This window comes from Rhipicephalus microplus, chromosome 1 (assembly GCF_043290135.1).
Source record: "Rhipicephalus microplus isolate Deutch F79 chromosome 1, USDA_Rmic, whole genome shotgun sequence".
In the NCBI taxonomy this organism is placed as follows: domain Eukaryota; kingdom Metazoa; phylum Arthropoda; class Arachnida; order Ixodida; family Ixodidae; genus Rhipicephalus; species Rhipicephalus microplus.
Window position 1 is genome coordinate 232,253,026 of NC_134700.1, and position 72,089 is coordinate 232,325,114.

General features: G+C 44.6%; 1 protein-coding gene and 1 long non-coding RNA gene across 2 annotated transcripts; one reads left to right on the forward strand and one right to left on the reverse strand.

Moving 5' to 3' along the window:
* Window positions 1-24,114: 24,114 nt before the first annotated feature.
* LOC119187151 (cephalotocin receptor 2) lies at window positions 24,115-51,660 on the reverse strand. Its single transcript, XM_075872541.1, has 3 exons — window positions 51,548-51,660; window positions 26,283-27,284; window positions 24,115-25,868 (listed from the first exon to the last, which is right to left on the reverse strand). Exons 2-3 carry the CDS (start codon window positions 27,066-27,068, stop codon window positions 25,455-25,457), a joined length of 1,200 nt encoding a protein of 399 aa, XP_075728656.1. The 5' UTR covers window positions 27,069-27,284; window positions 51,548-51,660; the 3' UTR covers window positions 24,115-25,454.
* A 12,971-nt stretch (window positions 51,661-64,631) lies between these two features.
* LOC142811745 (uncharacterized) lies at window positions 64,632-66,086 on the forward strand. Its single transcript, XR_012894678.1, has 2 exons — window positions 64,632-65,747; window positions 65,879-66,086. It is a non-coding gene; the product is annotated as an uncharacterized LOC142811745 (long non-coding RNA).
* Window positions 66,087-72,089: the final 6,003 nt, after the last annotated feature.

Consider the following 72,089-nt stretch of genomic DNA (forward strand, 5'->3'; position numbering starts at 1 on the left):
CGCCCTCAACTCAATGACGTCATCAAGCGGCGGTGCCGGTCTGTCTTACGCAACGCAAGGCGAGATCCTACAGCCCAAAGGCCCAATAAAGCAAGTGGCGTCATCCAGTCTGGCGAGTCTTGCACAATGAGTGGCAACATCCCTCGTCTTTGGGTGCAACCCGGCGCAGCAGCTCCGGATTTGAGGATCATGACGCAACCCAGCAGTGGTTCCTGACTGGAGGAATCTGACATCACGGCTAGCGGCACTTCTGATTGGACGTTGGTGACGTAAATGTCCACCAGGTGCCCATAAAAGAAGCCGACGTCTACGTCAGAGAGAAGACATCTCGTTGCTAGGAGTCCCCACGCTGTCGGCGCGGCCGGTGTCCTTGGCAGCGGCGAGTAGACGGCAGCTGCGGGATCGGCCGGCGTCAGCGACATCGATGCGTTGAGTGCCTGATGTTTTCCTGTCAGTTCACCAGATTACCCTAGCACAGGTTATAGTATTTTAGAGAAGGTCAGTGTGAAGTATTAGTGAGTGAGCTTTGATCGTTTCAAGCGAAGTCGGAGCGCTTTGAAACCAAAGTTAAGGCGGAGGGTGCAAACACGGCACTGTAAAAAAATAGCTTGCGCGTCTTGCTGGTAGACTTATAGTGGGTGCGACAAGTATATTCTTGACAGGAGCAAACAGCAAGATGCTAGTGTGAACTATGAAGACCCTAAGTGAAGGAACTCATCAAAATTTGCGAGGAACTTGACCTTACTTTGGGCCGTACGAGACGAAAGCAAGTGATCCTTGAGATAATGAAGGATGAAGGGGTGTCGGCTGAGGAAGTCGATGAGGCCTGGGCGGATATCAAAGCACGCCGCGAGGAGGCTGAAAGATGAGAAGCTCGCCAACGTGAAGAAGCTGAGAGGCGAGAAGTTCGCGAACGTGAAGAAGCTAAAAAGGCGAGAAATTCGCGAACGTAAAGAAGCTGAAAGGCGCGAACGTCGCGAGCGTGAGGAGGCCGAGAGACAGGAGCGCCTCGAGTTGAAACGACTAGAATTGGCAATCCTACAGTGTTCGCAGGCGCCTACCGTAGCTTCTGCGACGGTTGAGGTCAGCGGCCATAGAATTCGGGACCAACTGCCACCGTTCGTAGTAGGCGAGGACATGGCGAAGTATCCAGTCAAGTTTGAACACGTCTGTGAGGGAAATGCATTGGAGCGGTCTCTTTGGGCGCAGAACCTGTTAGCTCTACTTCCAGGCGAAGTGTCTGACGTGATAACGTGCTTGTAGAATGAAGCGTTTGAGAGCTATGACGAGGTTAAGGAAGTGCTTTTGAGACGTTATAAGTTGTCACCCTAGGCTTTCCGGCAAAGGTTCGGTATGCAAAAAAGTGCAATGAATCACACGTTGACTTCGTGTTTCGTCTTAAGCCGATTTAATTGAATGGCTCAAGGGCGAAGACATTTTATGACGATCGCGATAAGGTGGTAAAATGCATTGCATTGGAGCAATTCCACCGCTGCATCGAGGATGATTTCAAGCTTTGGCTGCAGGACAAGCTTAATGAAGTACAGCTAAACAAGGCAGCAGAGTTAGCTGAGGAGTATTATACTCACCGAAAGATGCCTAGTAGGGCAGTGCACGTTGAAACGGATGAAAGAAAAGAGGGATTTTCAAAGAAACCTGATCAACGGAAACCCAGTACTCCGCTCCGTAATTCTAGGAAGAGCCCGTCTCTAATGAAGTACACTGTAGGGGAAGGGCAAACGGAAGCGGAGAAATCGAGTGAGGTTCCTAAACAACTTACTGATACTACACACGCATTTGAATCACGGAAGCCACTAATCTGTTACAACTGCAAAAAGGAAGGGCACATCGCGGTAAACTGTAAGCAAAAGTTTGCTTTCACAACAATCCGAGAACCGGAAAAGAACATGCGGTTGATAGAGCCGTATTTCCAGGAAATTAGTGTGAATGGGAAAACGTGTCGAGCACTTCGAGACTCAGCGGCAACCATGGACGTTATCCATCTTTCGTTTGTGTCTCCGGACAACTTTACGGGAGAATGCGCGTGGATCAGGAAAGTCGCCGAGGAGTAGAGTGCTTGCTTACCAATCGTTACGAATGCCATTGAAGGCCCGTTCGGTAAGCTTCGCAAGGAAGCGGCTGTGTCTGCCGCGCTTCCCGATCGTTATCCTTACCTCTTTAGGAGTGAAGCTCCTTATAGCGGCACTCGTTCGTCCCTCGTAGCCGTTGTAGTTTGTAACGAGTATAACATTTTGATCTCCAAGGTGGTGCCGCTGAGAGATTTCTCTTGTGCGTTGTTGAACAATAAAAAGTAGTTCTCAATGTACATGCCAATGGCTGCTAATGGGGAATGAGAGACAGAAGCATTCGGCTTTTAGTTTACGCGCACGCTGCGATCCCCATTAGCAACCATGCATGTACATTGAGCACTATCTGACAAGAAATGGTTGCTACGTTATACTCGCTGGGTGTAAGCTCCTTAATTAGTTTTAGAAAGGTTTAGCGAGCGTTGAGCCGCAGTGCCATGAATACAGTGAACTAGTATATACCATGAACTCGAGGTGGTTAAAGGTGGGAAGTAGACCCAAAGCGCAAGCCGTACGAAAGTGTGCATGTGCCACCTCTCGTTTAGTCCTTGGAATGTCCTCTGGAAGGCGGTACTTCTATATGGGGAATATATGATGAAAAGATGCGAGATGGTAGTACTTGGAGTGTTGAATAGATGGATGAACGGACCCAGAGACAGATGCATGGATGGACGCATGAACGGACGCAGGGGCGCATGCATGGACGAACGCAGGGACGGACGCACGAACAGACGCACGCACGGACGGGCGGATGGACGCATGGAAGGTCACACAGACGGACGCATGGACGGACGGAAGCAAGAACGAATGGACGGACGAATGCAAGAACGAATGGACAGACGAATGCTTCGCCCCACTCTCCATCATTCACTCCGTGGATATGCTGCCAATTTTTTTCCAATAACTCAGAGCATCTTCTCAGAGAGCAGGGTAAATCGTTCTTCTCCAACTTAGCGTATATGACCTTACGCGATCGCAAACGCGGAAGCTTTCGCAGGAACTTGATCTCCTTCAGTGTAGTGAAACACCACCTGCTAAAAAGGCTGATCTGCGTGACCTTGGCGGTAAAGCGATGGTGCCTCGGACAGGTAATTCTCCGGATGAGTCACCCTAGCCGCCCGTCGTGGAAGCTGTCTCTGTCGGCGGAGGAGACGACATGGCGCCATTGTGCGAGAGTAAGAGGGGTGCAACGCTCTCGCCTGTAGCGGAAAGTTTGAGTGAGCTGCCAAGGGTTGATCGAGCAATGCTCATTCGAGAGCAGCGTGAGGACCTCTTGATTGAAGCGCTAATGGAAAGCGTAAACTTGGGGGAAAATGTTTCTGTTTTTTTGAAAAGGCGGGGCTCCTGTATCGGAGCTACACAATTGTGCAAGGTCGCAAGTATGAGCAGCTGTTGTTGCCACAAAAGTATCGTCGGCAAGTATTGTAACTGCCACATAAAAACGCGTGGGCAGAGCATCTGGGTATAAAAAAGACCAAGGCTAGAGTTTCCCTAGAGTTTTATTGGCCGAAATGCTGGAAGGATATCGAAGACTTTGTGCGCTCAAGCGACACTTGTCAGAGAGCGGGTAAATCCATAGACAAGTGGAACGCACCCATGAACTTGTGCCAATTACCACTGAACCTTTTCGGCGCCTAGTAATTGATATCGTCGAGCCATTGCCAGAGTCAGGACAAGGTTGTCGGTACATCCTGACGGCCCTCTGTGTAGCCACAAAATTTCCTGAAGCGATACTACCACTTAAAGAGCTCAATTCCCTCATGTCGTGGATGCACTGCTATCTATATTTGCACGCGTCAGATTTCCTTCTTAAATCCAATGCGACACTGGTACCAATGACAACGGACAATGGACAACGACCAGCTGCCTTACCTCTACCTTTTTGGATAAAAGCGGAATAAAAGTTGTGCACAGTTCGATCCATCATCTGAAATATATTCCGGTAGAGCGTATGCATTCTTTTCAGAAACGGATACTGAGAGCTCTATGCCACGAGCACAAATGCGACTTGGAAGCGTGTATTTCTCCCGCTATGCTCGCTTTGAGATCAGCTACTCATGACAGCACTGGTTTTAGCCCTGTAGAGCTTGTGTATGGAAGGAGTTTAAGAACACCATTGCGAATGCTACGCGAGTCCTGGAAGGGATTCGATGAGGACCCTAATGTAGTTGCGTATGTTCTAGACCTCCTTCAAAGGCTTGCAAAAACGAAAGATCTCGTGGAAAGCCACATGAAGGCTGCACAAGTGTTGTCGAAGGAGTACTACGACAAATCGGCGAAGAAACACACCTTTGAAGTGGATAGTCTGGTAATGCTGCAGCGGCCGTCCAAAAAGAACAAACTTGAGGTTCATTGGGAAGAGCCTGCCAAATCAATATCAAAGCTTTTTGATACCAATTATGAAGAGAAATTAGGATGGCGTCCGAACAAAATTTACCCTAGTAACTTGGTGAAACCATACGTTCAACGTCAGGCAGTCGTAAATCTGCATTTCAATGCTTTAGAGGAAGAGGGAGCAGAAATTTTGACTTCTAGTGATGTAATCAAAAGGGATCCCATGTAATCTTGAAGCAGTTTAGCCAGTAGCCTAGGTTAAGTGAAGTCCAGAAGGAGGACTTGAGGAGGATTGTTTCTGAGTTTAAAGACCATCCTGAAAACACGACAGTGATTGAACATGATATGGAGCTAACTTGTGAGGAGCCATGCGTTTTAGTTGGTACCTTCTTCACCCTTCGGTATTTCGCTGGCAAGGCGGGGCAAAATTTTGTCCTCATCATGGCCTTAGCTGAGCGCTCTCGTCCAGAGTGATCTCAAGGGGCAACTTTATGTTGTATTCTATTTCATTACGTTGTTGTACGTGTAAAAAATTGAGTTCTCATTTTAAGAGTCTTGTGTCCCACGTGTTCCTCTTGATGTAGAGGGAACGAAATTCTGATAGACACGTAGCTAGGTATATGTTGCACTATACTTTTTCTGGTGTTCTCTCTGGAGACCGAGGGCACTTGCTTGTGTCGTGTGTTGTCTGTTGTCGAACCGTTCTTGACAAGTTGCAGAACCATCAACAAGTGCTGAGGCCAAAAATTGTCAGAAGACGGGCGAAGCTAGTCGACACGTTTTGACAAGCCAGTGGAGCTGGGATCCGTCTTCAAGAATAGGAAGTGTTCACGGAACTGAGCCTAGAGCCAAATCCTTTCCCTGGCCCTCAAGGCGAACCAGGAGGGACGTGGCAAACAAGCACGCCCGACATTCGAGCCACATGGAAGCAGCTCGTTTTTCCAGTGCATTGTCTGGCGGCTGGGGTGCTGTTACGCATGGGAGTCCACACCAAACGTCATTGCCTCTGCAAAAGAAATCTGTGTCAAGGCTAGCGAGCGAGCTCGCCTGACGCCCTCAACTCAATGACGTCATCAAGTGGCGGTGCCGGTCTGTCTTACGCAATGCACGGCGAGCTCCCTCCGCCCATGGGCCCGATGAAGCCAGTGGCACCATTCAGTCCGGTGAGTCTTACGCACTGCGTGGCAACATCACTCGTCCTTGGGAGCAACCCAGCGCAGCGGCTCCAGATTTGATGATTATGAAGTAACCCAGCGGCGGTTCCTGACTGCAGGATTGTGACATCATGGCCAGTAGCGCTTCTGATTGGACGTTGGTGAAGTAAAGGTCCTCCCGGTGCATATAAAAGAAGCCGACCTATGCGTCACAGAGAAGCTGCCGTATGCGTCAGAGAGGAGACATCTCGGCTCTTCGAGTCCCTAAGCTGCCGACCCCAGTACCGAATATGTAACACCTCTATTTCTATGCTGTACATAAACTTTGCTTTAACTCACCGTCGTCTTGTCCACTCGTCTATCAGCTCTGCGCAGAAGCAGTCGGGAGCTGTGACACTCGCTACCCAACAGCCAGTGACCATGACAGCGGCGAGTTTTGGAGCAGTGGCGCCTTCGGCACCGTGTTGGCGTCGCGCCTCGTAACAAGACACTGCTTTTGGGGACGCCATATTGGTTCAAACATTCGCGTTCTCTGGCATTGCCTGGTATACAAAGAGGGATTGCTTTCAGCAAAATGTGTGGCGATTTGGCTCAGTTCATCCCTCCTGGTGGTAGGGCTTTCATGTATAATGTTGGTAACAAATAGATTAAGCAGTAATTATTACGCGCAAAGCAATTGATGGCGAAATAAAGGCATTCAGAACGTATCTATCGGCCTGTAGATCTCAATGGTGGTGTAGGTCCTCATGCTCTCGCGGCCCAATATTCAAGTAGTTGACGAGTACTAAAACCGCAATCGTCAGACAAGAGCGCGTGAGAAACATAAATGACTGCTCATTACATGAAAATCATTACACGCCTTGAATGTACGGCATGACATACGTGGCATGGTCAAAGAGCTACAACGGCTGTTTGGTGAATTTAATGTATAGCAATATTGACGTTGTATGATAAGAACATGAGGGAAATATTCATGACTGGTCATTACTCAAAAATCATGTCATTCATGTCATGTGCGCCATGGCACACATAACGCAGTCATAATATTTTAATGACCATTTTATTAACTTTATGTATACCAAAGTGGATGGGGCAGGATGACAGCGTATCAAATGAAAACAAAAGACTAGTCATAACACCAAAAAGATGTCATGCACGTCATGTACGCCATGACATATATGACCCGGCCATGGGTCGCTAATATCGGTTCTCTTAAATTGTTGAGTAGGTATCAAAATAAACATGACATTATAAAAGATGAATAATGTAAATAGCTGATCATAACTGTGAAAGCTTCTCATACACGTCATGTAGACCATGACAGACATCACCTGCTCATGGAGCTCTAATAGTCACGTCGTTGTTTTGGTGTATACCGAAATTGACACGTGATAAGAGGGCATAACTACCATAACGGACTTATTCTAACATGAAAATTATGTCATGCATGTTATGTGCACCATGACACATACGACCAGATTATGGGGCTTCAATGGCGGATTTCTTTGTTTTGTTGACTACCAATGTTGACCTGGTACGGTAAGAGATTATGACTAACATAAATGACTAGTAATATCACATAAGTCAAGGTAGCTAAGCTTAATTTAGGTCAAGTTAGTCTGGCTTAATCTGGGTGGCCTTAACGGGACAATGCTCCGGCATTAACAGGGTACGCAATCTTAACTCACTTCAAATTCACTTGCTCATGGTTTGCTTGATATGAATTACCTTAATCCGGCTTACTTCATATTGCCTTATTGTGGTCATACTAGGACATCCAAGTGGCTAGGCAATCTCAACTTACTGAAAATAAATTTCTTTATGATTAGCTTATTTGAATGTGCCTAACTCATTTCATTCCGGGCTGTCTTAACGTGACCATTCTCAGGCATCCAACAGGCAAGATAATATTACTCACAATTCGCCTTGCTTGTGACTAGCTCAACGTAGATTAGCGTAGTCTGGCTTATTCCAAACTCTTTTGTGACGATACTATACCATCAAACCTACAAGACAAACTGAATCCACTTAATATGGCTGGTTAAGAACTACATTAGTTCAGGTTAGATTATTCCAAGCCAGACTGATCCAGAATAATCTCTATTGTGTTAGTGTGACCATACTCAATCATCCAGATTGCTAGGCAATCTCAACTTACTGATAGAAGACTTGCTCAAGACTTGCTCAATTTGGGTTAGCCTAATCTGGCTTATTCAAGATAGGTTATCGTGACCATGCCCCGTCATCCAACAGGCTAGATAATATCAAATCACTCAAAAATCGCTTGCCTGTGATTAGCTCGTTGTGGATTCGCTCAAACCAGCCTAATTCATGACGGTAACCCTTACATTGGCTTATTGTCACCGTACTCCGTCATTAAACTGGCTAGGCAATCTCACTTACTGAAAATTGGGTGTTTCAAGATTTGGACTACCTGAATCCAGCTTGATCGAATTGAATTAAATGAGCTTATTGTAATCGTACGCAGTCGCCCAAACGACTACTTATTTTCAATACACTCAACATTGACATATTCAGGATTAGCTTAACCCGTATTTATTTAGTCATGCTTAATCAGAAAGACCGTCGTCCAGTCTGGTCTAATCCAGCTCATGGCTATGTCCTCTCACCTTGGACTGAATTAGCATGATGCGACATAATCTCCACTATTCCTACCAAATCCCACTTGAGGGTGATCTATCATTATATGTTGGCATCGACTTGCGTTAAATTGGCTTGTACAAACTCAATCAGGCTGCGATACGCTGGCTTAACTAGGCTTTTTCTAAGAATACCCTGGGTTGATCTGCTAGACCAATCAATATCAATGAGTATCAATCAGAATTTATTAGTATTCATTACTATTGATTGGTGTGATTATACTAATTTAGCATGGGCTATAATTAACCTGTCTTGATCAAGCTTACCTTAGCCTAAAAGCAAGGTTGCCGAAACATCTTTCACTGCCCATGGCTAATCGCGAAGCTTAACATCTTATTTGTAAATGCAGCACACGCGGTGATTATTCGAAGTAGATATAGCGAGCCAAGCAATGGTTTTAATAGCATGCTCACTTCCAACGATTAAAAATTGCACGGCCACATGCAGGACAAGTGAGCTTACCTCACATGCTATCGGTCGGATGCCAGTGGTCACTCTTCACTTGGGGTTCTTTTTTTTTCTTCGCTTGCAGTTACGATGGAATCGAAACATTCTCTCGTTTTTGCGGGTAAACTAGTACTAAGTGGCACGCAGAAGCCTGTCATAGCGGCCAAAGAACGGATCTCAAGTACGTTAAGGACAACGTGTTTTCAGCACCGTTCCAGCACTCGCCTATGCGCGCTGCCTGACACTTTCGAACCAATATGATCACCAGGCGACGCAGAGTCATTCAAAAGGTGTAGGGGAATATGGGATGGACAGGCTTTGATGATTTTTGATATGAGGGGTTTAACGTCCCAAAACCACCATATGATTATGAGAGACGCCGTAGTGGAGGGCTCCGGAAATTTCGACCACCTGGGGTTCTTTAACGTGCGCCCAAATCTGAGCACACGGGCTCCATCGAAAATGCAGCCGCTGCAGCCGGGATTCTATCCCGCCACCTGCGGGTCGGCAGCCAAGTACCTTAGCCACTATACTACCGCGGCGGGGTCATGGAGGCTTTGAAGTGAGGGAAGCTCAGAGCGAAATGAGATTTGAAGAGGGGCTTAGGAAAATGAAGGAGATTACAAGGGCAGGGAAGGTGTTCAGGTATTTGTATGGGAAGAGGATGTACACAGTGTGGAGAAAAAGAACTAGGAGGCTCACCAGTAAATATGCGGCTGGAAGTGTATAGGCGACGCGGCAACAAAAAGCATTAAACGAAAATTCAGAGAGGCGGACAGGATTTATTGGATGACTGCGATGGAAAAGAAGCCGACTCTCAGTAACCACTGAAAGGGCAATAATGAAATAAAGCGGGAGAGGTTTTATGATTGTCCAAGGGGAAGCGCTTTAATGTTCGAAGTGAGGTTCGGGTTGCTTTAGAACACGTAGTCATAAAGCGAGATTCAGTAAAGATGAAGAACAATGTACATGGTGTGGGGGAGTTAAGGAAACGATGGAACATGCTTTTATAGAATGCGGCAATAACTACCCAGGTATACGTGTGGGTACAAGCCTACTTGAGGCTTTGGGTTTCAGAAATAAACATGGAAAGCTGAACATGTCCGCGATTGAAGCGAGTAAGAGACGGTTAGAGTACTGGTGGTAGAAGAGTAGAGATAAAGGACATCAATGGTGGGAAAATGAGCTCATTCTGCCTGAAGAAACCGAGAGATGGAGCACGAATTTATATTTATATTTGTTGTAATAGGATCGATTTATTCTAAATAAATAAGGCATTAGGCCAACATAAAAAAAAAAGATTTCGTTCTTTTTTCTTGCGAGTCTGGCGGCACACATGTCACCGTCCTGTTGTAAAGGGGACGCTCATAGCTTCCATCGTTTCATCCATCCGGTGTCTCCATCCTGGAAGTGGAGGAACGCGCACATCGAGGGCGTTAGCGAGCCTTCATGGGCGCTCTGGAGGTGGTGGCGTTGTGCGCACATCAATAACGTCCTTATAGATATAAAACAACTTGTTTCATCTAGGAATCGTACACATGAAGGCTTCCTACAAGGCGTTGGTTTTCGATAGCTCGCGAGCAGGCTCGCGACTTTGTCCGCTTCGTTCTCGTCATTTCGCAGGCACGGAAGCACGTGATAAGTTCCTACAATGAGTGTTACGCATGGGTACCGTTATCCCCCCAAGCCCCCTCACCTTCCTGCTCTCAACCGTGTTGAAGAACGCCTGCTAGCTTCACGTCTGCCAGTTATGAGCGTTAGGCATTTGACTCACAGCAGCGGCCAGTGTGGCATCAAGGGGCAGGTGGTTAACGTGCTGATCGACGTGGCAAACAGTGTGCAGTGGCGGCCACGGAACGTGCCCGATAACGCTGCCTTCGACTTACTGTACATCATGCTCCGGCTCGTTAACAAACCTTCCTACAGAAACGCTGGATGCACCTCCGAGCAAGCTCCTCTAATGTCATTCACTTTGCGGATATGGTGATGATTTTTTTTGGGGGGAGAAATCTCTCGTTTCTTTTTTTTAGCTTGTTTGGCAGCATCAGTCTCATGACTGGGCGCTTTCACGCTGCGGAACGTGTATGTGACATGCTTTTAAAACTTTGGCTCGATCAGGATTTGCTGAAATGTACTACATGTGCTTCTTTTACACTTACTGAAATGACACGCAGCGTCAATGAAAGTGACTCTTAAAAAGGGAAAAGAAGAGAAAAGTGAGCCCCGTTATTGTCTGCTCCAGAGAGCGACACCGCCACAGTAGCTCACGAGGGATGGGGGTGAGGAGGGATAAAAAGGATAGGAGTAAACATGTAGGAAAGCCGAAGAAGGAGAAGAGAAGAAGAGACGGGAGGTGGTGAGCCAGAGCGAGCGACGACAAGATGAGGGGATAGAAGAGATAGGAAAGATGAAGCACGGTCACTGGAGTCTGAGGACGGGGCGCACCTGCGAGAGCTCCTTTCGGCGTCGGTGGATGGCGTAGAGCAAGTCCAGTAAGTCAGAGCTGCACTGTCGTCGGAGGTGGAAGGTCGTCGGGGGCAGGAGGTGACGTAGGGCGAGCCCAGTCGGCCAGAGCCACGATGACGCCGGAGGTCGCAAGCGCGCGGAGCGCGCGAGCGCGCGACCGATCAGCCCGAAATCCAGCAAGCGAGTTCCAACGCAGCGTCAACAAAAGCAAACTTCATAGGTACTCGTAGGTATTCTTGAGCACGAACTACAGATGCGTTTACCTGGTGAGAAGTTTATGACTTTTATGATTAAAATGATATGCTGACGAGGCTTTTAGAACATTATGACGTGTTCGCATTTGATATTAATTCTGAGCAACCAAAAAAGTACTACATATGAAGCTAACATTATGATGCACACAAAACGGGCCTTTCCAGTTTTGATTTCGTACGTGAAGGTTGGTCAAACATTTCTGCTTGTATTCTTTGAAAGAAGCCATCTAGACAGAAGTTTTACACAGCCAAATGACGGGAAACAGTTTGTGCATTTATCAAACTTAAAAACTAAAATATTTCGTTTTGAGAAAATTCGCTTTTTTATATATGGCCTTATACCTTAGACTCCTTCGTCAGGCGTTAGCAGAGTCGTTCAATTTTATTGATTTGGTGCTCTGATATAATCATACGAAAAAAAAATTAGCACGTGACACACGGTCTGAAGTCGCGCATAATGTTTAAAAGGATAGAGTGTTTCGGTTTTATACTCATAAGTCTCGTCACGCACTGTTGTTATCTTTTCTTTTTTTTTTGCCTGTGCGTTATACTTATGACAAATTCACTGCGTGCTGGTCCAAAAAACATGTGATTTACAAAGTGCGGCGGGGAAGTTAATATTTAGTGCTGGCCTCAACCTATTCAGAAGCTGCGTCTAGGTAGTGTGCGCGGAAGCACATTGTGCGCCTACGCGAGTTTGTTGGTGCACCTCGATGAGAAGGGAGCCCAATTTTTTTTTCCTCGTCCTCGTCGCGTCTCGAAAATGGCTGAACCCCATGCCTCTCCCGAGGACTGAGAGAATCTCGCTCAGTTGAAACCAGAGGCAACGCTTTCGGAGTGTGCCATGCAGGAATGTGCGCACAGGCTTGCACGTCAGCGATATATTTTACTTGATTTCCGTGCACGGTGTAACCGTTGAATTCCTAGCTGTCTGCAAAGTAATGTTCCAAAACACTTGGGTTTCATGTTTAGGCGCAGTTCGTGCGTTTCTATTCGTTTGCCAGAAGTGCGATTGAAAGCGCGGGTCTGTGTAGCGACAGAAGATTAAAATTTCAATGCTGTAGCCTTCTGGACTTCCGCAAGAAAAAAAACAGAGAAAAAGAAGAAAAAAAAAGGCTTTACAAGGGATGGTAAGAGCAAATACATTGTCATCGCCCACAAGTCCGATTTTTTTTTGTTTTCCTTATTGATCGCTCTCGTTGAACACGTAGCACCCATAGCCTTACTTCATTTTCAGTTTAGCGGATTACGTGCAGAGCGAGTAGCCAAACAGAGATGAAAGCACTTGCTATGTTTTTCCAGTTCAAGGATTTCAGGCAAAAGCACGCTTTTGCGCAGCTTTGTCACAGCGAGATCGTTCGTCTTTTCCGTTTTTGCCAAGCGGGGGCTCTGTGGGAAGCATCTCTTTCATAACAGTTAGACTTACAAGACAAAGAAGCCCGCACTCACCGCAGTTGGTGCGCAGCGAAACAAGCTCACTTTGTATACTGTACTCACATTTGTTGCGTCTTCGTAGTCGTTTCGGTGGCTCTGTGGTGAAAGTCGGAATCACTCCTCCAAACAAACGTTTAGCACTTTTTCATGCGTATATGTACACACACATTAAAGACTCGCACTACAACATGTTCTAAAGGCGGTTAAACCCACCAACCCCCGCAAAAAAAAAAAAATTACTTTCTGTCTATGCCTCTCGAGCGTATGCCCACCCTTCACCTTCTTCTTTCAATAAAAATGCACATAATATAAAGAAGTTGATAAGAATTTGAAAATAAAGTAACAATTTTCGGCTGAGGGCAGCGTCGACAGACTATTCGTTCTCTTACTTACGTTGTCTCACTTTCCATGTTCATTTTATTTTTTGTTGTCTGCTGAAAAACTTTCTAGAAAAGGTAGCTGCGACTTAAAACGCAATTCAGACCGCGAGCACAAGGCTATTTTTGATTGTATGATTCTCTTAGAAGTATACACTATAAGTTTCCTTTTCTTGATCCCTCTTCCTCTCTCGTCTATTTTTTCTTGGTCCGATATATACTGTGCTTTCACATATTGCGCGTTGCATGAATAACTGCGGTGTTGCCCATAGCAGAAATGAAAATAAGAAGCATTCTTGATGTATGTGCTGTGGCATTCGTTTGCGCAAAACTTCTTGCAGTATACAGCGCTCACCCAGCATTTGCTTCGGATGCCGTTTGCGGAGACAGCGCATTCTTCTTGCCCTACGGCCATGGTCTGCTAGGTTTGCAATTCCGACCCCCCCCCCCCCCCCTTCAAAAAAGAAAGAATGATTAGGAAAGAGAAAATTCCACGCCGCAGGCCTGGCTTTGTGCCAAGGCGCACCCTATGCTCCTTTCCACGAGCCTCCGTGGTAGCTCATGTTGGCCTGCAGCGCGTCGGCAATATCGTGGGCGGGGAAAAAGAAACAATGAATAGGCTAAACGCCCGTGCATGAAAATGCTCACCAAGTTGAGGCCACTATGTCTGAAGAATCCGGAGAGAGAGAGTGAGAATTTTTTAGAAGCAGAGAGATCGGCCTGAGCTAGTTCGCTCTAGCCTGCTACTCTACACAGGGGATAATGGAAGGGGGAAAGAAAGAGGGATCAAGGATGATCATGGGGAGAGGAAGAGGTGGTGCGTATGTACACGGCATTACTGCAGACATTTTAACGACTAGCGTCCACGCGGAGCTTTTATCATTTTACGAATGTGGCTCACAGCAGCAAGCTAGCAGTCAAACATAAGAAAGAACAGACAATCAAACAAACAAACAAGCGAAAAAAAGCGTAAAGGTCATGTTTACTACGTAAGCGCCTCGTTTACATCGTCCACTCGTTTCTCGGTGTTTCTATATTAGATGACTCTAAACGCGCTATCACTACCTTCTTGGTGACGTTGCTTCGATGGCGCATGCGCGTGGTCTTAGTGAACAGCTCTGTGAACTCCTTATGGGTTATGGGTGAGAGGGTGAAAAAATAAAGTGAGAAGTGTGATGGGGTAAAGTTTTTCATAATTTCAATGGGTCCGTTGAGAGGCGAGGAAGCACGAAGTTAATTGTTTGCAAAACAAATTGTTAAAGTGGATGCAAGGTGCCCCACCGCGGTCGTCTAGTGGCTAAGGTAATCGACTGCTGACCCGCAGGTCGCGGGTTCGAATCCCGGCTGCGGCGGCTGCTATTCCGATGGAGGCGGAAATGTTGTAGGCCCGTGTGCTCAGATTTGGGTGCACGATAAAGAATCCGAGGTGGTCAAAATTTCCGGAGCCCTCCACTACGTCGTCTCTCATAATCGTATGGTGGTTTTGCGATGTTACAATCCACATATCAATCAATTAAGGGGGTGCACGGTGTAATGTTCGGCATTAGTGCTACGGTAGCTAGAGAGTATGCTACTTTCAGCTTTTGACACGCGTACTAGCGGTCCTCTTGTACTCAAATGATGGTGTGTTAGCGGAAGCGGAAGAGTAGCCCACTTAGACTTCCGCTGATGCTACAACACGTGTTAGCGAAGGGAGTGGTTTGCAAGAAAAGGAGGCTTGCTGGTCGCTGGGGTACCGGGGCTGACGCTTTTTTCCGTGGAAACCAGCAAGTCGGTTTCTAATGGCGTTGGCTTCGGCTCCAGTGACGAGCACTACTAGCAGGGCTGGGCAAACTAATTATTATGAGAGGGTTTTCACATCCCAAAACCTCGTTATGATTATGAGAGACGCCTTAGTGGAGGGCTCTGGAAGTTTAGACCACCTGGTGTCGTCACAAACGAGCAGGCGTGTCGGCAATCGGAAGCGCGTGCCTCTGATTTCAAACGGATGCGACAATAAGGGCGCCGATGAGACGTTACAGAAATCGGCGAAACAAAGAAACAAGCAGCAAAATACTCCGAGCGCGCTCCTCCTCCTCTCCCTCTCGAACGGCTGCAGCCCACCGAAAATCACTTGGATCGAACACCAAGCGAATTCTAGAACCATATAGAAGGAAAGGAAGCACACAGGGGAGCGTGCAGTTACGGTATACAGTGTCTAGAAATATTTCTAGACGCTGTAGTTACGGGGCACGGAAACTCCGAGAACGATCTCGCCACTCTCCCAGCTTTGGCTGTGCTGCGCGTCGACGAAAAGCATGGAAGCTTCGAAAATACCACGGCGAGCGGATATAAGCAAGTAGCGGAGGGGGGCGAAATAGGTGATGAAGTCATTGTGTGACTCCGCCAGTGCGCGAAAGCCTGCGCGACAGTGGCAGCACGTGAGCGGCCGATGGTGATGCCGGCGAGGAAGTTTTGTTGTTGAGGTGATGTCAGTCGATCTGGAAAAATCGAGTGATGACGAGAGCGTTTTCTGGAAGAGTGACCTTGGACGAACGGAACAACCACCGCTGGATATTGTGTGAGTGTTTCTTTGAAGAAAAGCATTCAAGTCAAGTTCCGAGAATGTCGAACTGAACACGTTTGATGAACATTGTAGTCTTTAGGTATTCTTAAATAGTTAATGAATAAATTCTTGTTTGTACCCGTTGTTTAGAATTCATCCGAGTAGCTTGTGAGCCGTACTGAATTTGACAATATTAACTGCTGAGTGTGCATGTTTGTTTGCTGTTTGTACTGCCTTATCTGAGAATAAAGTTTGCTTTATTTTGAACTCACGGCCTTGACTCGGTCTTTGCACTAAACCCCGGTGTTCACCGAAGCACCAAAGGAATCAAAACTATTTGTCCGTGCTTTCGTGGTGCGTTTTGCGGGGTGATACGTCAGCCCTTACAATCTGCCCGGTGATCGACTCCCTATTAACGAGACAAGTGACAAGTGTTCTCTAACGTGCACTGACTTCGCACAGTACGCGGCCTCTACCATTTCGTCTGTATATAAATGTAACGGTTGCGGCCGGGACCGAACCCGCGACCTTAGGGTCAGCAGCTGAGCACCCTATAGCCACCGGTGCGTGCCCATGGGAAATGGGCACACATCAACTCGACGCCTATGGGAAGCTCGGTACCTATGGGAAATAGCATTGAATGGTTTTCGTGGGCGCTCATGAGAGTAACGGAGTACATGGAGTATTGATGTTTCCATTATCCCCTTTCTAATATCTTCAGGATGTTTCCTTATAAGTTTCCTTATTATAATGCACAGTTTCACCATGTTCTTTATTCGTAATAACTTTCCTTGCCGTAAACTCCATGCACAACCACTTTAGCTTATCTTTCTCGTCAACATCACCTTGACATACCAGTACAACCATATGAAATGCAAACATGTATAATGACGCAGACAATTCAAAAGCAACAATAAAGCAGAAATTGTAATTAAGCAGTAGGTTACAATAGACAAATTGCAGTAAAGAGACTGTCAAGTTCTATACAGGCATCTAGGTAATCCGTGTAATGCAAACGAAGGTATATATATATATATATATATATATATATATATATATATATATATATATATATATATATATATATATATATATATATATATATATATATATATATATATATATATGTGCCCGTAAATGTAGCAACATGCATGCTCGGTTCCTGCCCACGTAAAGTTATCTTTTCACCCACTTTTCTTTTTTTTACATTCACTATACGATTCGGTCTAATACTTCCCCTATACATTCCTTGGTAATATTGTCTGTTCGATTTCATTAATATTCTGTCAAAACACGAAAAAATGAGCCCTTAGGTTTACACTTCATTCCCTTATTCCTTAACGAGGGTCTCGTACTGGTGCCGTTAAGTTGTATACGAGGGACTGTTGGTCAGCTGCCAGCTCGTAATAGGTTTACGTGCTACGTGACGCCAATCAGGCTCATAAAGAGTGTGCCACACTCGCTGCCATGGCTACGTGTGGCGCTGACTTACACTCCCACGTTTAAATTCCCATATAAACCCAATAAAGTGGCTGGGGCGATAGCCGCCGTGGTATCTCAGTGGTAGAGCATCGAACGCGGTATTCGAAGGTCGCAGGTTCGGTTCCCGCTAATGGCAAGTTATCTTTTCACCCACTTTTCTTTCTTAACATTTACATTACAATTGGTTCTAATAACTTCCCCTATACATTTCTTGGCATTATTGTCTGCTAGATGTCTTTATATTGTCTCAAAACAAGGAAAAACGAGCCCTGAGGTGTACACTTCTTTATATATATATATATATATATATATATATATATATATATATATATATATATATATATATATATATATATATATAACGTAAGTAGGTATTGACTGCAGACTGAAGGTAGAGGCTGAGGAAGAAGAAGTCAGAGTAGAATAAACATGGGGTATGAGCCAGGCCACGTCACCCATTCATCATAGCGTCACACGAGTCGGCAGGATGAAGACTTCCCAGCCACTTCATCAGTGTCTCATCATCGACGCAATTCTCCACAAGACGCCCGGACCATACATCGACTACGGAATGATCTCCTGGCCGCACACAGCGACCAGCACCGTGCCAGAATCATCGACTGACCTTCTCATCCCCAAGTACACCGGAGCAGCGGACGATGGACCTGTACAGGACTGGTTCGACCTGTTCGAGCACCACGCAAACGCTGCATCATGGTCGGAACGGGAGATGGTCGCCAACTTTACCGACTACGTCTCCGGTGAGGCCTTCAAATTCTACCTCACTTACATATTTCAAAACGACGAGTCATGGGAAAAGATAAAACAAGAAATGATCGTTTGGTTTAAAAAATACGATGACGACTACGACGAAGACTTGCTTGTAACCCACCATCCACAGACAACTGCACTCATTCGTCAATTTTACAGGCAGTCTTCAACCATTCAAATGCACAACAATATTCGACCTCTGACAAAAGACGAAGTGGCACACGAGTTCAGCGGCAGACGTCAATGCGTATTTTGGGAAAAACACAGCCATCGAGCCCGCCTCCCTTCTGCACGAAAGTCGGCATTTGCGAAGTCATCGCTTCAGCATATGACCCGAGACGTTGCCCAACCACCTGATGCCGTTCACTCTTCGTCTCGCATACGTGGTCCACCACCTGGGTTTTCATCATGCGGTTCTTCAAGTGCTCCTAACGCTCACCATTTGTCTTATGAGGACGCCGTATATATGGTAGATGACCTGGCGCATCAGGAAAATACCCTGTCGAGCCATGCTCCTTCCGCACGGGTTCATGCATCGCCATCCAGTGCATACACACTCGACAGTGAAAGCAACACCGAAGGCTCAGACGCATCGAACGTCGCACGCTGCAATGCGCAAGAGCCTCTCGTAGTGAACAGGGTAGAAGAAGCTTCTGAACAACTTTCTACCAACTCTGAAGCATTATCTTCATTGCCCGAAGTGCATAACAACAGCCCAAAAACTACCAGCTGCCGACTGGGCATCACATCAAGTTGTGAACAAAACCAGCGCAATGTTCAAAAAAAAAAAATGGCAGCATATCCACGGAGTGAATGATGGGGAGTGGGGCGAAGCATTCGTCCGTCCATTCGTTCTTGCTTCCGTCCGTTCCTGCGTACGTCTGTGTAGCCTAATATTGACTGGAACCAAATGCAGTCGACATCAGATTTGATTAATGCAAATATACTGTTCGATATAATGCTTTCCCACAATCTCGACCAAATTGTTCAGCAACCGACACGTGTTGGTAATGCTTCGTCCACGTTACTAGATCTTGTGTTCATGCATCGCACTATTCTTGATTGCTGTGTTTGTGTTGAACCCGGCTTATCTGATCACGACATGGTCACAGTTTCTTTTCCCTTGCATTGTAATCGCTCCAATAGCCCACCCAACTCTAAACAGGTCAAAAATTTTTCCCGTGCTAACGATACGAGCATTCAAGATTATCTTGAATTTGAATTGTTGAATTTTGATGGCGACGACGCTGCTGTTCTCTGGGATAAGTTTAAGAAACTATGCTTCCACTGCATTGAACGGTTTGTACCAAACAAAACAAAAAAACCCCCAAAGTTCACACCATGGATCACAAGGCCAATAATACAAATGAAGCGTAAAGCCAAGCGCTATCGGAAAAAAGGTGCTCCCGCTAACATTCTCAGGGGAATTCGTAACTCCCTCTTCGAAGCTATTAAACGTGCCAAGAATTTTTACTTTACTGTCAAGTTACAAAACTTCATCAAAGAGGACCCTAAAAAATTCTGGTATTTTATTAAGGACCGTAAAAGCTCTGTAAACCAAATCAAGTTTAACGGCACTATAATTGACAATCCCCAAACGATCGCGAAAAATTTCAACGACTATTTTCATAGCGTTTTTTCAACTGCTACCCTGCCTGTCTCAATTAGCATTGACGCTTCTGATTCAGATCCTAACCTCATTTCATTCGATGGTGTCCTAAATTTACTGCTGCGATTAAAAGTTAAATCAACCCCTGGACCAGACAACATACCCAATGCATTTCTCCGGCGATATGCCGAAATATTGGCCAAGTACATTGTTGTGATCTTCCGAGCCTCAATAAGTTCAGCAACTTTACCCATCGATTGGAAATCGGCACGTGTTCTGCCCTTTGTGAAAAAGGGGGACCCAGAGTGCATACCAAACTACCGTCCAATTTCTATGACTTCCGCATGTTGCAAAATGCTAGAACATATAATTGCCACTCGTATAAACAGCTTCTCAGATGATAACCACATTTTATCTCCCTTTCAGCATGGATTTAGAAAACGGTTTTCCACAGTCACCCAGTTGGTCTCAGTTATTCATCACATTGCTTCTATTTTAGACAAAGCTGGTCAGGTCGATGTACTGTTTTTAGATTTCAGTAAAGCCTTCGACCGTGTTCCCCATAACAATCTCATCGAGAAATTGCCGACTGTAGGGCTTCCAAACTACCTAGTATCCTGGGTGTCTGCTTACCTGAACGGCCGGAAACAGTATGTCGACGTCTGTGGACAGACATCACCTCATCTCCCAGTAGATTCCGGCGTACCGCAGGGTAGTGTTCTAGGTCCGCTGCTGTTTATAATTTATTGCAATGATATTGTTAATGCTATTACTGATCCGGTTAAAATAAGACTTTTTGCAGACGACTGCATTATTTTCACAGATGTACACTCGCCAGATGACCAGGTCGCTCTCGACACTGCCCTTAACAATATTCTTTCGTGGTGTAACAAATGGGGCATGGTGCTCAATTTCGATAAATCTGTTTGCCTTCGAATTTCTAACAAGAAAAATCCCCTTCAGTTTTCCTATTCCTCCAAAAGCCAACCCTTAAAAGAAGTCAGTCAATACAAATACCTAGGTATAACGATAACGAATAAGTTGTCCTGGAATGCACACATTGCCGATGTTTCGTCATCCGCTTTCCGTAAACTGTGTCTTTTAAGGCACAAACTCAGAGACGCCCCGTCGCAAGTGAAACTATTAGCTTATAACACTTTAATACGTCCAAAGCTTGAATACGCTTGTATTGTATGGGATCCGCATACTAAGTCTAACATATATTCCCTCGAAAAGATTCAAAGACGAGCAGTGCGTTTTATTTACTCGAAGTATGGTCGTGGTACATCAGTTACTGAACTAATGCGAGATAACGAATTCCAGACGCTACAATCGCGGCGCCAGCTTCTCCGTCTAAAATTCTTGGACTCACTAATTAACAATAAACTTGGGCTAGACCCATCACATTACGTTACCTCAGTTTCGACCAGGCAAACTCGTCATTCTCATGTCCGGTCTTTAACTCCGTATTTTGCGCGGACAGATTTATTTAAGTTTTCCTTTTTTCCGAGAACTGTAACAGAATGGAATAACTTGCCTTCTGATTTCCTCCAAACGTTCGATCTTGATGAACCCAATGTTTAATTCTGTGAATCTTGACCCCCCCCCCTCCCAATATCGCTTGATTTTTTTGTTTTGATGTTTCTCTTCTACTCGCTCTTCTCTTACACAGATGTATTTTAGTCAAGCTGTGTTACTCATGTACTGATCGCGTGCTTTCTTTGTTTTGATGTTTCTCTTCTACTCGCTCTCCTCGTACACAGATGTATTTTAGTGAAGCTGTGTCACTCATGTACTGATCTTGTGGTTGTGTTTGTGCCCCTCCTGCTTGGGACTTTTTGGCCTGCAGTATTCCACAAATAAATAAAAACCGTCCATGCGTTCATCCACCCGTCCGTGCGTGCGTCTGTTCGTGCGTCCGTCCCTGCATTCGTCCATGCATCCGCGCCTGCGTCCGTTCATGCGTCCATCCATGCATCTGTCTGTGTGTCCGTTCGTCCATCTATTCAGCACTCCAAGTACCACCATCTCGCATCTTTTCATCATATATTCTCCATATAGAAGCACCGCCATCCAGCGGACATTTCAAGGACTAAACGGGAGGTGGCACACGCACACTTTCTTACGGCTTGCGCTTCGGGTTTACTTCCCACCTTTAACCACCTCGAGTTCATGGTATATACTAGTTCACTGTATTCATGGCTATGCGGCCCAACGCTCGCTAAACCTTTCTAAAACCAAGGAGGTTACACCCAGCGAGTATAACGTAGCAACCCTTTCTTGTCAGATCGTGCTCAATGTACATGCAAATAGCTGCTAATGGGGATCGCAGCGTGCGCGATACCTAAAGGCCGAATGCTCCTGTCTCTCATTCCCCATTAGCAGCCATTGGCATGTACATTGAGAACTACTTTTTATTGTTCAACAACGCACAAGAGAAATCTCTCAGCGGCACCACCTTGGAGATCAGATCAAAGAAGCGTGGTATCCGCTAAACACTTGCAAGGAATTTTGTGCCAATTGTTCGTGCAGTGGCTGATGACGATGAGGAATTATGGCTGAAGTGAGTATGCGCCACGGTTAATAGGGGAACAAGAGCAAGCTTTTGTAAAGGGTTAGAGCATTCAACGGCCCACTCGTTACGCTATTCGCATTGTGAGACGACTGGTTGTTCTTTCACTGTTTTAAAATGCTTTATAAGTCGTATTAACGCGATTGCTTTCCCGACATCAATCCTGCCTAAGGCAAGTTTGCCAGCAAGTCAGAAGCACCAGCGTAATTCAGTGGTAGATTACTGGGCTGATACCCAGCGGACCCGGTTTCGAGCCCCACTGTGTCTTCTTTCTAATTTTTTTTCTAATTTCGCCCGATGTGGTTACGGACACAGGCGGCGGCGGACCACTGCGCGTCACCCGAGTTGTGATCTCACAACAGATTTTGCTGTAATATTTCTGTATTTGATGGCTACCTCACGGCAGACATAGTTTCACACGTATCCTGTGTACGTGTAAATTTAAAAATTTGAAGCATATGAACTTTTCATGCGGTACTCAATGGCCGGTCAAGATAACATGAGTATATATACAGGGTGGTCAGTGTTAGGTTGTAAAGTGTGAGTAATCTGTGTGTTTGGTATTTACTTTGCTGTTGTTTCGTGTTTGTGGTGGGCATGTGTTCCGTGGATGTATGGGGGGTATTCTACACTTTGATGCTGCATGTTCGTTGAATATTCATGCTAGCGCAAATAGCAGCTGTTACTTTTTGTTCATCTACGACAAAACGCTGCGGGTATTCTGCAGAAATATTGCGTAATTTCTGTAGAACTTCTGCAGATTAGCCACAGATATTCTGCTGGCGTGCTGCATCCTTCGTGACTACGAATGCTCTGTAGACTTCCTGCAGAACGGGTGTAGCAATTGTGTACTTGGAGGTGACAGGGGGTGGCAGAAAGTTTGTCACTGGTTCTCATACACTCTTAAAGCCGGGTTACTACTGTAGAATTTCAGCAGATAGGCTGTAAGTTCTCTTTTTTTTTGTTTGGCAAGGAGGCAGAGAGGTTAACCCAACTTTCACTCGGCTGGCTATCCGACACTTGGAGTGTACGAAAGGGGAATAATGGAAAAGAAAGGGCACAGAAGAAAGAAGAAGAGTAATAAAATGATGCATGAACAGCTAGCTTGGAACTACACAAACAGAACTCACGCGGTTAGTTCGCAAGCGCTCGTGATGAGTGGGTACTGACAACACCGCCTAGAAAAAATATTTTAGAGGGCGATGGCACTTCACAGGGTTCCGCGCGTTTTGCACGCCAATGCAGCCAGGTCGCGAAGTGCATTACAAGGGTGTCTTTTTAATCAAAATGGTCACTTGGTTGAGTTGGTGTGATTCCATCTCGAACGAACACTAGCGTAACAGAAACGAGGACGTGAAGAGGAAAGAGAGACCCTAGCGCTGCAGTTTGTCTTTCTTCTTCTTGTCGTCCTTTTTGCGATGCTAGTATTCGTTCAAGATGTCTTTTTCAAGTCCGGGTATATTCGTAAGTTTTATATTGTGCAACTTTGAGGTTCAATGCCTTTCCCGATGTCGTGAGCGTGCCTCAACACTTGAGAAGTTTGGTTGTGTCATGTACTGTCGCAAAGATACGTCTTTTAAACACTGGTCGAAAAGATCAAGTGCAGTGCCAATAATTGAAATTGTTGTCAGTTATACCACTTCGCTTTTTTCGTTAAGCTACCATATCAATTTTTTTCGGGATGATTAATTTTGTATATTGTGTGTTCTGTTTTAACTAACTTGCTTTGGAGCGTTCCAGGTTTTTATTTCCTCGGCAACTACACCTCCGTAAGTTCACCGTTTCATCACTTGACAACCTATAGCTTGTTGAGAATTCATCGACAATGTATTTATAACCATATACAACTTCATACCAACATACCAACATTTACGCTCGCTGTAGTAACTAGCATACAGTGCTGGACTCATGAAACACGCCAAAAAAGAAACTTTTTTTATTAATGATCTTTCATGATCTGAGCATGTTAGCAGATTTTAGCATGACAAACAAGTGACTGCAATGAAAATACCATTTTTAAGCAGAACTCTACACATGGCTTCACTAACTTGTGTTCCTCGTCGAGACAATCATTAATTAGCTAATCAGCTAATCATTAATTAGACTTCAGCAGTGTGGTTAGGCCGTCAGGCAGCTCTCTCTCTCTCCCTTTCTCCCCCCATCTCTTTTCCTCTCTCAGTTTTCTGTTTTATTAGTTCACTTGATCCCCAAATGCCACCAGTGCATCTTTGGCTGAAATTGATAATATTGGGTTCTATAGTGTGACTGTATTAGCGATGTTCTTCCTCTACATTACAACCACTGTTACACTCAGGACGCATGCGTGCAGTAAAAATGTTAGGTTAACATACCGTTTCTTCACTCACCGCGCCACTGCCATCCTGTGCAAGAAGATTGGTATGCTTAGCAATAATAAAAAAATGTGGAGCTGAAGCCATTATTAGGTAGGACTTCCCCCCCAAATAGGGACAAGCGTAATTTCGTATTTTCAGCTCTGGTTTTCTCGTCACACTATACATATACCTTGTATCGGATGCACACGATGCAGGCTTAATCATTGTGCAGCAGAAGTAATCCACACTGACCATCACTCTTTGCTAATTACTGCGATCGAGAAATGCTTAAGAAATAATCTTGTGATAGTGTATCTGGTCCCCCTGAAGCTGACGTTGAAAACGATGTTGAGAACATGGCTTGGGACAACGAGCACCCCAAGCTATGCTAGGGACACTCCCGGGTGTATTGCACACTTGTACCGTATTGAGTGCACACTTGCCTTTTGTACATTAATGATCTATTAATAAAAGTTCGCCAGGTATTAAAAGCATGCAATATTCATCTCCCCTTTCAGATCATCACAACTGAACAAAACACCGATTCCGAGCACAAATGCTAAGCTTTAGTTTGTTAATTTGAGCTCTCATGTTCTCTCAAGAACATACCCCTAAAACTGCATGCGGTGTGGTTCGGTAACCGGACAATTGCTTTTGTCGCATTCTGTCACGAGAGTTTATGATGACGCCATACATATTCCTCGTGTCGTCCCATGTACAGATTGCAAAACGATGCAATGCGTGCGCCGCACACTGACATAAATGCCACTGTTTTCGTCAATAAATTTACGACAAAGCTGCGCCTCGCTTCACCGCAAACAGACGTTGCGTCGATCATCCCGTGATGTAGCGACAGGGTTGACGACGAAGCCGCACACGACGCACGATTCACTCACGATCACAGTCAATTTGTACGACTCGGACACAATCAGCACATGTCCCTCTCGCCGTCTCTGGGTGACAGTTTGCCATCGCAGTTCGTCGCTGTGCTGCAAGCCTTGTTCAAGCGCGCTGCTGAGTAGGCTTCGGCCTGGTCTGTGGACAACTGCGCCTCCGTTTGGGCCCTGTTGAGCAGGTGACACGTGAGGGACTCGCTCACCAATCGGGAGACTCTTCGCCAGAAACTACCGCTGCTGGCGTCTCTGCGCGGCCGCTGGAAGTACAGAAAGATGTACGGGTTGATGGCGCTGTTTGACGCAGATATGACGCCAAACAGGGCCACTACGTTGGCATCCAAGATTCCGGGATTCCCGAAAGCGAGAATGACCTCTTGCACCATGTATGGTACGTTGGTCACCAGGAAGGCACCGAATACCACGGCTGTCATCTTCAATGTTTTCATCTGTGAGAGAAAAGGAAAAGAAAGATGGTGGTTGCAGAAACTGTCGTAGTGTGGCCCTCGCATTTGCGTGTGGTCTCGTCCTGAAGGCTAGAAATGAATCAAATCGAATAGTATTCAGCATGCGCGCGCACATACAATCTTAAGTACGCGGGCGTATATTTGGCTGCGCGCACAGATAACTGCAGACACAAATATGCGTGAATCAAAGCGCAATCTTCCGAAAGATATCAATCATTGGACATTAATCTCGTTAAAATACTGCGCAAACGTATACATACATCACCCTGCAATTCTCAAAGAAATGAGGTATTAAATAGAACAATTCCATGACACGTGGAGTCAGAAAATAGTTTGACCTCTATCGAAATGTAAGCACCGCTTGGTAAGCACGAACGACCCTTTCAGGAGCCATACCTTTGCCCGCGGAAGCGATGACGTAGTCTGCTGGCCCACCTTCCGACCTGTCGCGGTGTGCTTCCAAAGAGTCCACAGTATTCCAGTGTGGAACGCTATGAGCAGGACGAGCGGCACCACAAACACCATGAAGAACACAAATCCCATGTAGATCTGGCGGTGGTAGAGCGGCGTTCCGCGATCGTAGAATATGGACGCGCAAAAGCACTTTCCCGGCGCCACTTCGACGCTGTGGAACACGTACACGTTTGGCAGTGACGGCATGCACGAGGCCACCCACGTGACGGCGGCCAACTTCCACGGGTCGGGACTGGGCGCCAGCGGGGTGGCGATGGCGATATGCCGATCTACGGCGATGGCCACCAGCATGTAGGTGGACGATACGAGCGCGAAAGTCTGGAGGAACTTGAAGAAGCGACAGAACGCGTCGCCAGCTATCCACAGCCGTCCCATCACTTCCCAGACCACCTGCGACGTCATGGTGACGCAGGCCACCAGAAGGTCGGCGATGGCGAGGTTCAGGAAAAGCACCCGGGCCTTGGACACTCGACGGCGGCGATGCTTGACGAGTAGGTTGCAGCAAACGATACTATTGCCGACTATGGAGACGACGATCATGGTGACGATGATACTAATGCGGACTCGCTTATGATAGCGCGGACCTAGAAGTTCGTCCGAGGCCGGGTTTCCGGTGGCGTTCCCGAAGAACGCTGTAAGATTTCGCAGGGCGTCGCTGCCGTAAGGGAGGTCATCGAACGTGGCGTTGAAAACGTCCGCCTCAGTCATTCCTAGGGAGAACGCGCATGCCGGGTCCAGGCCCCCGCTATCTGCGACCCCGCTCTATTTGGATTCCGTTCCCGAGCGGGACGAGGCTTGTCGACTGCTTCAGCGTTTGTCACAAAACTTGAAAAAATCTGGCGCACCTGTTTTCGTTGTGACGTCTGTGATTTCAATTTTCCAGCGCATGCCCGCCATCCTCGATACTCTGCCAGTATATCATACCTGTGATAAAAAAAAACAAACAAAGCATAACAAATCTTGCGAAAAATACTGCACTCTTTATATATAGCTTATCAAATGCTCCTTCAGATTCAAAAAGAAAAGAGGAACCCGTAACGAAAAAAATACATTGCTATAAAAAATAAATCAATGTTTTACCGTGGAACACTAAAAACAATGCAGAAGGAATGAAATTTAGGGGGGTGCCCCGCCGCGGTGGTCTAGTGGCTAAGGTACTCAGCTAATGACCCGAAGGTCGCGGGTTCGAATCCCGGCTGCGGCGGCTGCATTTCCGATGGAAGCGGAAATGTTGCAGGCCGGTGTGCTTAGATTTGGGTGCACGTTAAAGAACCCCAGGTGGTCGAAATTTCCGGAGCCCTCGACTACGGCGTCTCTCATAATCATATGGTAGTTTTGGGACGTTAAACCCCACATATCAAATTTAGGGGTGATTTGGTATAGCGCATTTTGATACTTGGTGAACTACACTAAGGAAAATTCGCCAGCCCCACGAAAAGCTGCTTTCGCAATTAAAAAGGAACATTGGACTTTACGCGCCAAAATTAATATATATTTAGATAGTATGGCCATGGGGGACACTTTGGTGTAAAAAAATTGGTCTGTTTATCATTAAACAAAATATAAGTACACCATATTATTTGAAGTGATGGGCGCTTCGTCAAACATAGCAGTACGACACCCTAGCGATGAAGCTAACAAGGGTGTAGGTGGCGATTCTGTAATGTTATTTTCATATCAGAACAAGCACCACATCGAAGAACTGTTCTTAGAAATTTTCATGTATGCACAAACGGTTCTAGTTGTGGGACCAACGTTTCAAAGCTTCTTTGACACAAACACACACACACACACACACACACACACACACACACACACACACACACACACACACACACACACACACACACAAATAAAAAACGTGGGAGCACACAAACTAACGAGGTTTGCGGAACCTGCCTGGATTCTTGGCGCGACGCCACAGTAAACATTGCTTGTTCTCTAAACAGTGGACCCCTTTGTATTTTAGGGGCAAAGCTCCTTAAGGCGGCACCCGTTCGTCCCTCGTCGTAGTCGTAACCAGTCCTACGTTTTGACCTGCAAGGTGGTGCTGGTGGGAGATTTCTCCTGTGCGTTGTCAAACAATAAAAATTCGCAGCGTGCGCGTTAACTAAAAGCCGAATTTTCCTGTCTCTCATTCCCCATTAGCAGCCATTGGCATGTACATTGTGCACTATATATCTGACAAGAAAGGGTTGCTACGTTATACTCGCTGGGCGTAACCTCCTTGAATTTAGAAAGGTTTAGCAAGCGTTGGACCGCAGAGCTACGAATACAGTGAACTAGTATATACCATGAACTCGAGGTGGTTAAAGGTGGGAAGTAGACACGAAGCGCAAGCCATAAGAAAATAAGTGTGCCACCTCTCGTTTAGTCCTTGGAATGTCCGCTGGAGGGCGATGCTTCTATAAGCGGAATAGATAATGAAAAATGCCATATGATGGTACTTGGAGTATTGACTAGATGGACGAACGGACACAGACAGATGCACGGACGGGCGCACGGATGGCTGCACGGATGGATGGACGTATGGACGGACGCAGTGGGAGATGCATGGACGAAGGCAGGAATGGACGCATGGATGGACGTGCGGACGCATGAACAAACGCACACACGGCCAGGCGGATGGATGCATGGACGGTCACACAGACGGACGCATGGACGGTGGTGGTGGTAGTGGTTAGAACAGGAGAAAGAAACCTAATTTCTGCAGCCCGGTCGGGAGCACGGCGCAGTCCTGCTGGACAAACGGAAGCAAGAACGAATGGACGGATGGATGCTTCGGCCCACTCTCCACCATTCACCCCGTAGATATGCTGCCATTTTTTTTTGTTGCACCAGGCAGTATAAACAGAAAGTATCCTCCTCCACTAGCATGGATTCACTTCGTGCTTTTCAGCATCTTATGCTTAATCCCGCCAAAACGTACACCGATTTACCCGGCACGACGAAGTGCAACAGCCATGATGGGTGATAACGTGACTAAAAACACCGTGGCATCACGCAGGAACTGTAGTCATGGAACTAAAACCACGCAACATCGCGTAACTAGTTACGTGACCAAAGATTGCGTAGCATTTAGTAACCCGACTAAAATCACGTAACACACGAAACGAGTCATGTGACTAAAACACGTAAGAACATGCAAAAAGTCACGTGACGAGTGCGTAGCATGGGGAACCAACCGAAACCTGAAAATTTAGTTAAGCCTAGCCAATGTTGGTACAAGTAGAAAGAAGTTAGCTTCTCTCGCAAAAGCTTCGCATTACTAACGAAAACTTAAAGAATTCAGCTCTAACACTATAGCTTCGCTGTTGGTTCCAGCCTTGCACCAATATAGTGCGAGCTGCGCACATTTTTTTCGAAGACTTTCCTTTCTTGACTTTCTCAACACAGTCCGAATTCTTCTTTGAATTTAAAAAGAACAAACTCTTTGGCACTGAGAGATGAAATGTGTAGCCAAACACATTCCTAACGCGCTATTCTAAGTAGACACATGCGCATTCGCAGCAAGCTTCTGATTTATGACGCGCCAAAGACTTATAAACGAGGACCGAATGTTTAGAACTGTCGGTGGCACCATTTATTAGTGAAAACTATACAATAGCTAGCTGTCAAGCTCTGCGTATGTAAATGAATGGTAATGTAATGCTCGTAGACATCGCGTAAACGTTATTGCAAGAAAAAGATTTATGGGTTGGGCATACATATAAAGAGAATTTACACGAGCTTATGTGATAAGTTATCTGGATGTATAAGGCTGAATTAATTACGCAAGTCATGTGAAGCGATCACCATGTGCGTTACGAGAGACGTTACAATAAACAGCAAATGTTTCCTATTTAAATCGTACTTATATGCAAATTCCTAAAGAAACAGACGCTATATGTAGAAAAGACTACTGAGATTGCGATTATGGTCCCACAAAAAAAAAAGCGCCTGGATGGAAGAGCTCCACGCATTAAATGTTTAGAAAATAAGGAAGCTATTGTGAGAAGCTATTGTGAGTCTTTAACGACCAGTCTTTGCATGAAATCGAAATTTAAAGCATTCTCGAATAGACGTGCGAAATAAGAGAGCACTTGTAGTATTGAGAAGGAGAATTCCTAACATCCCAGCCACACATATTACGATAAGAAAGTGTAAGGGTTCGTTTTTTTTTTCTTAGACACAATAATAATTATAACTAAGAGATAATAATGCCAGGGAAAGTGTAGGGGATGTAAGTATAAGTAATTATAATGTACTGAATGTGAGAAAAGAAAAGTGGATGAAAAGATCATTTGCCATCGGCCGCATCCGAACCTGCCACCTTCAAATAACACCTCCGTTGCTCTATATATCTCTGAGATACCTCGGTCATCTTCCCGTTCTTTCGCTGTTCAGAAGCAGACGTGCTGGACGGCTTCTGGCTTTGTGCACCAGCGCAGCGTAACAAAGGCTTTAGCGAGTAGCCCACTCTTTTTCAGCACTTTTCTCACATTTCTCTGGCCAAATAATTGAACTAAACTTTGTTTAAGCTACACAGAAGATTACACAAGTTAGTCGTTAACATCAAGTGCCTTTATTTTACCAGGAAGGGAACAAAGATTTTTCTCTTTACTCTGACACAACTAAAAAAACAAGTTTTTTTTCTTCAGCGCAAGAGAATGATAATTGGAAGTAACCAGAAGTTTTTTTGGGAAACAACACGTGCTGCTGCTATTGATTGATTTATATGTGGGGTTTAACGTCCCCAAACCACCATATGATTATGAGACACGCCGTAGTGGATGTTCCGAAAATTTAGACCACCTGGGGCTCTTTGACGTGCGCCCAAATCTGAGCACACGGGCCTACAACATTCCCGCCTCCATCAGAAACGCAGCCGCCGCAGCCGGGATTCTATGTTGACACCAACCGAAAAGCAACATAGAGTGTGTATGTGCATTTAAACGTGGAAGCGTCAGTCAGCGCCACCTGTTGCCATTATGATGAGTGCAGAACGCTGTCTTTTTCCTTGTTTGGTATCACGTACTACGTGATCTTATTACGAGACATATCAGCTGATAAATTATCACTCGCATACTACCTAAAGCACGAAGTCTGCCAGATTGAGACCATCGCTATGAATGAAGGAAAGTGTAAACTTGAGGAGTAGTTTTATTTGTTAAACACTCAGTGGTTAAACATACATACACGCAACATAAAGTAGATGGAGGGACGAACGCCACCACAGCTCAGCGGAAGAGCATCGGATGCGTTATTTGAAAGTCGGAGCTTCAGATCTTGCCAATGGGAAGTTATGTTTTGGCCCGATTTTCTATTTTCACATTTATTTTACAATACTACTTCCATTCCCTATACCTTCCCTGGTATATGGTTTGCAGTTTGCATTTTCACGTAAGCATTTGATAATTTTAACATTGGATAGAAATGATCTTGTTCGCATGTAAAAAATTTTGTTTTTTTAACTAGGAAAGCAGTAGCAAGAACAATGGAGTGGAAATGTTATAATGAAACAAAGAAAGTTTTGTTTCGCGCGTGGAGTATAGGCAAGCAGGTGAAGCAAATCATTAGAACGCCTAACAACGTACTCGAGGATTGTTCGCGACGCGGTATAGTTATCAATGGGAAAAGACAATTTCATTTGCACACCTTTTAGTAAAGACAGCTCATACAAAGATAATCAAAATAATTAACAACGTGTTTGACCCCTTTTTCGACAACCTGCGTCCACGTGTAACGCGAGCTGGTTATCTATTCCTTGTTATATTGTGTTTCGTCAAGAAGCACAAAGGAGCCGTCACTGAAGCCACCCACGCCACGCTTTCCTAGATAATTCGTCGAACACTGCTGTACAACCGGACATGCCTTGGACTTAAGTATTGCGACTACGCTCGCTCAGGAACAAATGTGGGGTAAGAGAAGTCTTCTCGAGTAGTGGTTCATCCGTTGCGACAAGTAGGCGTTCAACAACCGCGGCCCCTTACCGGATGTGTACAGAGACAGACGACATGATTGATTGATATGTGGGGTTTAACGTCCCAAAACCACCATATGATTGTAAGAGACGGCGCAGTGGAGGGCTCCGAAAATTTTGACCACTTGGGATTTATACACACCAAGCATACGACCAAGCATACACACCAAGCATACGACGCACCAAGCATACGACGGAACGCACCAAGCATACGACGTACAAGACTACACGAACTTGACCTTTCACTACAATTCCAGCCTCCCCCCGGCCTACGTCGGCGTGAAGCTTCGCTTCTCTATCGCCTTTGACTGGGAGTTGCTTTCACGAAGGCTTATACCACTTTAATCAGAATGACTGACAGTGTGGCATGCGATGTTTGCGGCACCGATGAAACTATCGAACACATGCTGTGCCACTGCCTTCGATTTGCTTCAGACAGACAAGTACTTGCCAACGCAATGCGGCGACTGGATGATCGGCCTCTTTCTGTGCAGGTGCTATTACAGCAGCGTCCACATCCCTCGACGGCCCACAAGGCAGTGAAAGCCCTGCTGTGTTACTCGATAAAGACGGGTTTTTGTGAACGCCTCTGACATGCGGTGGCGTCCTACACGCTGCAGTGAAGTTACTGTCAGTCTCTCCTTTTAGGGGCGAAGCTCCTTATAGCGGCACTCGTTCGTCCCTCGTAGCCGTTGTATTATGTGACAAATATAACATTTTGACATCCAAGGTGGTGCTGGTAAGCGATTTCTTCTGTGCGTTGTTTAACAATAAAAAATAATGCTCAATGTACATGTCACTGGAATGAGAGACAGGAGCAATCGGCTTTTAGTTAACGCGCACGCTGTTATCCCCATTAGCAGCCATCGGCATGTACATTGAGCGCTATCTGGCAAGAAAGGGCTGCTACGTTATACTCGCTGGGCGTAACCTCCTTGCTTTTAGAAAGGTTTAGCGAGCGTTGGCCCGCAGTGCCATGAATACAGTGAACTAGTATATACCATGAACTCGAGGTGGTTAAAGGTGGGAAGTAGACACGAAGCGCAAGCCGTAAGAAAGTGTGCGTGTGCCACCTCTCGTTTAGTCCTTAGCATGTCCGCTGAATGGCGGTGTTTCTATCTGCGGAATATATGATGAAAAGATGCGAGATGGTGGTACTTGGAATGTTGACTAGATGGACGAACGGACACACAGACAGATGCATGGACGGACGCATGGATGGCTGCACGAACGGATGGACTCATGGACGAACGCAGAGACGGACGCACGGATGGACGTGCGGACGCACGAACAGACCCACGCACTGCCGGGTGGATGGACGCATGGATGGTCACACAGACGGAAGCATATGGACGGACGGAAGCAAGAACGAATGGACGGACGGATGCTTCGCCCCACTCTCCATCATACACCCCGTGGATATGCTGCCATTTTTTTTTCTGAGCGAACTTCTCGCGTAGCGTCCACGGCGTTGCACCTTATATGTGAAACGGAGTGCCAGCATAGGCAGTGCACACGAGGGGGGCAGGGCGGGTGACCCCACCCCCCTAGTTTTCTTAGAGTCGTTACGCGAAGTCTGTCGCGTACTATAGTGCCCTTAAAACACTCTAGGAACTGTACCCATACAGTGAATTCATTCATTGGAATTAACTGTTGCGATTAACCATTGATCCGCCCCCCCCCCTGAAGGGGAGGGAGGGGGGATCATACTAAGATAAATAATGTCCTAAGATAAATATCATACTATCATACTAAGATAAATAATAAGTATGTCCTCCAGACGGCACCGACGATGTTAAGGTGGTCCATGAGAGTTACGTAGCACCCTGTGGTCGTTCAAGGTTGCTTATAAAGTAAGATTGAGGGTCTAAACAAGCAGTGGCTGCATCAGATATAGTTATTTGCTAAATTTCCTCATTGTATAGGTTATCGAGTTCATGAAGTGTAAATTGTGCACGTATTTTAACTTTCACATGCTATCCAAGGTTTAAATCTTCCCTGCTAGGTGAAATGCCATCCAGTGCAAAAAGAAAAAAAAATATACTTCTATCGGTGATTTTAAAGTATACTATGAAGACTCAAACAAACAAAAAAAAACTATGGCGCTGTATGCGAACATTTCCCCTAACTGCTCGGCATGCGATCAGCTCGCCACCTTCCCTCATTTGATGTTGCGCTGCCCTCAGTTACGCGTTTCCAGAAGAAAGCATCCCGTAAACGAGACAGACTTCTTGGAATATATCTCAAGTCCACACCGGTTCCCATAAAAGAACTCAAGGCTATCCAGAAGGCCCACGATGCGGCGATGAGGCTACGCGTCCCCGTCCCTTCGTGGGAGTGGCCCGCGATCCCACCCCTATAAAAAGGGTGTGGAGTCCTTCAGGACCCCAATAAAGTTTTTCATCCATTCATCCATCCACACCTTGCGAAACAACTACGGGTGGTCCAGGGAGCATGTGAAGTGATCGGGAACCTCTGGTACCCGACTCCGTCGCAAGTGCAGCCCTCGTTGGGTTCTTAGGAACCTTTTTTCCAGGGACGCAAATAAAGTTATCTGTCTGTCTGTCCGTGACTCGAGAAAAGAAAACGCCAAGTTGATGTGCTTTAATTATGCTAGTTTGATTATTACGTGCGTAGATACGTGTGTCAACAAGAACACACTCTTCTGAGAATCGGCTTTCGCAATATTTGTGTATTTCTTCTTCCATCAGTCCCATACGGTTTTAATGTGAAATAAGGCTTCGTTGCAGAGTAGTGTGCTTGCAAAAACGACGTGACAATTTAGGAGGGGGTGGATTGGTAAGTACATGAAGCACTCTTCAGGAGAGGTTCCATAAGTAATGGTTTTTATTTTGATATTTTTTTCTAGCAAGCACGATCATGCTGGCATTTCGAAAGAAACCCGAACAAAAAAATGTTTTCGTGGGTGAAAGACGTACAGAATTCAGTGTCATTTTATGCGTGAGTTATATCAGCAGGAATACAACTATTCATTCTGGAAAGTTGTGGCTTTCCTTTGTTTTGACTTACAGGCACCATCGACAAGGTTGCCATTTAGGTTGCCGCAAAAGTTCAACAAATTGTTCGTCAGTACTACAGCATATATATAAGCACCATTTTGTTCATGTGGCTATTCTCATGGACGTCGAAGTCAGGTTATTTTTCGTTGACCAGCTTTGCACCACCAGTTTTGCACTTGTTAATGAACAGGTGTTATTCACGCATTAGTAGCAGTTCTGGCTGCGCAGAAATCTGCTTTGCGACAATGTAGCTGTGAGCAACATCAATATATTTAGGCAGAGGGGTCCTACTCGGTCTAAATGCTTCCCGACACCGTAGCACTCCCGAGTGGCTGACACAGTAATCGTATCGTTCGTAGTGAGGGCATTCCTGCATTTAGGAATATCCTGCCACGTTCACTAGAACGTCCTGCATCTTCGACAGTTTCGCTTCTGTCACATCGTTGCAACTAGGATGTAATTACCTGCTTGTGTACCCCTTACAAGTACTGGTCAATGGAAGTCGTTGGGAAGGTGCTCTACAGGCTTTTAAATTCTATGCTTTGAGGGCGTTGACCATCATGTTCCCTTTGAAGCGGCACTACATGCATGTAATTTGCACGGCATGTCAGTGTCCCTCCTTTCACAATTTCAAACCTCTCAGGCACGAAAACACTCAAAGTAACGCGCAATACACGAGCAGCTGAACTACGAAGAGATGCACATTACTGTATTGTTAAGAGGCTCCGCGCTGAGGAACGCTGGTTCTGCGGACACGCGACGAACGCGCAATCATCCGGCGTACCGTAACCATTTGACGCTTGATGAGGCCGCCCCACACGCTAACGTGGTTCGAGTGGAAAGGGTGTATAACTAAGCCCTCCTTCATTTACGGTTGGCGTTCGTTACGCGTGGCCACCAAACTTACCTGGCAAGGCAAACTATGGAGCCTGGAAAAGCAACCCATGCCTCTTCTAGGCTTTATGTTTAGTTGCGCCACGTTTGGAGAACGCTTGAACTAACATAAAACAACTTGACTTATAATTTCATAGATAGCGCTACACCAAAAAAAAACTCCAGTTATATTCATGATTCGTGGAGAATATTTTGTTTGAAGCACTAGGCTTTCAAGTGAGTATAGTAAGCACAAATAGATACACGGCACAATATGCACCTGATAATGTGCAATGGTCGCTGGTAATACGCGTCTAAAAAAAAAAGCGAGTTCCTACGGAATTCGAAAGCAGAAAAATTACCTAAATTCAAAGCTGTCTTGTAGGTTCTATAATGAAGATAACAAAATTCTTTTCGTAGAATCATGGAAAGGGGCCTGCTGCTACCATATATAGAAGTTCAGAGTATCAGCTTGTATAGTTTTGTCTTTTCATCGGTAATGCGCGAGCAAGTACAGCTATAAACTGCCGCATTCACACATTAAGTATTCGTCGACTTTTTTGCCACAACAGAAATAACCGTCGCACAGAAGCCTAGTGTAATGTAGTCTGCAAATCCACTAAATAATATGGTTCTGCTTTGCAAAGAAAAAATTCCGCCATATCCACGAAGTGAATGATGATGAGTGGGCGAAGCTCCGGAGGTAAACCTGGTAAACCATGAATCCTCTGTACATTTTGCCCACTCGATTTTATTACATCGCTCCCCCTAGCGTACGTCGCCGCACTAAATCGAACGATTGCCTTCAACCAATGACACGCGCCATATGTGACATCATTTCTATTTTATAAGATCTCGCGTCTTTCATCAACTACAAGTACCGCTTTCTAGTTTATAACATCTTGCATCTTTTCATCATCAGCTACAAGTACCACCATCTAGTAAACACTACAAGAACTAAACGAGAGGTGGCTACATACAGGAGACGGTACCGCCATCTAGTGAACACTGCAAGAACTAAACTAGAGGTGGCTACATACAGGGGACGGTACCGCCATCTAGTGAACACTGCAAGAACTAAACTAGAGGTGGCTACATACAGGCTACAGGGGACGCACAGCCCACGCCCTAAGGAGCTTCGCCCCTAAAAAAAAATTGGCTGGTCCCACGTACACTGGGAATCGATGATGTGCCAAGCACGAATGAGAAATGTTGATATGTCACTTCAAAATCAGCACAACGTTTTGAGGTGGAGGTAAATGATGCCGTACATGACTTCCATGTCTTGATTATCATGTTTGGATGCGTCGTTTACCTTCGTCATCTATTCACGTCACGTGATACCAAATTTAGTGTATGTGGAGCGAGCGAAACGGCGGCGAGCACGCTATGAGCGGGGTATGTTGTCATCTTACATGACACGTGTGTCAGGATTATCATGCGTTGCATCAGTCATATATTTCGTCATCCATTGACGTCACGTAACACCAAATTTGCTATATGTGGAGCTAGCAAAACGGCCGCGAGTGCGTCATGAAGGGCCCATAATACTCTGTTGTAGCGTTGAAGCGCGCGTACGCTGGGCACAGCGACGCTACGTTAGCAAAACGTGAGTACTCTATAGTGTAACGACAGGCGCGACCAGCGTCTGTCAGCGCGGCCCAACGGCAACCGGCGCGAAATGCGACATGCTGCGTTTCGCGCAGTGTTGTCTGCGTTACCCAGACAACACTGTGTCTTTATCTTTCTGTGACGGGGGGATGCCGGATGCAATGAAACGCGCATGCGTCAAAACAACGCAGCGCGGCTCGCGCCTTCGAGTATATGGCAGGACCGGCGACTGGGATGGCAACGCTGGCGTGGCGTGACGACATGAACGCCGGCGAGCACGTGCACCACGTCACGTCAAAATGTATTGGCGCCTTTACTGTGGAACGTAGTCATGTTCTCACACGACACGCATCTCATGATTATCATGTTTGCACCAGTCACATACCTTACGGTCATCCATTGGCGTCACGTAATGCCAAATTTGGCATACTTGAAGCTAACCAAACGGCCGCGAGCGCATCATCAGTGTGGCATGTAGTCTTGTTGTTACATGACACGTCACATTATTCTCATGTTTCAACCAGTCACATACCTTCGGCGTCCACTCACGCACTGTAATACCAAATTTGGTATACGTGACGCCGGTGGAACGGCCGCGAGCGCATCATCAGTGTGGCATGCAGTCATGTTGCATGACACGCATATCATAATTTTTATGTTAGGTTCTGTCGCTTGTGTTCGCCATGCAACCATGCCATACCATAAGAGTTTTGCAACATGCCATGTGAACGAAACCACCTCAAGAGCTGCAGGACCATGAAATGTAAATGAAGACGTTCATGACATGTCATGATTTTGATATTATGACAAGTCAAATATGTTCTTCATATAGTCATGTTATGCCATACCAAGTTTGGTTTCAATACCATTACCGAAATGGTCAGGAGAGCTAAAAGTCGCAGGCCACTAGATAGATAGATAGATAGATAGATAGATAGATAGATAGATAGATAGATAGATAGATAGATAGATAGATAGATAGATAGATAGATAGATAGATAGATAGATAGATAGATAGACTGGGGCAATTTTAGTAGTGTCTTGGAAACGACGGCAACACTTGGCCAATGGTAGGGGAAAGACACCGTCCGAGTTTGTGCTCCTTGCTTATCGTCGGGGCCGATTTCCGTCACCTCGCGCAACCAACAAGACAGGCGCGAGGCGGTGCTGACCGTGCATGCATAGAGTTTGCTAATGTACACTGAAGGGAACTCTTGCGCTAGTGTCTGAAGGAGCTACAACGCATGGCACCTCAGCGAGCATGGGAATGATGGGTAGTACACAAATTTGTCTAATCTTCGTACTTCAGGCCTGGTTTTGGCTCCGTGTGTGTTCTTGTGGCTTGAAGCTGTTTTCTGACGAAACCAAAATTTGCAAATGCTCAGCGGTTGCGCTTCACCACCTTATTTTTTTAGACTTACCTTTTCAAATAGGGTCACGAAGTTCAAAAGGGTTGAATCTCTCTTTCAAAACAAAACCGAAACACAGCAATAAACGAAGCCGCAAGTACGATTTGCCGCCCGCAAGTACGAAGAATAGGCAAATGTGTGTACTACCCATCATTCTCATGGTCACTGAACGATCGCAGCGCCAGAGTCCCCTCTAGTTAACTTTAGGAAACTCTATGCGTGCAGTTTTCTCGCGTTTTGCAAACGTGGATGAGTGGCGTCGTCAGGTGTCTTCTTTCGAACTATTGCAACAAGGAGGGAGTGGAACCACCACATTAACGTGCACCCCAATCTGAACACACGGGCCTACAACAGTTCCGCCTCCATCGGAAATGCAGCCGCCGCAGCCGGGATTCAATCCCGCGACCTGCGGGTCAGCAGCCGAGTACCTTAGCCACTAGATCACTGCGGCGGGCGTTGTCACACCATGAATTGCACTTCGTTTCGATAATACTGATGTCTGTACCCTAACGTGGGTGATGACGTTACGTCAGATTAAAAGATTCCCTTGAGTTCTCGGGTAGTCGACGTTCTTGATAGACCCAGGGTGGGCACCAAACTACTACAATTATAAAAACCCGTAATTCACTTTGTAAAGACTGGCTTAAAGCTACCAGAAAAAACAATACTGCCTAGCAGAATACTCGCCAACTGCTTCGCTTGAAACCGATTTCTGCAATGTGTAGGATTTGCCAAACTTCTTTAAACATTTTAATTATCTATTACCATCTCTGTTGTAACATACAAAACTACGTTCTTTTTTTTCCATTTTTTAGGTGGTAGACAAGAGCAAACAAGAACACCAAAAGGTAAGGTAGAAGTTCCTAAGTGTCTGATTTGCATCACACAAGGCGCTAAGTCATTTTTGAAAAGGAAATCCTACTATCAAAGTTAAATAAAGCAAGCTGTTTTCTCGTGAGAGGTGAACTTTAATGAAATACTCTATAGCAAAACATTCTGCTATGCGATTCCTCTCGTAATCAGTCTCAGCAAACATAGCAGCTGTTAAGCTCGAAAGAGGGAACAGAAAAAGCTTCACACAGGTAGGCTTCAGGGATGGCAACTTACGGCTACTGAAGGATGCGGCTGGAAAAAAAAATATCTTAATTAGCGGCACGTTCGCGTGAAGGCTTCAATAATGCGCACCACCTGCAAAATCTCCCCCAAACTACTTCCTCAAGAAAGCCGAGAGTGGCAGCGAGTGTAATCATTTCTTTCGAGGCGCCTGTTCTGGATATATGCGTACGAGAAGGCTGACAGCGTCTCTATAGGGGAAACGGTGGCGCACATCAGGTACCGCTTTGTTGAAGCCGGCTGCGTAGCACACTCAGCGTAAACTGGACGCCTCTGTCAAATGTTGGTGGGAATCGAGGAGAAGTGCTCGTGAAAGTTCAGGCGCCTTTACAACTCAAGCTTGAGAGGCTCTCGTCTCATTTCCTGGTTATGCGACATTTAAAGTTTCCCGGTGTAGCCTATTCGTTTGATACGATAAAAAAAAGTGAAAGTGAAGTGTTTAAGCCCGGCCGCACTAGAAAGGTGCGCCTGCGTTCCTTTCGTTCGCACACCTTTCTGGTTCAGCCGTGGTGTAAGTTATGTTGGCGAAGTGTGTTGCATGCAGATCAACAACTGCTTGTGCTGTCAACAGTACTGTAAAACTACTGATTATTTCTCGGCTGGCAAGCGCAACATCTTTTATTATCAGGCAAAACATTTGTCTTTACGCGTTTATAGGCGAACTCATATAGTTCTTTATTTATTGATTTTATTTATTTCAGGTACCCTCATGGCCCAGAGGGCATTGTTGAGGGGAGTGGTACAGGATCAGGATGTTGAAAGGTGTTCGAATTGTACAAACATTGCACACATATGAGCAAATATACAAAAGCACTGAACAAACAAGTATCCAGCGGTGCGTAGAAGTATGCAAAAGTTTAACACAAATCCACACAGGTATTGCCTCTAGCATAAAAATATAACAAAACTAACATTGACAACTGCATGCATATGACACATTATAAAGTAAATAAACACTGTGGAAAAAAAGTTCTAGCTACACAGAAGTGAAGTAATCAGACACTTTTTTTCCTAAACTGGTCAATATTGTTAGTAAGCACAGGGGTGGTGGCAGGCGATTCCACTCTGATGTAGTTCTAGGAATAAACGAATTTGAATATGCTACAGTGCGACATTTCGGGATACCAACTTTGCAAGAATGATCTATGCGCAATGAAACATGAGCAGGGCGTAAGATAAGAGCAGTTTTAAGGGTGGCGTTCAATTTATAGATTTTTAAGAAAAGGCACATGCGCGATATCTTCCAGCGCAGTGTGAGTGGTTCAAGAGATTGAGTTGCTTTCATTTGCGTTACGCTTGATAAACGGCCGTAATCGTGAAGGATGAAACGCGATGCTCTGTTTTGGGTTGCTTCAAGTGCATTTATTAGTGAATTATTGCATGGGTCGCATACTGAAGACGCGTTTTCGAGTTTAGATCGAACAAGTGACTTGTACAATAACAGCTTGAGAGAAAGCCAACCTTTTTTTTTTTTACCCTTTTTTCTAGTGCAGCCTGCTAGCGAACCGTAGGCCACAATGCTGGTTTACCTCCCTACCTTTGTTTCGGTTTTCTCTCTCTCTCTTCCTGCATCTTTTGAGCGCGCTGATATTGATGAAGGAGAAAAGATTTATGAAAGTGAACCTCGTTAGAGAAGGCTGGAGGTTTTCTTACTCCAGGAACCCTCTGATCAGGACCATTCGTAAACAAAATTGATTTCAGAAATCATATACAATAGTTCTTTTTCGGAACTGCCAGCTATGATTGCACATGGAGGGGCACGTTGGTAAAGATTATTTCTGCGGGCCGAGCGGTATTTATCGAAGCTTCTTCTTAAGGGGACACTAAAGAGCAAAACAATTTTTCTCGTATTAGTAAACCACAATTCCACAATCCCGAAAGCACCACTACGACACGACTCTTCGTAAGCGAGTAAACGCGCGATAAGAAAATACAGCTGTGTAAAACATCGTCGGCGCAAACTTGAAAGAAGACAAAAGAAGAGACTCTGAAAAGCACTCGGGCGTGAAGTGCGCTTTTCGGAACCTCTTCTTTTGTCTTTCTTCAAGTTTGCGCCAACGATGTTTTACACAGCTACCCACCAACTAGCTCGACAGCATACGTTACGAAGAAAATACAGCTGGAGACGCCATCTTGAGATTCCCGCAGCATACACCGCGAATTTCGTAAATTTTTAAGCCGTTTAGTTGGGATCACATGGCTGCTGATAGATAAAAGTGAAGTACATTGTCGTCTTTTGGTGTCGTAGACCTAACATGCGAAGTTGCCCAAAATTTCATAAAGCGAATGTCGCGGAAACACGAAAAATGATGACAACAAAAAAAATGACAGGAGAGGATACAGGTGCGGCCCGTCTCACTAATTCATCTCTGTATTTTTTGCCGGGTTATAACATCATACCAAAATAAAATGTTGGCATACTTACACTATAATTGATTAGGAAGGCTGTGCGTAATATTCTTTGTTCGCTTCGAAGCGCACGCATGATTATAAACCAGCCAGTCACCACGCGCTGCTTTATTGCACATACCTGGCAAAATGCCTTACCCTTGAGACCTTGGAGTGAAATAAGATATGCCAGGATATTCGCTGAGCTTCATTTTCCCCTCTTAAGCGTCTGCGTTTGTTTGACGCTTAACTCTTTGCACAAGCACTACAGGAGAGTTGTGCTATAGCTGCCCCTTTCATTCACCTTCGTGGGCCTCGTGAAATTGAGCAATGAACCGTCGAGGCATGAATGGGAAATCGATCATGGCAGTATACCACCACACACGTGCTTGGTGAGGGTGTCAACGCTGCGTTCATTCTATTACATCTACTGCTATTAGACGCTGTTTGCCATGCCGGGGAGATGTTGTGCGTATTATTATTTGTTTTCTGGTCGACTCGTATTCCAGCGCTTACTTCATCACGCCTATTTTCGATAGCATCGCGGCGCGTTTATCTTTAGAAAAATGTGGCAAACATCGTGACGAATGCGTAAAGAATGATTTCGGGGCACTGCATGCGTCACGATGAACATTTATGCGCAAAATGTAAACCATCCATCACGTCGGTATAAATGATTTGGCGCTGTTCTGTCAAGCACGGAGACCCAGGTTACGCAATTTCCCGACTCTTTGTTTGTTTTTGTTTGTTGTTTGTTGTATGTTTCTTTCCCCTTTTCTATCTCCTTTTCTTCCCTCCTGGCTTTCTTTTCTGTCCACTTCACGAAGAAGCATTTAGGTGTTGACAAACAGAGGAAGCAATGTCCCAGAAAAAAACCTTCTTTCATTCCTTCTGAAACAGTATATTTAAAAGTATTTAAAAGCTATTTCACGCAAGCACCGCTTTCCGTAATGCAGCCGACGGACTGGTAGTTTGCCCTGCCGTGTTGGCCTAAAGGCTAAGGTACTCGGCCGCTGACCCGCAGGTCACGGGATCGAATCCCGGCTGCGGTGGCTGAGTTTACGATGGAGGCAAAAATGCTGTAAGCTAGTGCGCTCAGATTTAGAGTGCACAATGAAGAACCCCTGAAGGTTAATATATCTAGAGCCCTCCACTACAGCGTCTCTCATAACCACATGGTGGTTTTGGGACATTAGACCTAACATTTCAATGAATCGGACGGCCGGTTCCGAACCACTGTAATCGGGGGCTTCATATACAGAAGCTTCTTTGCTTACCCCTTTCGCCCCCCTTAAGAAATTCAGATGTTTTAATAACTACTATAATGTATTCGGAGGAATATGCGTAATATATAGGTTTTGAAGGGAATGTGGGCCGAATATGTCAGTATATTATTGTAATATGTGCGGAAAATATCGCTCCCGCTAAATATGTAGTTCTGTAATCATGCTTTCTTGGGAAAATTGATGCAGTTATTTGCTCGAAAGTTGAGTGCGGTATGTCTGAAATTCTGAAATATATTGTAGGTTCCCCACGGGGGGAGCATCATCACATGCGTACTTGTGAAAACTTTATCTACTTTCTGGACCCAGGAAGTAGAAGTGGTATATGTTGCTGACCCAAAAGCACTTGCGCAGTGTCGTATAAATGTTTTGTATGTATAAAATGAAAGGAACTAAGAAAAGTACTAATAGCTCGCAACAATATTTAGTGCTACAAGGTGTGAATACAATGGCAAAGACGTACGAGTTTGGATTAATCGATAGCCTACGTGTTTTTGATGCGAATAAAAAAATGGCCGCTTAAGCAGAAGATTGGTGTCAATCACAGCAAGGAGCATTCAACACTGAGCATTCAGACGCTCAAAAAACAAGCACGAAAGTAGAACAAATACATTTGAAGCTATTCGTAAAAGCAAAACAAGAGCTGCGGGAACACATAGCTTCTTTCCTGACCGAATGCGATAAAATGTTCTAACAAATCTAGTTGTAAAACCACACAAAAATGAACAAGAAAGGAAGATGGCAGGCTGCACTTACTTGTGCATAGACACGCAAGTTTGAAGACATAAGATGGACTCTGCACTTCTGCTCAAACGAAGTAAAACTGTTTTTTTTCCTGTGCTAATGTAGCTGCATACTTGAGGAATGTGCTCGACAGACATGTTTGTTCCATTTCCCTTCGAAGAAGCGTTCTCGGAATAGTCTTATTTCTTCTCCTGTTTATAAGTAAATGCGGGGGCATCGTTGTTTCGCGAACGGGAGCTGGTGTAAGTAAGAACTACCATTATCGAGCTCAAGCCATCATCAATGGATCAACGACGACACGTTTGCAGACCTAGGTGCAAAAAATAGCTGCCCGGACTGGCCTCTGCCACGCCATTGCAATCCTATGCCGAGTCGGCGGACAATGCCGTATAGCGTTATGGCAGAAATAAAGCCCCCACTTGAGCTCCACCATGAAGACCCCATTAGGCGTGGACCGAGAGAGAAAAATGTGAGTGCTCTTCCTAAGCATTAAAGTATAATTACTCGCTCGCCCGTGAAGATATCTATAGGGCCTGGTGGGTGATGTTGAAGGGATTAAGGTGGCGGATCGATAAGAATAGTCCCCAAATTTTCGCGCATATGTGAGGAAAAGTGACGCCACTCATCGCCATGTGCTATTAGGCTTGACGGCTGCCTACTTTTTTGGCAGTCTTTTCAATAGTCCGCTCGATAAAACTTCTGCCATGTCTGCTATGTCCTTGTGTTCCAAGAGCGACACCATAGTTACCTACATAACAAGTGCGCAGACACGATCTAGATAAGAATCAGCTATCGCGGTAGTAGCTATGGCTGCCCGATTATCTTATACATCACCCCATATGTTGCCGACAAAAAGCACAAGCAAACAAACGAACTGAAAAGAACCCCAAATCAACACAGCAAATTGCCCTGGCTCATTGAAGCTCATGTACATACTTCCTTAAATGTCGCGCGTAACAGAAGAATGTGATCTTTCAATGCTCTTCTGACATCACACACTCAGCATATCTTTTAATAATAAAATTCGCACGTAAAAAGAAATCAGATTGCTATCTTCATGAAGGTGTCACGGCGTTGTCAAGATGCCTTCGCCTTAGTGGGCCATGACCGCGGTCCTGCCACTGTCGTAGTAAAAAAAAACTTGAATGCGTCCGAGTCACACTTCACCCATCTCTTCAATATTTAGTTCTTGTAATTTTATGGGGAAAGGTTCACGGAAGCACCCGAGGTTTCACAAAATAAGGTGCAGTTTGAGGAACTCGTCTAGTAATCAAGTCGTCTAGATCCCGTGCATTCGTAAATTGTTCAGTATAGTGTGCAGTGAATGTACGATATAATCTTTACAGAAGTTTTTAAAACAAAGCCAGCAGAGTGAGTTTTGTTTTTAAAATCAGATGTCAATCATTTGGATGTAAAAGTAAGCAATGCCAATTTTTGGCGTTTCTATAATAATAATAATAATAATAATAATAATAATAATAATAATAATAATAATAATAATAATAATAATAATAATAATAATAATAATAATAATAATAATAATAATAATAATAATAATAATAATACGCTGTAGTGAAGGGCTCCAAAAACGTCTACCATCTGGTGCTCTTGAACGTGAACTGAAATCTCACAGAACGTTGGCTTCTAGGATTTCGCCTCCACAGAAATTCGACCACCGCCGGGATCGAACCCTCGACCTGCGGGTCGGTAGCCGAGCACAATAACCACTGCTCGGATGGAGAAAGAAAGAGAAAGAAAGAAAGAAAGAAAGAAAGAAAGAAAGAAAGACAGGCAGACGTGGGAAGGCGGGGAGATAAGCCGCTGGATTAATTAGTTTTGCTGAATTCTTCTTCTAAATATTGCACCATTGTAAGGTGTGATAAAAATACTCCAAATTGAATTCCACGATTATCTCACCTTTATCGTTAAGGAGTTTCAAACGCAGCTTCGGATACGCCGGGATTATATAGGCATATTTTTATCTCAGCCATGCCACTCGATGCAAGATGAAAACAACGCCCTTACGCTGTAAAATACCGAGAACATCTTAGGCGGAAATTCTCTCTGCCTCTGGTCAGCCTGCTTCCATAATGATATGCATGCCCGGCATTTGAGTGATTATGCAGAACATTTACTGCAGGAGTGTCACAAATCAAGCGTGATTATATTTTACCAGAGCTGCTTCTACACAGAAGTAAATAATCACCGAAAGCAGCAAAAATCGGTTTGAATCAGTTTCGTATGCAGCGAGAAAGTTCGTATATGCATGTCAAAAAGGAAGTATTAAAATGGGTTTCACTGTGCATACAGTCAGGAAGATACCATGGTCATTCGTAGTTTGCATACGGAAATCACCAGGACTGATTGATTGATATGTGGGGTTTTAACGTCAAAAAACCATATGATTATGAGAGACGCCGTATTGTAGGGCTCCGGAAATTTCGACCTCTTGGTGTTCTTTAACAGTGCACCCAAATCTGACCACACGGGCCTAAAACATTTCCGCTTCCATCAAAAATACAGCCGCTGCCGCCGGGATTCGATACCGCGACCTTCGAGTCAGCATCCGAGTACCTTAGCCTCTAGACCACCGCGGCGGGGCGGAAATCACCAGGCTCACAGGACAATAGAGACCTGTTTGTAAAGGAACGCAAGCAGTACGTGACGCATAGTTAACACGCAGATGTCCTATTCTTCAGCCCGACACAAAATCAAATGCTCCCTCTCGAAGGAAGCAACTGCATAAAACTTGTTGTAGGTACAATCTATGTATTCGTATACCCATTGATTGATTTGTTGGTTTTAACGTCCCAAAACCACCATATGATTATGAGAGATGCCGTAGTGGAGGGCTCCGGAAATTTCGACCACCCGGGTTTCTTTGACGTGCACCCAAATCTGAGTACCCGGGCCTACAACATTTCCGCCTTCGTATACCCATCTAAAAGCTTCATGTATATATGTTGCTTCTGAGATTTCTACGATCAACTATGCTACCCATCTAACAACTTTAGGTATATATGTTGCTTCTTAGTGTTCCACAATATGGTATATAGGATCAGTGCATAAGCGTAACTTTTCCTTAATAAACGTTCTTTTGAGGCGCCTGCATTTTGTATAACTTATCGAGTAATCTTCGCTCTTACCATAAACTATGTCACGTTATTAGTGTACTTACCAAAAAAAAGTATTTCATAAAACATAAATCTTAATCTCTCACGTTAGCTTTGTTCAGACAACATGACGATCATATATGTTTTCAAGCTTTCTTGGTCTTTCAGCACGAATAAGTCTTAAATTCGAACTTGGCCGTACGCGCCCATGGGGTTTTCTTTTGGCATCAACTCTAGCAAATGTCTTGTGCCCAACAGTGTTGCATAAAGCCGCATAAAAGAAGTATGCTGCTGTTGCCTTTCCGTAAGAGAGCGCTCGAGCGTTAATCCTTTCGTTCAGGGACGGAATTACGTACAACTGTGGCGCGCTGTTTTTGTTTCGCTCCACCTGGCGTAAAGTTTGCGTCAACACCGACGCAGGCAGAGGCAGAATCAAGCAGCGTTTTCTGAAAAGCTAATTCAAACGCGTTTGAATAAGCCTTTACCAGGAAGCCCCCACCTTTTTTTTTCTGGAAAAAGGATAGCATTGCCTGCTCTTATATGAATTATTGTTTTTCGAGGGACATAATCTGATGATTGCACAGAAATGGAGAGGGCTTAGTCGTGCTGAGCTTTCAGAACTAAAAGGAGAGGGGGGGGGGGGGAGAGATTAGGGCTCTGCTCGCGTCTCCTATTGGTTCCTTCCGTCATTTATTGTGCTGGGGCTTAACACGATCGCGGGAGTTTGTATACAAGAAGTCAGGAAATTGCATCTTCGGGAGACGACATCGTACCGCTTAAGGGCGGCTCAACGGTGACGCAGCACCAGTAAAAAATATTCGTAATACGCTAAGAAGTTTAGCTCTGGCTACAGCTACATGCGACGGCTGCCATAATCTCATGCAGGCGGCTTAAAATATTTGAACGAATATTACTGTATACGAATTTGCCTTCATTAGAATTTGAATTGTTGAAATTTTTGAAGCATTCGAAATGAACCATTATAAACGTATAATAAGTCACGTGTAAAATCTCATGCAGGCGGCTTAGAATATTTGAACGAATATTACTGTATACGAATTTGCCTTCATTAGAATTTGAATTGTTGAAATTTTTGAAGCATTCGAAATGAACCATTATAAACGTATAATAACTCACGTGTAAATCTATGCAAAAGTAGTTTTATTGTAGTCAAGGGGTACTAAACCACGAAATCACCTATTCAAATGTACGCAAATCTGCTTGGAACTCTTTGTACGGCATTTTGCTGCAGTAGAGAAGTGATATACTATAAAAACACTTATTACAAAACTCGGGAGTTTACCTTTAAAGCCAAATGAACATATTACTCTCACATTATTTCTACATTTTTTTAATTTAATAGTTTGTTATACTGTGATATGCTCTAACTGCAGTAAATTCTAGAGCGTAACATACTTTACGGGTTATCACTGTAATTCTACGGAAAGTGAGATTCTGCTACTATTCTAAGTTAATTCCACTTTTCGTACAAAAAAAATTCATTTGTACATGCCTTTTCTGGATATATATATATATTCATTCTGAAAAAAATTGGCCAATTTGTCATGACCTGACTAACTCACATAAGAATAGCTGATATATACCTTATACCATTCAAACTCGATCAAAATTGTTCGACAAAAATCACCATTCTCCTGGAATTCGCTTCGAGTCTAAAATTCACTATTCATACAAGCCTAGTTAAGTGCGTACAAGTCATATAATAATCGCGAGTTTTCGAGGTTTTGAAAAGTCAAGGGACAGTGGGGTGATTTTGTGCAGACGAAAAAAAAACTCCTGATAATGGCGAGGGACAATGGCTGGGAAAATTTTTTTGTCATTACAATTTATTGTCTTACGCTCTGCCTAGTCACGAAAACACGTGTAAGCAGTCATCGTGTGGCGGGCAATTTTAGTTACCCCTATTACGTCATGTGACAAAGGAACGATGTGGACACAGCGCGGGAAATTTCGCAATCTTGAAGAGCCAGTAAAAAAACACGGAACCACGCTAGTTTACAGACACGCTAATAATACAGACACTGAAATTTGCGTCACATTCATTCCTATCTTTGTCTCACATGTCTTTACTATTATATCGAGATAACTAATGATTGCATTTGTTATTTTATTGCAAAACTGCGGCATCAGTTTTGTATTGTTCTAGGAAGTCGTTCCAGTTTGATGATGCAATAATAAATAGCAAAAAAATACCAATTAAAAACGCCGACGCCACTAAATAACAGACAATAAAAAATTTCTAAAGAAAGCACGAGAAGTAATTACCAAAAAGCGGTACTTTGTTTGAAGTTTCAAAGCCGTGATTCATTAAGAACTCTCATTGTTAGTCAATTCGTTGTTCATATATTTTGTTTATTGTTTCCATGTATTACGGTAAAGCAAAGCTCGCTTGGAAGGTTTTATTGTATGCGTCAAGAACTTGATTGTTCCAGAAATGTGGCGAAGGGTGACAAAGGATAGCAGCGCTCTAATTGAATAAGAAATCCGGTAAATTCTTCAGAAAGACTGTTCTCTCTGGAAATGACGTTTATACCGGAGCTAATGAAACAAAAGTGTTTCTAAAAATAAGAATAAAAGACCACTACGTCTCAGCGCATTGTCATAAGGTGGAAAGTTACCTAACTGTAGATATAAAACGCGAACAACACAAATTAATACTTTATAGGCATTCGTAGTCACACTTATTGATACTTTAATAGATAAGTAAATACATCTTAAACAAAGAGAGAAGGAAACGAAAAAAAAATCACTGCCTATCTACGGAGTGAATGATGATGAGAGGGCGAAGCGTCCGTCCGTCTATGTGTCTATTCGTCCATGCGTCCAGATGAACGGTTGGACGGAGGCACGGATAGACGGATGGAAGCACAGACGGAAGCATGGATGGGCGGAAACACGGATGGATGAACAGAAGAACGGACGGACGCTCGGACGGATAGACAGAAGCATGGACGACTTGATGGACGGAGGAACGCGCGGACTGACAGACCGATGGACACACGGGCGGGCGGACAGACAGAAGCACGGATGGAAGCACGAATGGACTGACGGGTGAACGCACGGACGCACAGACGGTTGGACACACGGATGGACGGATGGACGCTTCGCCCCACTCATCATCATTCACTCCGTGGATATGCTGTGAAAACCACTACCGTCATCTTGTTATATTATTCCCAAGGACATATGCATACAACGCCGTCTATTGAAAAACTCATAGTTGAGTTGGCTACATAATACACACGTAGGAGGGAATGACCCGCGGCCTAAGAAGCTTCGCCTTTAATATTTTCGTTTATAAAAGATTTGGCTCTAGGCAAACCCAAACAGGCCAGTAGCGCATCCTGTGGGGAATCAAAAGCACGCACTTACCGGTAAGATGGTAAGACCAATTTTCAGATTCAAGTGGCCTGCATCAATTGTGGTTTGGCCTACTCCCGTTCCCGCAATAACTACAAGAGAACGTCAAGACGGTGACCCAAGTTGAGCCTGGTTTTCCGCCGTTCCGGCTATCCCCTGTTTTCGTGTCGGAACTATGCCTCTTATAAGAGAATGACACGTTTAAACTAGATCGACAATACTACTTCCCCACAAAGGAGAAGCCACCGCTTCACTTCGCCTTCAAGCGGCAGCGTTTTGAAACAACTCACCTACGAAGCGCGTGCGTATAATCCAAAGCGAGAGAGAGAGTCAGAGTGCGTAGAAGACGGTATGGCCCAAGCGGCATGCGTGGAACAGTGCGAGCGGGCGCGACGCCCCAACGTGCCTCGGCGGAGTCGAGGCGACAGGGGCCGCCACCGTCAAAGAGGAGGACCACGCTTCCTCCCTCGCTTTTCCCTACGCATCCTCGACTGCTCCCTCCTTTTCCCTACAGTTCTCATTTCTCTCTCACTCTTCATCCATGTGCCTTTCCTTTCTCAGTTGCCGCTCGCGCGGTATAAACCTCTCATTTGGACTTCATGTTCTCTCGTCTTGCCTCCTCAATCCTTTCGAAAGAAACTAACAAACAAGAATAAAGCGAAGATGAGCATTGACGGAGAAGCGGGAATATCTGAAAACGGGAGCGTCTGTTAAGAAGCGAGTAAGCAGAGGCACGAAATGTACAGACATTCCGTCGCAGGCGCGCATTTTAGCGGCGCGATTCTCGCGTCGCCTCAGAGGCACGTTCGCCTTGCAATTTACGAATGCGTGCACGTTTCAAGAGACGTGCTTAGTCGAAACGGTGTCGGCAGCGAAGCTCGCGTGGCAAAGAATATGGGCAGTTAAAATAGAGTGAAGAAGGAGATTTCGTTTTTCTGCTTCATTCGGATCAGGACTGCATATAAAGTTACCGCCTCTTACTCCGCCCCCCGTTTGTTTCTTGTAACTCCTTGAAGAAGATGGTTCACGGTGCCAAACTTTCTTTCGAGCGTGAGCTTTAACAAGGGTTGTAGAGCGATAATGACATTGCTCATTCGCCTTTAACCAAATTAACGGCGAATGAGGACAGTGTTTGCTTTAAAATTAGACGAATAGTGAGAATGATGGTTAAAATTATGAATATTGTGAGACGAAGAAGAAAGAAAGCCCAATCCTTGAAAAAGCATAATTTTTCCCTGCACTGCCGTGACCTCCCCTTACAGTGGATGAAAGAAATGTGTGAAAAATGCGTAATGAGTTAAGAACCACTGCCCGTAGATTGTATTGAGAAAGCGCTGTATTGAGAAAGCGCTGTATTGAGAAAGAGACAAACAACCGAACAAGAAATGTGGCTGCAGTTTCTCAGTCTCTTCTGTATCTTCTTTCCTGCGCATACTCAAGTTGAACATTTCTCTTCCAAATGTGAAAAAAAGTGTAAGATGTACTTAAAATATATGCACGTACTACTCTCCGAATCTAATGGGAAACCATCATCGTCTCCTGACAAAGTGTGTATGCTCACGAAATCGAACCACACACACACACACACACACACACACACACACACACACACACACACACACACACACACACACACACACACACACACACGCACACGCACACGCACACACACACACACACACACACACACACACACACACACACACGCACGCACGCACGCACGCACGCACACACACACACACACACACACACACACACACAAGTGCTTGAAACAAGTGAAATATGAAATATATGCGCACTCACCCAGCGCTATAAGCACTCCGCAATGCAGTTTACGAGATCTGACGGCAATGCCAGAACACACAGCCAAATGAGTAGGCGCAGCAAAACCGAGTCTTCCAATGTGTAGCCATGCGAGTATACGCGGCAAAACCGGACTTGCCCCTGCATATTATTATTATTTTTTTAGTTGTGAGCAGGGGGGTCACGGCTGATAATGTAAGCGCCGAGGAAACCTTCTTTGAAAACGCACTAAAAAGGGCATTGACAAGTCAGCGTCTCAATGTGTTCAGCGAGAGTTTCATTTTCTTGGTATCCCTGGCGGTCGGTTCCAACGATGCGGAGGCGGCCCAAAATAAGGTCCCTAGCTGAAACAACTTTCCAAGGAAGCGTCACTCATTAGGTCTCGTCGATTTACCAGCACCGGCGGCGCCAGTTCAACGTAGAGTTACTGTATATGCTACCTTTAGGTAGGTTGCTACCCAAAGGTAGCATATACAGTAGCTGTAGTTCAACAAATGCCGCAACTTTCTCTTCGAGTTATTGGTGCTGCGCGCGCGCTCTGCACTGGCGTCCTTGTTTTGTCGCGGTACAAGCGCAGTGCAGCACGAGTTCTCTGCCAGCCTGCACTTGCTCAAAAGAAAGTGTAGAGAGGTGCAGCATGGTGTGCGCTAGAGTTACTGTATATGTTACCTTTAGGTATGCTACTTAAAGGTAGCATATACAGTAACTCTAGTGTGTGCCCCTTTCTCCTCCCAAGCTTGGAGCGGATGACGCTGCGTGTTGTTCAGGACGTGCGTGCGAACAGTCGAGTCAAGCTCGTGCCACCAACGGGTAATCTTAGCTGTGTCTTATCCGTATCGATTAGGACATATTTTTTACATGTGTGTCTCATGGGCAGAAATCCACCATGGTTGACCACAGTAAGAATGGTAGAAAAAAAAGGTTAATGTAATAAAGATGCAGCTCAAGGTGCACGCTGCGCGCTCACTTCGTCTTTACGAAAGCGGGAAGTCGATGTGGTAGGAAGCCTTCAAAAAGACTTTTAAAATATGCACCCAACAGAGCTTGCTAACGTATGAAAAAAAGCGGCTTTGTTGGTCAAAGAACCCCCCGGATTTCTCGCTTTTTCTTGCTCTATGGCCTAGCGCACGCACTTGAATAGAGTGAGTACTGAATTGATTACTAAACCGCTAAATCGTTGTTCTACACAGTTTGAACAGTCTTGAAATCATACACATGGAACCGTTCGACAGCGTTCCTGTACCTGAGAACATGCCTGACATTTTCACGTACAACGAGCAAACCTCCTACAGATCGCCGTTGTCAGAATCATGGATGCTTTCGAGCACTTTTCTTTATACGGCATGAAGACAGCCATCGCGGCAATGTTTTTGAAAACAACACCATCAATACACGCCATGTTGGCTATTCGACGAACTCTACCTGCACTTGCATCTTCGTTTTGTAGTAGCCGTCGCGCTTTAGAGTAGTGGCTGCAGCTGCAGTGTCTGAACCGATGGCACCGCTGTGACATTTTTCAGAACTTGTGCAGGCAGTGCAAGCCAAATTGAAGAGACCTATTGTTCTCGAGCCGTCCTCCTCACTCTCTTGCTTACCCCTCCGTTTCTCCGAAATCAGCGTCTGCAATTGGTGCATTTCTTGCACTCGATCTTGCAAGTGGATGATGGTGTTATTTATTATTACGCAAAAAATTCAAAGTGAGTACGCATGCGCATATGGCTGCAGCTGGATTCTCGCCGTGACCTAAGACGAAATCTTAGCCAGGACATAAACTGAAGACGAGTAGCGCTTCAGTTGGCGCAGTAGTCAGCCAAGATTGTTTTGCGGTGCTCGTTCAATGCAATATACGAGTTTTTCAACAATGCTCGGTTGTCGTAAAACAACAGATAACGGTTTTGCTCTCTACAAATTACCTTGTGCTATCTGAAATGAAGCACGCCGTGAAGTGTAGCTATGAAACATTTCACGCGAACGCTTTCGTGCAACTCCGTCGAAGTATGTCATTGCGGATCTGGGGAGCGAGTATATTTGCCGGTTTTTATTGAAACGCCAGGAGCGCGTCTAATGCGCTTCTATAGACGCGGATTAGTGCATGTCAATTTTTGCAAATACGTGAGCTGGAGCGAGTAAACTAACGCACCTTCAGGAACATTTGACGCTTGACCAGTTGACCAGACCTTGGCATAAAGGAGCCGAAACGTGCTGCTTCGGGACCACTCACAAGTAGAACTCTTACTTTTCAAGAAGATCCATGCCCAGCCCAAGAATCACCTGGCATCACTATTGTAAAAACGGGCACATTAAAAAAAACAGCCATTGCAGTGTGGCTAGTCAAGCGTTCGTACCAGTCTGGCCATGGTTTTCCCTTGTGTGTGCACAAGGCGGCTATAATCACTCGTCATAACGTCCCGCCCTGTGGTCACTGACAGGATCCAGTAAGAAGCGCGTTCACTGTGTCACAGTTAGAACAAAACACGTTCGGAAAACTGGACTAGTTACATGGAATAACCACGACGTACGACGCGTGACGCCATGTAGCTATAGTGGTGGAAGATATGGAAGTGCACAACATTGCCAGTTGAGTAACGCACATCTCGCTTTCTCTTGTGTTACCGTTTATGTTCATAAAGGCAACTGTTTATTCTACGACTCATTTCGTTCAATTTTGTTTCATTTACATCTATTCACCGTAGCAACTGAACCCAAACATGCGATTTCGGATGAAAGTTTGCAACCTTCTAATGCTTCGTCGCGCCATATATATATATATATATATATATATATATATATATATATATATATATATATATATATATATATATATATATATATATATATATATATAATAGAAGACCGCGTTTTCCCTCCCTATCCAGCTCTCTCTCTCTCTCTCTCCATATATATATATATATGAATGATCTTTATTGCACTCATATCTTATACAAAATAAGCACAAACTGTATGGTCCCATAGCCAAAGGCTAGTGTGGGTCCCATTGAAAGTATACATAAGTGAAACTGTAATAGTTCTAATTAAAAATAAACAGAAGTAAACAATTGAAATTTGGTATACAAGAAGTAATGTTTATCTGCTAACAACAGTCACTTGAATTCGATTGAACATAGAAAAAAGGGACAGTACATAACTTGTAGTAAACACAAATATTTGGTGATTAGTGGCGTACAGAATTGAAGAATGATACTTGTAGTTGCAATATCAATAGTAGTTCTCTTATATGGCTTAATATAGAGAACAAGGGTACTGAAGCATCTTTCAAAGAAAACACTCAACACATAAAGGGCAATGTATATACATAATTAAAAATCACAACCTAAAGTATCAGTCAACTCAAGCAGAGAAAATTATTTCAAAGTAGTATTTTTTCAATTATCTGAAAAAGTTCTGGGTATTATTCGTGTAACGCGGTATGCCATTCCGAACTTTCACTCTGGTATATTGTAGTAGACGTTTGCTATAGGCGTTTTTTATGGGCGGTATATTGAAGTTGTTAAAAGTTTGGTTCCTCGTTTGGCGTCGGGGAATTCACAGTAATGAAATTGGGAATGGTTCATTGTTCCTAACGACACTGTTAATACATATAGCTAATTTTAGTTCCCGCACAAAATCAAATGGTAAGATCTTTAACCTAGAAAAAAGTGGTTTGCTATGTTTGTAGTAAGGTGAGAAAGTAATCGTACGTATAGCCCGTTTTTGCAGCCGTCGTATTGGCTCATGATAAGAGTCATACGTTCAACCCCAGGACTCTACACAGTACAGAAGGTGGCAGTTAACTAAAGCAAAATACAAAGTGCGCAAAATTGTAGTGTCAAAATATTCCCGTGCTTGCAAAAGGACGTAACAACTCGAAGCTAGCTTCGAGCTGACTGCTTCTATTTGACTCTGCCAATTTAAACAGCTGTCTAGAACAACACCTAGGTAAGTAAAAGAATCAGTACATTCCAGGCAGCAATTATTGATGTAGAGTTGTATATCATGTGGAGTAGGATTAGTACGGGAGTGAAATAACATATATATTTTTTTGGCATTGATGGTAAGCCTGTTAGCTGTAAACCAATCGGCAAGCTTAGCTAGTTCAGTATTCATCTGTTCTTCTATGTCTGACACATTTTTGCCGGTAATAATTAGGGCAGTGTCGTCAGTATACATAAGCATCTCGGCAGTTGTTAGTACTAGAGGCAAGTCATTTATGTATAGTAAGAAAAGTAACGGACATAATATGGAACCTTATGGCACACCTGTTGGAATGGACTGGAGAGAAGAAGTAATGTTACTAATAACTACCATCTGTTGTCGACCTTGAAGGTAACTCTGAAAAAAAAATTCGACATAGTGTTGCGAAAACCATATCTACGTAATTTGTAAAGTAAGATGTCATGGTCTACTGTGTCGAACGCTTTTCTAAGGTCCAGAAAAAACACTGCGGTGAATATTTGTTATCTTAGAGGGCAGTATTTAAAACTTGACTTAGTGTGAGCACTGCTGTACTTGTAGAGCGCATTGGCCGGAAGCCATGTTGTTGCGGACATAACACATGATATTTGTTCAAAAAGGAAAGCATACGTTTCGAAATTATTTTTCAAAGATATTGTTAGGTACACTAAGTACAGAGATCGGGCGGTAGCAAGAAGGATCGGACCTATCTTCCTCCTTGTAAACAGGGGTGACTTTGGCTATCTTAAGTATTGATGGGTATTGACCGGCATATATTAGAGAGTTTTAGTACTGCGGAATGGTGCTACGTACGCATGCGCAAGCGCCTTGCGTTACGTGGCGTCGTTTGCCACTAATCGGCTTTTAGTACGCCGTAGTACCCGCGTACGTAACGAGCGTGAAGCGTGTTGCGCCATCTGGTAGATCAAAATCGAAGCACGTATTGTTGACAGCCAATGTGAGCCAATCCAAGTGTTATAGCCAGATTATGGCCATATCTTAAGCCACAGAGCCGGTCGGTGCTTGCCTTCGATGCCGCCATTTTGCAAAACAAAGTCTCGCGCGGTCGCGAACTTGTTCGAGAGCGGCGCGATCACCTCATACGTACGCACGCATGCATCTCATGCGTGCGTACGTAGCGGCTGTGTACGTAATGCGATACGTGCGCATTGCGGTCTGCGCATGCGCACTACGCAGAACGTGGCGTCCTTACGTACGCAATGCCACCACGTGCGCAGCGTACGCAGTACTAAAACTCTCTAATGAGTGCTTGAATAGGTTACATAATACTTCTCCAATTAAAGCAATGTTCTCTTTTATAACGCGCGCTGAAATCTCGTCATGACCCAGCGCTTTGCTAATTGCTAGTTTACTCACAATAAGCAGAATTCCTTTAATTTCTATGTTGTTTATAACGAAGCTATTTGGTAAGGACGTTGGTTCATACAGCGTTTTGTTAGGAATAGGCAGCATTTTGGCTAACGAAGGACCAACATTTGTAAAATAAGTATTAAAGTCGTTGACAGTGTCCTCAGTGACATTGTCGGGTAGCGTTTTTTCAGCACGAATATGCCCGATTGCTTCGTTTATTATTTGTCAAGTTTTCCGCGAGTTACCGGAGGCTTGCTCAATAAGCTTCGAATAATATTCTTTTTTACATTTACGTGACATGGCTACTGATTTGTTGCGAGCAGTTTTATACTCATGTAGTAGATGAGCATTGTGCTTATCACGTTTCCACTTATGATACCAGTACTTTTTAGCCTTAAGCGCCCCTAATAAACCTTGGGTCATCCAAGGACTGATTGGTGTTTTATATGAGCGTCTACGGATGGCTTTTTTCGAGGTATGTACGGCTTCCGTAATAACATTATTAGATTAGCAAACTCCTGGCCAACCTCATCATGATAAACCTGATGCCGTCTAAAAGAGCGTAAGAAATAACGAACCTTTGAGTAATCAATTCTATAAGAAGTAACCTTCCTCTGATGATTTATTATAGGCCTTCCATCCACAGTGACAAAAGTTGGCGTGTAATCAGTGACAGGCTCATTAAGAACACCTGCTGTTATGTTGTTAGGAATATTTGTGAGGACATGGTCCAACGTAGTTTCTGTTGTACTCGTTACTCGAGTAGGCGCAGTGATCAGATTGCGGAAATTATATGATTGTATAAGGTAAGCGTAGTCCTTATAACTAGCACTAAAGGCATTAATGTTTATATCCCCAAGAATAATAACCCTGGTACGACCATTCCTTGCCAGGGTAGACAGAATGCCCTCAAGTTTATCAAAAAAACAGCCAGTATCGGCGTTTGGCGGCCGATACACCACACAAACAACAACAGAGCATTCTATCTTTACAAAAAGTGCTTATATATATGGGAGACTGCATGTGAATTCAGATAGTAAAGATAAGCGAAGTCTGTTCTTTACGAAAAAAGCAACGCCTCCACCGCAAGAGTTAGATGCACGTGGCTGAGATATCAATTTATAGACAGGTATGGTAACTGTTTCATCCTTTCTCAGCCATGTTTCTGTAGCTGCTATTACGTCATAATGTTTGCCATGCCGCGAGATAGACGAGAGAAGAAGATTGATTTGATTGATATGTGGGGTTTAACGTCCCAAAACCACTGTATGATTATGAGAGACGCCGTAGTGGAGGGCTCCGGAAATTTAGACCACCTGGGGTTCTTTAACGTGCACCCAAATCTGAGCACACGGGCCTACAACATTTCCGCCTCCATCGGAAATGCAGCCGCCGCAGCCGGGATTCGAACCCGCGCCCTGCGGGTCAGCAGCCGAGTACCTTAGCCACTAGACCACCGCGGCGGGGCAGAAGAAGATTAAGATTTTTTCTTATACTGCGTGTATTACAGTGGAAAAGAGTTATATTTCCTTTCGGGTTCGATGTGTGAGACTCAGCCATAAAAATAGGTTAATTTATTTTATTACGGTCATCAATAGATGACATATGTAGTACTCGGGAGTTCTCACTTTTACGCATTAGTATCTTTCAATCGGATACCCATGCAAACTACCAGTTCTTCTCTCGTTTTACCTGTATGGCTTTACCCAGCAAGACTTTGTTCTCTGCACACAAATGTTCGTTGAAATACACCGGCGTGTTATTTTCGAAACCAAGCATTGAACTGTTAAGGCGGGGCTTTTTAGCTGCTCCCAGAAAGTTGTCTCTCGAAGTCCGTGACACAAATCGGACGACAATATTTGGGGGCGTGCCACTTTTTGTGGGAACGTGATGCGCAGTATCAATTTCTTTGCTGGAGTGTTCAATGCGCAAGCATTTGGCAACCTTCTCACTCGTGTCGAGTATGTTTTCGTTTTCCGCAAGCGGAACACCCTTCACTTCAACATTGTTCCTTCTTCCATACTGCTATAGTTCTGTTAGCTCTTTCCTAATTACTTGTATTTCACTGCTCAATTTCTGATCTGTTTTCGGAATCTCAACGTTTTGTTTCTTCACTTCTGCAAGTTCTTGTCGAAGTGACTTGAGTTCCTCCTTAAATTCTTCAAAACTTGTATTAACAAAGTTCATTGACATCTTTACTGATGATAGCTCAGCTTTTATGCTATTGTTCGAGGAATCAAGTTTCTTCATTTCTAACCTGAGATCGTTCATTGCATCGGTAAATTTAGTGGTCATTTCCAGTAACACTTTCACCACCTCCTTTATGCTTCTCTCTCTCTCTCTCTCTCTCTCTCTCTCTCTCTCTATATATATATATATATATATATATATATATATATATATATATATATATATATATATATATATATATATATATATATATATATATATATATATATATATATATACAGAGAGAGAGAGAGATAGGGAGGGAAAAGGCGCTCTTCTATTCTGAAAACGACGCGATAGCAAAGGTCAATTGTTTTAGTTGATTTTCATTCTTTTTCCTTCCTATAAGCTTCTGCGTGGCGTGCTGGGCACGCTTATGTTGGTAAAGAAAAGAAGAAGTTGTGAGTGCTCTGATGCAAAAAAAAAAGATAGCCGAATAATGCTTATGCCATGTGCCCTTCTATAGCAGATGTAATGACAATAGCTGCGCTTGTAATGATCTGTGAGTGCACCGATTGGACGACCTCTATTTGCGAAGCCTAACCATAAGCTAAGCCAAGAAGCGGGAATGGTGAATAAAAAAATTATTTCGAGTGCATTAACATAACGAAATTTTTTTATTTATTTATTTATTTATTTCAAATACCCTCAGGGTACAAACGTACATTGAAGAGGGGAGGGGCAAAGAAAGTTAACACGTAATAATAACTTGGTTATAGTTTTAAAAATACAGAAATGAATTATCACGATGACACTTTAAACAAATATCAGTTACAAGAACAAAGGCCAATGAACCAAAATGAATAACACAGGAATCAAAACACTGGACTGTCCTGGAAGAATTACAAGATTTTATCATTGGATGCACTGCCAAAAGAGATATAATGAAAAAAAAAAAAAAAAAAAAAAAAATGTACAAAAAGTAGCCACTCGCAAAACTAGAATACGAGAAGCATAGCAACAAAAGGGAAACATATAAAAAAAGAAAAAAATTAAAGGTATGAAACAAACACTGAACGATGTTAACTCGAAATGAAACTTCGAAGTGCGATTTTGAAATTATTGGTGTTAGTTATGCTTGTGAGTGATGCAGGCAGATTGTTCCAGTCTCTGGTCGTTGTGGGGAGAAATGAGTGTGAAAAGCCGACGGTGTTGCTGTGTGGAATGTTTACCTTTTGGCGATGGTCGATGCGGGATGAAATGTACGGCGGTGGCTGAAGAAGCATAGAATGTAAGTATGAATTGTGGTAGTAGATTTTATGGAAAAGATAGAGTCGAGATAGTTTTCGGCGATGTGATAGCAATGGAAGGTGTAGAATGTCTTTCATGTTAGTAACACTCGCAGTTCTTTGGTAATTGTTTAAAATGAAACGGACTGAGCGATTTTGTATTTTTTCTAGTAATTTTATGTGGTTCTGATATCCGGTGTCCCATACTGACGATGCATACTCAAGCTTCGGACGAATGAAAGTTGTGTACAGTAGTAGTTTTAATGAAGATGGCGCTTGAGGAAACTTCCGGCGAAAATATCCTAATGTGCTAGTGGCCTTGGTGGCTATGTAATCAATATGAGTTTTCCATGAAAGGTTATTGGTAATATGGACACCCAAGTATTTGTACGATGTTACGCATTCTAGTGGGATGTTATTAAGTGTGTAAGTAGGGGAAGTCACTTCAGCACTGGAAATCCTCATACTTTTGCATTTTCTAACGTTTAATTCCATACGCCATAATTGACACCATTTAGTTATGTTATTAAGATCTTCCTGAATTAGTGAAATGTCTGCGGCATCCGTCACCTTTCTATACAAGACGCAGTCATCTGCAAACAGGCATATTTTCGAAGAGACATTAGTAGGCAAATCATTAATATAGATTAGGAATAATAAGGGACCAAGCACAGACCCTTGCGGGACACCAGAATCAACAGGAATCAATGAGGAGTTAACGTCGTTAGCGGCTACAAACTGAACACGTGATGTTAGAAAGGCGCGAATCCAATTAATTACAGCTGTGTCGATGTTTAGAACGCTTAGTTTATGAAGTAGCAGTGCATGGTTCACTTTGTCGAATGCTTTAGAGAAGTCGAGAAATATACAATCTGTTAAAAAACCGCCATCTAGATTAGAGTGGAGAAAATGAGTGAAGGCTATGAGCTGAGTGTCACAGGAAAAGTTTTTGCGAAATCCATGCTGCGAAGCTGTGAAGAAGTTGTTATGTTCGAGAAAATTAACCAGATGTGTGTAAATTATATGCTCCATAACTTTGCAAGGCACTGATGTAAGAGAAATCGGTCTATAATTTTGTGGGTCATGGGATGGTCCTGATTTGTAAATAGGGATGACTCTGCCAGTTTTCCAGTCAAACGGTAAGGTACCCGAGTTGTAAGATTGCGAGTAAATATGTTCTAGTATGATTGAGCAATATTCGGCAGTGTTTTTTAAAAAGATTGCATTGATTTCGTCTACCCCGCATGATGCTTTAGATTTTAGTTTCTGAATGATGCTTTTGATACCCGTGGAGTTGAAGATTATGGGATGCATTGAGTGGTATTGAGTAGGATGGATCTCAGGCATCGGACCGGGAAGGTTAGGTGATGAGAATGACGAAGCGAAAGTTTCATTGAGCAGAGTAGAACACATATGCTCCGGTACAGGGCCCCCAGAACTTGTCAGCAGTGATATACCATTTTTATGAGCATTTCCCCGGATAATCTCCCAAAAGCGTTTTGGGTTAGCCTGTATTAAGTTTGGAAGCGTGGATTTAAGGAAGGAGACTTTGGCTGATTTTAGTGCTATGAGATATGAGCTTGCAGCGTTTTTGTATGTTAGCCAATGAGACGGTGTTGAGTGAAGTTTAGCTGTGCGGAATAAACGTTTTTTCTTATTGGATAATCGATTCAAATATGTACTATACCATGGTGATTTATTGTTAGCGTAAACAGTCCGAAGGGGGACATATTTGGTTATTAGCTCACCGATTTTATTTTTTAAAATGAACCAGTTAGTTTCGACGGAGCGTTCTAGATAACTAGGTAAAAAAGTGGCCAGAAACAGGCACAGTTCATTGTTGATGGCCTCATAATTAGCTTTTTTATAATTTCGAATCTTTTTCCGCTGTCGCTTTATCTTTTGATGAGGTGTTGTAATCGTGAAGAGCAAGATGTCGTGATCGCTCAGCCCTGGCATGTGTGTTACTGTAGAAACTTTATCAGTTGATGTCGTTAGAATCAGATCAAGGAGTGATGATTTGTTTTTTGTTACACGTGTTGGAAGTTTGACTATCTGGGATAAGCCGAAGTCAGAGCAAACTGAAACGAACCGATTGGCTTCAGCCGTTGAGGGGTTAGAAAAAGGGATCGAATGAGACCAGATGATGTCAGGAAAATTAAAATCACCCAAGAGTATAATTTGAACTCCCGGGAAACGCATGGTAACCGCATTTAAACTGTCGTGAATGTCATCACAAAAAGATGAGTCACTTGATGGGGATCTGTAGCAGACACCTAATAATATTTTCTTAAAACTAATTGTTAGGCAACACCAAATAAGCTCTAAATTCGAGTTGATTGGCACAAGAGAACAATTTATGGATTCTTTAACAGCGAGCAAGACGCCACCACCAATCCTACCAGTTCTGTCACTTCGGTAAACAGTATAACGGTTTGCACACTCAAAGAGTTCGGGGTTTGTTATTTTGCTACTTAGCCAGGTTTCTGTCAGTGCAATAATGTCGGCGTTACAGTCATCAATTATACCACAGAATTCATCTTTCTTGGGAAAATAACTACGAATGTTGGTAAAAAGGACTGAACACTTGCACTCGTTTATGGCTCCTCCCCTCAGATGTCCCTAACTCGGCGGTAACCTACGACCTGAGCGAAGAGTTCTGCTACGTTCATGCTCGTGTGTGGGTTTTTTTCTGTGTATTTCGAAAATGCAGTTCTTCGCTTCGTCGTATCCGTAAGATTTGCCATCGAATGTCAGCGTTTTATACCGAAGTTTGAAGGACGTAGTCTTTGATTTACCGTATTCTATTAGTTTTTTTCTTATGTTGCGCGTTGTTTGACAAAAATCTTCGCTCATTGCTATGTCAGTGCTCTTTAGCAAACCTCGTTTTGAAAAAACCAGCTCTCTCTTTTTAAATGTTTCAAATTTCGTTATAAGTGGTCGAGCTTTCGCTGAATCATAGCGTCCTATTCTGTGAGCGCGGCATATATCAGAACTTGTGACATCAATTTGGATAGTATTAGTCAGGAGGTTGATGATCTTTTTTTCCGATTCCGAAGAAGTTTCATCTGCGGCATCTGGAATTCCATAAAAGACAAGATTGTTTCTCCGCGATCGATCCTCTGCGTCATCAAGACGCGAATGCATATTACTAGTGTCTTTTTCAAGGCGCTCAACAGTGGTGCGTAGTTCTTTCATTTCATGCTGCCAGTGCTCGAAAACGGAGGTTTGGTTTTCAACTTTCGCCAGTCTGTCCTTTATTTCGTTCATTGATTCTGAAACTGACTGTTGTTGTTCTTTTAACACAGATACGGTGTCCAATATTGTTGTTTGCGCTGATTCCATTCTTTTTGTACGTTCGTTCAAATCCTTCATCGTTTTCACTAGTTCTGCTAAGTTGTCAGGACCTGGGTTGCTTTCTACATCCCCACAAAGAAGTAGTAGCAAAGAACAAAAAGGCAAGAGAACGGCTTGTGGGCACGGAAGCACAACAATAAAGGGTTCATCAGATCGGAAGCTACGACAAGGCAGTTTAGAAAGGTAACTAACCTGCAAGACGAAAAGACAGGTGCGTAAGCCTTTGGCTGTTCTTTCCATCGCGCTTCCGTGCCCACTGCAGTGAGAGTGCTCGATGCTGGGTCTTATCCTATCCGGACGAGATGACGTTGATGTCGCAGCTGCGCACTGGTGGTGCTGCAGGTGGCGCTCGACGATGTTGGTCAGGTCCCAGCAAGCTGTTTCTGGCAGGTCTGGTGAAGGGGCAACAGCACAGATTCCGTCCGATAATGGAAGATCCGGGGAAGGGGCGGCTTCACGAATTCCGTCCGAGAGCGCGAAGCTTTCCCGTAGACCAGCCACTGGTACGCCGGCCGCGAAAACAGCGACGTACTGCAAGACGAAAAGACAGGTGCGTAAGCCTTTGGCTGTTCTTTCCATCGCGCTTCCGTGCCCACTGCAGTGAGAGTGCTCGATGCTGGGTCTTATCCTATCCGGACGAGATGACGTTGATGTCGCAGCTGCGCACTGGTGGTGCTGCAGGTGGCGCTCGACGATGTTGGTCAGGTCCCAGCAAGCTGTTTCTGGCAGGTCTGGTGAAGGGGCAACAGCACAGATTCCGTCCGATAATGGAAGATCCGGGGAAGGGGCGGCTTCACGAATTCCGTCCGAGAGCGCGAAGCTTTCCCGTAGACCAGCCACTGGTACGCCGGCCGCGAAAACAGCGACGTACTGCAAGACGAAAAGACAGGTGCGTAAGCCTTTGGCTGTTCTTTCCATCGCGCTTCCGTGCCCACTGCAGTGATAGTGCTCGATGCTGGGTCTTCATAACTGAACGAAGGCGACCCTTTTGCAGGGCATGGGGACTGCTTGGCGCCATATATGCATCATGCAGTCGGTGCCTGTTTTGACATTTATCGTCGTTCACCCGGGGAACTACTATGCGAGATGAGCGGTTGGCGTGAAAAGTAGTGTCAGAAACGCCATTCGAACGTTACGATATGTCCGGAATAAGCAGTTACTCCTAAACTACACTCCGAAATATAGTTAGAGTGCGAGTTTATTTATTTATTTATTTATTTATTTATTTATTTATTCATTCATTTATTCAACTGCGCATGATTGTTTCTGTGATTTCACCAAAGGTGATGTTACAAACATCCTTCGACCAAGCCTCTAGCACATTATACCCATGAATCGCATAAAAAGTGACATTAGTTAGGTACTTATCATACAAGCGTAACACAAGGGAACTGATAAATAAACAGTAGAAATGACCTATAAGTAGTAGTGGAATTACATAACACAAAAATAATATTACGAAAGTACACGGAAGGCATAATGTACTCAAATAATATAGAAGAGATTATCAGTAGACAGTAGAATTCAATATCCACAATGATAGAATCACATAACACATATTACAATGAAATGAAATTTTCGCTGAGTGTGCATTGAGGAATGGCAGTCATTTATGGACCTTTCAGTACGTCTGTGACGTTTTTTTTGTTTTTATATATACCGCGCTCATCACAGCTGCGTTCGCAACGTATACGTGTATGTTTATAGATGTCTTATAGGGTAGTCCATACCCTTCGGGCTTCAAGTTTCCACAATGTTGAGTGATATTGGTGTTTTAATTTTTGTTAATATCAGTAGCTGACTTGTATGAAAACACAAATAATAATTCAAGATTTCTATTCCCTAACATTTTTGAAGACGATAGTTTTTCTAGGGGACCTTCGACGCAAAAGTTTTGGTTTGGCTGTCTGTCTTTACATCTGCCTGTTGTTTCGAAAATTCTGTTTGCCCGCTTTCAACGGTACTTCAAACGACACCAAACGTACGATACCCCTAACAGCGGACCCCATCCTCAGCATCCACCAATAGTGCTCAAGGATTAGCGTTCCTACTTGTGCGATTGTCAATTGAAAAGCGATTAATGCGCATATCCGAGACACTACAACAACACGTCAATGTTGTGTATGTGTGCCTTTTTACTAGAAAAAGGCATACATAAGGAATTCTACGAACCATAGCGTTTATTATGCGGCGCTGACCATGCAACGCTTGTAGGAAAAGGCAAGTGTTTCCAACGTTTTGCTAAGACGACACGGTGGCGGCGCCTACCCGGCAACTGGCGTTCTAGACCTTCTCGTCTCCGAGACAGGCGCGCACGCCACGCGCTTCGTTTTCCAAGAGAACTACCAGATAGCGCTCATTTCTCAGTTGTAACGTGCCTCGATGCGCCCGTTTACCTCCGCTGCATGCTAGAGGCACTCGGACGCAGCGCCTCCGCAATACCATTCACCAATTTTCTTGCGCAGAACATCAAATAAACGTTTCGTTCACTCTCTCTAGACGCAAGACTATCGTCTTTCGACGATACTTCCAGTGTAACATGCAGATACGGGGCCAATTTTTTGTGAAGAGTTTGTGTCATCTGTGCGTATGTTTTAAACAAGTTCGAGTTCTTTAATCTATGGTTACGGTTAGATTGAGTTTAACTATGTTTATTTATAGGAGAGATATGGCGATGATCGGCGATGATGGCGAACATAGGCATAACCAAGTAACTTTCTCTTCCTTTAGCTTTGTCCCAAAACATGGCCCGGCTCAGACCATATCGTTCCCCGGTTCACAGACGAAGCCCTCTGGGCGAGGCTAATTATTGGCGTAGTGTGTGATGGAACTGCTTGAGACGAGCTACATGCGACAACTTTGTTTGGCTTGACCGACAACCATCTGACGTCAAGCGTGCCACCACGTAGTTCAAGTCACTCAGGTGATTTACGATAACGAATGGACCAACATAGCGCGCTAAAAATTTCTGACATAAGCCACGTTTCCACTGAGGGGTCCACAACCACACGAGGTCCCCATTATCGAATGAAATGGTGTCATGCCGTTGATCATACCTCTGCTAGGAGAGATCATGCGATGCCAGTGTGCAAATATGGGTGATTTGGCGGGCTTAAGCTCGGCCCAGTGTTCGAACAACTGAATCGTCCATGTTGAGCTCGAATGGAATTATTGTATCGAGGCAGCTGCATGATTGTCGAGCGCAGAGTAGGTAGAACGGAGTGAAGTACGTGGTTTCGTGCTTTTCTGTATTATAAGCATAGATGATGAATGCGAAAATCTCAACCTAGTTCCTGTGATTCGAGGATACATACATAGCCAGCATATTAGTAAGCGTGCGGTTTGTGCGTTCCACAAGGCCATTCGTCTGGGGATGATATGGCGTTGAATAGCGAAACTGCGAAGTGCAGAGACGAAGCAATTCCTCTACAGTGTCGGCGACGAACTGGCGACCGCGGTCACTGATGATGACACGAGGTGAACCATGACGAAGAACGATGGATCGCAACAGGAAAGAGGCGACGAAATCCGCTGTGGAAGATGGTGTCGCAGCGGTTTCGGCATATCTGGTATGGTGATCGACGCAGATTATGATCCAGCGGTTGTTGTTGCAAGACCGCAGAAACGGTCCTAGCAGGTCGATACCAACTTGTTTGAAAGGTGTTTTGGGCGGCGTTATAGGGTGAAGAAGGCCATACGGACTGCATGTAGGACGTTTGTGGCGCTGGCATTTGTTGCAAGTGGAGACGTATTGATTCGTACATTGTCGCATTTTAGGCCAGTAGAAGCGCTCTTGAGTTCGATGCAAAGGGCGGATGAATCCAAGATGGCCAGACGTCGGGTCACCATGCATGAAATGGAGGACGTCGTACTGCAGTCTTTGGGGAACGAGTAGCAAATACCGCGCACCATTTGCCAAAAAACTTGACCTTGTACAACAGTCGATCGTGAAGACAAAAGTGACCACGGCCCTTGGGGCTTCTGACAGTGGTGAATAAAGAGTATAAAGTCAAGTCGTTGCACTGTTCCAGCTGGAACGTGGTGCCATCAAGAAATGCACGTGAAACAGTAGCAAAGCAGATGTCTAACGTGTCTGTATTGTCGTCAGTTGTAGACAATAAAAGGCGAGAAAGACAATCGGTGTCGTTATAACGCCGTACAATTTTGTATGCAGCATTAAAGTCAAATTCCTGGAGGCGTAGAGCCCAGCGTACAATGCATCCAGAAGGGTCTCGGAGAGTAACGAGCCAGCATAGGGAATGATGGTCTGTTACAATCGTGAAAGGACGCCAATATAGGTAACAACGAAACTTCTGAATAGCACATACGGCTGCCAAGAAATTCTTGTTCGGTCACAGTGTAATTTTTTTTCAGCTTTGCTGAGGGAACGACTTGTATAGGCAACAACATGCTCTCTGTCATTATGACGCTGAACAAGAACGCCTCCGATGCCAATATCGCTTGCTTCGCTATGTACTTCCGTAGGAGCAGATGGGTCAAAATGACGGAGAATTCACTCTGATGTCAGCAGAAGTTTGAGTTGACAAAACGCAGCGTCACATTCAGATGTCCACTCAAATGCACTGTCTTTTCGCAAGAGGCTGGTCAATGGACACACGATGTCCGCAAATTTAGGCACAAAGCGTGAAAACAAGAACATAACCCGAGAAGGCTGCGACGTTCTCTCACAGACGTGACTGCTTCAATTTTCCGAGGGTCAGGCCTGACCCCATTTTTGTCTACCAAATGACCAAAGATCAAGGCCTGCCATTCACCAAACTGACACTTCTTGAAGTTCAAGACCAAGCCAGCCTTTCCCACACAGTCCAGAACGAGGCTCAAACGAACGTTATGTTTTTCGAATGTGCGGCCAAAAATGACAACGTCGTCCAGATAGCACAAACAGATCTCCCATTTGAGATCGCGAAGAATCGAGTCCATAAAACTTTCAAAAGTTGCGGGGGCAATGCATAGCCCAAATGGCATCGCATTGTACTGATATAGTCCATCGGGTGTTAAAAAAGCCGTTTTCTCCTTGTCAGCAGGGTGCATGAGGATCTGCCAATATCCTGATCGTAGATCGAGTGAAGAAAAGTATGAAGCAGAATTTAGACATCCAATTACGTCGTCGATCTGAGGCAGCGTATATACATCCTTTTTAGTCAAGGCATTGAATCGTCTATAATCAACGCAAAACCTCCAGGAACCGCCTTTCTTGTGAACCAAAATCACAGGTGCTGCCCACGGGCTGCATGACTCTTCAATAACACCCTTCTGGAACATGTCCTGAACTTGTTGAGCTATAACTTTCCGCTTGGATGACGACACCCTGTAAGGTTTCTGCCAAACCGGATGAGCAAATCCTGTGCCATTGGTATGCTGCGATCGAGAGCATGGTAAAGACAATCGCTGACCCTTTTCGCCGAAGTCAAACACTGACCCATCTTGTTGTAATAGTTGGACCAATTCTTGTTTTTCATGTGACCGTAGCGTCTTGATAACCATGCTCAAAATGTGGGACTCATGAAAGGTGCTCCGTTTAGAAGTGCCCACGCGTTTCTCACTTTCCTCGTCGTTCATGGCAACAATACAATTTGCCGTGACACCATAGAACAGTGCGAGCTTCATTCCTCGAAGAAGGATAATCGGCGCAGACGAAGAATTAAGTGCCAACAAAAACGAGCAGACATTAGTAATTGAAATAATCAAATGAGGCACCATTACATGTTTCTTTGCCCACTGAACCGCAAGAAATTGAACGATGGCATCAAAGACTGATACTGCAGCTATTGAAGTAGATACGACTTCTGAACTGATAGACAATGGTGGTAATGTCAGCTCTTTACAAACACTCATTAAGTCTTCCGGAGGCAGCGGCTGCTCAACTAGGGCGGGAAGGGCATTACCACCGCTAACAGAAACTTCACCCGTACCGCAGTCGATGAAAGCGCCACACTCTTGGAGGAAGTCAATGCCGAGAATAACATCATGCGTACACCGTTCCACAATAAGGAACTCAGTTTGGAACGCCTTTCCCGCCAACAACACGTTGACAGCACTTACTCCGACGGGTTGAAGTATGTCCCCGCCCACGCCACGAAATCTACCAGAATCCTGATAGGAAAACACTACTTTGCGGCCTGAGCTATCTTTAAACGAACTTTTCATAACAGAAATTGTGGCACCAGTATCCACTAAAGCCATTGCACACAATCCGTCTATTGACACACATATTCGGTTTTTGTCCATTGTAACTGGCGGAGGTATATGAGGTGAATCCTGTTGTGCGACCGCACCTCCATCGGCTGCGCTGGCTAGTTTCCCGGTGGTGGTGGTGGCAACCACCGCCGTAGAGGTGAAGAAGAGCGACACGTTCGGCCAGGTGGAGGTGTCAAGCTACGGTCAGAAGCGCAGACGTTCCCCGCCCGCTCTTTTGTCGTAGGGTGCTACTGGGATACGTGGACCATCAAGGATTGTCATTACTGTGACCACGACCACCGCGAGGAAGTCTTGACGATGGCTCGTATCTCGATGCCATCTCTCTGTGCCGACGGCAGAACCGAGCAATGTGTCCTGGGGCACCACAGCTGTAGCACACAGAAGCTTGACAATACGCATTTCAGAAAGCATCGCGAGAGCGTGGTGACACAGGTGCGTATTCGTTCGGGTTCTGATAGGCGGCGGCCAGCTGTCGAGGGTAACTGAAGTGGAGCTGGTGTCTGCTATTATGGTAGTGACTGCGCTGCGGCCTCGGTGGTGTGCCAGAAACGTAGTCATACTTTTCGATGCCTGCTACAGCAATGGAAACGGGATGCTGATGCTCGTCTGAAACCAGCAAGAGTGTAGCTTCGCAAGGCGTCGCGCGAGTGTGTCGACTGAGTTTTCAACGCAT

Coding starts and splice junctions, on each gene's coding strand:
- LOC119187151 (XM_075872541.1), bottom strand. CDS start 27,068: ATGACTGAGGCGGACGTTTTCAACGCCACGTTCGATGACCTCCCTTAC. Junction 25,869..26,282: donor CATCGCTTCCGCGGGCAAAG/GTATGGCTCCTG, acceptor TTTCTCTCACAG/ATGAAAACATTGAAGATGAC.